The 72,089-nt window shown below is 40.4% G+C and overlaps 2 protein-coding genes across 7 annotated transcripts; one reads left to right on the top strand and one right to left on the bottom strand.

Annotated features, from left to right (window-relative positions):
- Window positions 1-28,840: 28,840 nt before the first annotated feature.
- rorb (RAR-related orphan receptor B) lies at window positions 28,841-46,015 on the top strand (the record flags this gene model as incomplete). Of its 2 annotated transcripts, none has more annotated exons than XM_080048403.1 (10): window positions 28,841-28,942; window positions 42,900-42,985; window positions 43,099-43,240; window positions 43,501-43,932; window positions 44,158-44,279; window positions 44,622-44,754; window positions 44,893-45,000; window positions 45,200-45,310; window positions 45,573-45,685; window positions 45,851-46,015. In XM_080048403.1, the coding sequence occupies 10 exons, from the start codon at window positions 28,936-28,938 to the stop codon at window positions 46,013-46,015; spliced, it is 1,419 nt and encodes a 472-aa protein (XP_079904529.1). The 2 variants fall into 2 exon arrangements, with proteins under 2 accessions (XP_079904529.1, XP_079904530.1); XM_080048404.1 differs by lacking the exon at window positions 28,841-28,942 and adding an exon at window positions 42,328-42,346.
- Window positions 46,016-49,591: 3,576 nt separating this feature from the next.
- trpm6 (transient receptor potential cation channel, subfamily M, member 6) lies at window positions 49,592-70,035 on the bottom strand. 5 transcript variants are annotated; one of them, XM_080049793.1, is made up of 40 exons: window positions 69,984-70,035; window positions 69,634-69,713; window positions 69,367-69,405; window positions 68,152-68,341; window positions 67,710-67,923; window positions 67,381-67,505; window positions 67,065-67,236; window positions 66,779-66,953; window positions 66,512-66,635; window positions 66,359-66,431; window positions 65,941-66,041; window positions 65,681-65,815; window positions 65,007-65,060; window positions 64,675-64,809; window positions 64,411-64,536; window positions 63,825-64,093; window positions 63,266-63,494; window positions 62,855-63,007; window positions 62,584-62,739; window positions 61,411-61,539; window positions 60,561-60,812; window positions 60,299-60,473; window positions 58,569-58,683; window positions 58,276-58,472; window positions 58,007-58,139; window positions 57,265-57,703; window positions 54,421-55,042; window positions 54,047-54,141; window positions 53,820-53,922; window positions 53,555-53,601; window positions 53,359-53,423; window positions 53,239-53,264; window positions 53,071-53,121; window positions 52,872-52,937; window positions 52,447-52,745; window positions 52,168-52,250; window positions 51,856-52,061; window positions 51,680-51,731; window positions 51,453-51,565; window positions 49,592-50,674 (listed from the first exon to the last, which is right to left on the bottom strand). In XM_080049793.1, the coding sequence occupies exons 4-40, from the start codon at window positions 68,320-68,322 to the stop codon at window positions 50,580-50,582; spliced, it is 5,775 nt and encodes a 1,924-aa protein (XP_079905919.1). In that variant the 5' UTR covers window positions 68,323-68,341; window positions 69,367-69,405; window positions 69,634-69,713; window positions 69,984-70,035; the 3' UTR covers window positions 49,592-50,579. The 5 variants fall into 5 exon arrangements, with proteins under 5 accessions (XP_079905919.1, XP_079905916.1, XP_079905917.1 ...); XM_080049790.1 differs by lacking the exon at window positions 69,984-70,035 and adding an exon at window positions 69,850-69,892; XM_080049791.1 differs by lacking the exon at window positions 69,984-70,035 and adding an exon at window positions 69,850-69,892 and having other exon boundaries at window positions 65,007-65,054.
- Window positions 70,036-72,089: the final 2,054 nt, after the last annotated feature.

The following is a 72,089-nucleotide window of genomic DNA, read 5'->3' as shown; positions in this document are numbered from 1 at the left end:
AATGGTCTGAAAATCTTTAGTGACATGTTCACTCTGTAATACATTAATCCAGTTAAGGTCTTCAGGTTTTGGATACCCTACCAGCATGTGTGTAAAACCCAACCCCACACCACTCCCCTCTGGTGCTCTCCACAGGAGCTGACCTGACGTAAGGTCAATGATGTCAGTCTTAACCTCTGGTGACCGCTGTGGGGACCCTTGACCACAGACAATGGGCCGTCTCCCTCAGGGGCCACAGTGGAGAAGACCAGTGACATTGACGAGGAGTAAACCAGGTCTTGGACTGGATTCTCATTTTCTCTGATCCATTTTAAGATCTAGTTAGGTGAACACGGCAGGGGGGTTAATTAACTCCGGGTGTTTACAAACCTCGCCACTCAGCTGTCTATTAGGGTTAGTGAGATATGGAAGCAACACAAGGAAAGGGAGAAAAGAGCAAGGCGTTATACCTGCATTAAAGAAAGTGCTGTTGAGCATGTGATCACATTGTACCTCCTCCCCATGTGATGAATATCCAATAAGACCTTTTTTTAATGTACATTTTGAAATCCAATTAGTCCACACACAAAAAAACGGAACACTACTCTCCCAAGGTGACAACAGATTAAAATAGATTGGCAATTTACACTGATCCTAAAAGATGCTTCATCTTACTTTTTCTCATTACTCTATCGCTGTCAAATCAAGCACTCTAATCGCAGGCAGGAAAATCGCCACCATCTATACTATACTATACCAGTCCCAATGATATACTTCCTACTTTGATAGCCATTCCAGCTTTTTAGCTTAATTAAACCAAACATAGAAATTTCTGAAAAGTCCAAATGTCCAAAGTCAAAGTATATGCCAACAAAACCTAGTTCTTTGGATTTAATGGATATGTAATAAAGCTGCAAGGAATTAAGTCATTGTTGCTTTTTTAATGGCATTCTTCAACCACGTACATATTTATGACAATTGAAAAACACAAAATCTTGCATATGACTTTTATCTTAAACTGACTGAGACTTGACTTTTTGCTCCAAGCTTGGGCGTGACATCAATGCAGTGGTTGTCTGCAGGTGCACAGCGGCAGGAGAACAACCTGTGCTGAAAGAGGGTCTTCAGCCTAGTATAGGGGACAAACGGCTGAATTAATGACCACAGTATGCTAATATTTAAAGGACGTTTGGTGTCAAAATTTGTACTCAAATTAAAATGTTTAATAATAATTTGAAAATTTATATATATAAACAATATTTTGTGAAGAATAAACAAAATGCACAGGACTCCGAAGTTTTCTTCAGCTACTATTTTAGGAAATGCACCAACTATTGAGAAATGTGTAACAAGTATTTTTAATTGTGCAGTGGACTAAGTATCTTATGGTAAAAGTCTTTGAGACTTATTAAAACACTTTCCGAGATGAGATGAGATGCTTGGTGTTGTGAATGCATGTTTAATACATGAGAGGCACAAACTGGGGCAAAACATCTTCTTCATTATAATACTGTATGTATTCAGTATGTTGTGTCATGTGTTTCATTACTCGTAAAACTACATGTGATGAAATCTCCAACTTTCAATGCAATCCGAATTATACTTAAAGCCTCCATATTGAATGTCGTTTTACAAAGGAATGGTAATAGAACGATAATTGTAATAAGCGACTCTAGATTTGTAGCACATGACTTCTGACATCCAAAATTCCTTCTATACTCCACCTGTCTCTAGGTATACTTCAAACGCTGTGATCAGGAGAGGTTCGGAGCCACACATCACCTTTGTTAGTTACAATCTGTGTGTGTGTCTGTGACCTGCTTACAGGGAGTTTGGAGCAGCGTTGCTTTGAGGTTGCATCACGCAGACCTGCAACTGTGTTTGTGTGGCTTCCTCACTTTGAGCACTTTAATGCAACTATCAAAGACACCGTCGTAGAAACATGTTCGTACTGCAGCTCCTGTGTTAATTCAATCGAACAATCCAACGTGCTTTCAATCTTATCTGTCTCACTGCAAACAGACACCAAACACATGATTCTTTTTGTCCTCACTTCCTCCTTGCCACTTCGCCTCAAGGAAGCTGCTTGGAGCTTTTGGCAGCCTTAAACGCCAGTATCACTGCGATATAAAAGAGCAATTGTTTTTTTTTATTCTCTGAAGGCCTTGTGTCCCGCAGAGATAGTGTGCTAGGTGTGTTTCTCAGGAAAAAAAAACTGTGTGCCAATGTGTGTGTGTGTGTGTGTGTGTGTGTGTGTGTGTGTGTGTGTGTGTGTGTGTGTGTGTGTGTGTGTGTGTGTGTGTGTGTGTGTGTGTGTGTGCGTTCTCAGCTATGCTTTTGTTGACTGTGTGAAACATTCCCTTTTTGCAAAAGTTGCCTTTTGAAGTTGTGGATCCTCGGAGAGAGAGAAGAGCAGTGAGAGAGCGGGTTTGAAAATAGTGACAAAGCAAAAGGTCCAAGGTGTGTAACGGGACAGGACACACTAACACACACGCGCAGGCATGCGATCGCAGATACACACACACACTCTGTCTCTCAGCAGGCTGCCAAATTCCCTGCTGAACAGGCCAAAGATGAAACCCAAAGCTTACGTGTGTTCTCTCTCTGACCACAGCTGCTCCGCTCTCACGCTCCCTGAGGTGTGTCCCTTGCACACACACACACACACGCACCCACCCACGCATGCACACACACACACACACACACACACACACACACACACATTCACATGTATGGATATACAGGAACAAGATAGTGACTTAAGATACAGAAACACACCGAGTTCAATAAACAATGGGAGAGGTCTTGTTTTTCCTCTGCCAGCCTTGACTCTCCTCTCATCATTGTATCATTCAGAGCCAGGTCACGACCAAAGAGGCATCAGAGATGAACTCCCGGCGAAGCCACCGAGGAGGAGAGACAGAGAAAGAGAGAGAGAAAGAGAGGGGGAGAGGGAGAGGGAGAAAGGGAAAGAGAGAGAGTGAGAGCTAGAGAGAGAGAGAGAGAGAGAGAGAGAGGTCATGACCACGGTGGCACGGAAATGAACCCCTGACTGCCATCAGCAAGAGAGGGCAAAGAGAGCGCGAGGTGTAGGGTGGGATATTGCTAACAAATTAGTTTTGGCTCGTCTTTAGAGATTGGCCATTTTGATTGGCTCCCCAGGTCTCTTTGGCACACAGCAATTAGCAACCACACAACCCCTGCTCTCCACAGAGACAAAAGCTGGAGACGCCACTCCCGCTTTGCCACGCTGACTGAACCCTGGCTGGGTTCTGGCAAAAAGGGAAACTGTGGAGGAATGAGGATGGACAGTGAGGGCAAGAAAATTAAATACACTCTTTCATGATTTGTAGCCAACAACAAATAGGTATAATGCAAGGAGATTCCCCACAGACACAGAATTGGAAGGAATACTGTGTATTGCTCTGGCCCTGTTAGTTAAAATGGTTGGGATTATCTTCCAGCGCACCATGGTGACACTTTTCATGATGCTCTTTGCTTCCACAAAAAGGTGACTGCATCTGAAAAGGCAGTGTGCGTCCACTCTGGCACTTTTCAGGTCATTAGATTAAGATGTGGTTACAGAAATGGGTCTATTTAGGATAGTTACAGTGTGAATTGATTTGCTTTATTTTTTAGCGCTATTTTAATTTTGTCCCTGTGTGTTTGTCTGTAACTGTTTGTCTGTAACTGTGGTTCATTGTGCTGCTGCCTGTCTTGGCCAGGTCACCTTTGAAAAAGAGATTTTTATTCTCAATAGGTTTTTTTTCCTGGTTAAATAAAGGTTAAATAAATTAAAAAAAAATAAGATAAGAAAATAGGAAAATGCAACTACTTCCTCTTAATTAGATCGACAACGAACAAACAAAACAGTAGGACTATGACACACACATCTTGACTAACACACTATTCACATAGCATACTGTATTATTTAGTGTCAGACAATAGACCCTTCCACTAACTGTGTAGATGTAAAAAATAAATTAAATCAGTTGTGGAGTTTGGATTACATGGGCTTTATTCTTAATTTCTAAAAAAAACTATTACAATGTTACTTTTAGCACAGTCAGGAGGACCACATTTCTTATGGTCCAAAAAAAGAGGCTCATTTGCAAATACAGACTCACAAAGAAGAGAGGAAGAGGAAGGAAGAGTACAGAATGTCCAGAGGAGGGAGGAGTTACTGGCAGAAGCTAAGGAGGAGATACAATGCATTTACTTAAGATTTTAGCCACTTCATTTGAATAGCAGCTACTATGAGCTTTTCTGACCGATGCATATGCTGCACTATGCTGAAGGTGACCATGGTTGTGTGTGTGTGTGTGTGTGTGTGTGTGTGTGTGTGTGTGTGTGTGTGTGTGTGTGTGTGTGTGTGTTGCAGCTCTTGCTCATTTCCAGTCAGAGCACCCGTAGGCCATCCCTGTGTGGTCACTGTAGGGTGTCCCCCTGTCCTCCACGCTCTTCAGCGACACCATCCTAACCCTATCTGACACGTCCGCTGTCCTGCTCTCATGGATATATGTGACTGTGTGTGTGTGTGTGTGTGTGTGTGTGTGTGTGTGACTGTGTGTGTGTGTGTGTGTGTGTGTGTGTGTGTGTGTGTGTGTGTGTGTGTGTGTGTGTGTGTGTGTGTGTGTGTGTGTTTGTGTGTGTGTGTACTGTATGGGTGTGTTCAGACTATGTTTCATTTCTTAAGCATTTTAATCTTAATGCACTGACCAATGTTACAGACAGTGAATTGACTGCCCTCTGTCACCAGTTTGTGCTTCAGAGTATTGCCGACACTTTCTGTTTAATCGACAGAAAATTTGTCTAATTCTGAGTATAAGCGAAAATGATGGTTGTTTTCTGTAACCAGCATCTCAAATGTGTGGCTCCACTGTTTCTCTGTCTAATGTGATGGTAAACTTAATATGTTTGTGTTTTAGTAAGAAAAAAATTAAACAAATCTTGCATGAGGGATGTGTGAAAAGACTGAGATGTGTTTAGACACAACAATCAGTTGTTTTAATTGTTTGGTAAATCATTAAGTGCAGCAGCAATTCCCTAAATCCAAGTTTCTTCTAGACAATAAAGTAACATTAATCAAGGAAATAATCTGAAAATGTATTGATAATGGAGACAATGAAATATTTGTAGTTGCAGCAAATTTGATTAGCAAAGTTTCAGTTGAAATAGGTGCAAGTATGCATGAGATATGTTTTGTGACAAAGGTGAGTATCTGTTAGAAATGGTTAGCAGTAGCTGTTTAATCTACTTCTGGTAAAACAATATTTCCATCTTGAATGCTGATTTAACCACAATGGCTTTTTTTCTTTTCTTGTTTTAACAGACTGCTCCTCTGTTAATGTGGTTAGTAACACCACAACACAGACACACAGACATGCATGTCCTTAACACCTTATAAATACATACATAAACTTAGCATTCAATTGGGGGGGGGGAGTCTGAATTAATCAGCCTGCCTGAGAAAAGTCATACATTTTAATTATCACATTTAATTTTTTCGGTGGCTTTCCTCCTATACTTGCTCTCCACACACAAGGAAAGTTGTGGAGGAAGTTCGCACAACTCCTGTGGCTTGGGTGGCTTTTTAAGTGTTCTTTATTCATGTGTTATTTGTTTATGTGGATTAATTATTAAAAAAATGGTGGGTTTTTTCCTTCTTTTTTTTCTTTTACAAAGGTTCAAGTTTGCAGATAATGATTCCTCCCCATTCCCTCCCAATGGGTTTTGTTTGTAATTTTCTTGAATATAAAAGTTGCATAATTCATATGTATCGGCGGGCCACATGTATTAATTATGTCAGTCTTTTAGGTGCTCGCGTCTTTACCACGTCTTCTTTTCCTTTTATTCTCTCTCTCTCCGTCTCTGTTCTTTACTGAATCCCAACAGCAATAAAGCCATCCTTAGCAGCATTTCCCCCTCTGCTCCTCACTCAGATCATGGAGGTCAAATGGACTGTGTCCAAGTTTCAACTAGAAAAAGATGAAAGGAAACAGTGGAGAAAAGGAAAAAGTTTGCAGTGGCGCTGTGATGTAAATGCCCTTATTTAGTAATTTATAGAAGGGGGAATTGAGCGCAACTCTGTGGAGATTCATAAACTATTGATGTGTCTAATCTTTCAGATCCTGCCAACAAGATGATCATGATCTGTGTTAGCGCGAGATGCTTCAGCCCCCCCCCCCCCCACTCCCTTCCTCTCCGATGCCCCCCCCCCCCAACTCTTGTATCTGTCACTCTCTCTCCTTGTTCTATCATTTCGCTTCCACTTTCACTCAAAATAATATTCAACACTGTTGCTCATCACGAAATGTCTTGATCAGGTCTGTAATCTCTTACTGAAATACATCACTCTTGCTGATGTATAACATTGCTTATCAGCAGGACCTGTGGTTGTCAAAACTGGAACCATAAACATATTTTTATCTCCCTTTTTCGTGCTGCCCATTTCATTTTCCTTAAGTCAGCATGAAAAGAGACTAGAACTAATAATCAAATTATAAAAACCCTTTAATCATGTTGTTTTGAGCCATCTACCTGGCCTGGGCTGACATCTTCTCTCACAGATGTGGGAAAAAGAGACCAGGAAACAAACGTCTTTGTACAAAAGGGCCCCTCTTCTCTGCTAATGTGTAAAAGATAGTGATACTGTACGTAATTTCTCTCATTTTTTATGAGCTCTCTGACCTCTGACCTCCACTCACTTTATCTCACCCTACATTCAGCCTTCCCATCATTTTTTAAAACACAGTAATCACTATAATGAACAGGAAAACTTTTAAAAACGCCCTGACACTCACCTTGAATGCAGCATGTGACTTGTTCTGTAAAGTACTTGTTAAAAATGTTTAAAGGCGCTCCGGGGAACTTTCAGTTTGTTTTAATTCTTGCACCCCCTTTGGACAAAAGCGGTAGTGTTTTTACTATGTCAGCTGTTCCCGGGTGAGCGTACCCATGACAAAGGCATTGAGAAAAACTATATAAAAATAGTGTTCTTTGCACTGATGATTTTGTTGTTACATGTCATTTATGATCATCAGAGGAAAAATTTGACTGTTTTAGAAATATTTAAAAGTTCCTCGTAGAACCTTTAATATAAATTAGATAATCTACATGTGTTAACATAAACCTATTCTTATAATTTATAAGGTAGAGCTCAGGTTTTTAAACTATATATTTTGTTGTGCAGTACTAAACACATATTTATCAAATAACAAAAAAGAAAAAACATGTCGCCTAAGTGTGTGCATCTCAATAAGCGTCACTCTTTGCATAATATCCCCTCTCTGTCCTCCATCAGTTGAAATAATGTATGGTATAATCAGACACAGTTAACAAAAGCAACAGCAGGAATAGGGATTGAAATCTATGCGCTTGTAAATAATACAACCATCACTGTATGCCAAGTCTCCCAGGCAACTATTTCCCCCCTAAGGGTGCAGGCCTGGAGCTGATTTGTATACAAAACAAATCTAATGTATGCTTTCAACACATATTTAACATATGCCACTCACTGATAAATGATTCAAGAAGAAGGGCTTCTTCAATTTTTAATCGTCAGTGTTTCGTCTTCCCAATAAGTAATGAGGGAATGGGAGGACAATGGGTCCGAAGAGGGAAATAAAAATATTTTGTTGACGTTAATTGATGTTAACGTAATGTAATGTGCACTGTGCAGTTTGTGGATGTGAACTCAATAAAATGTTCCCCTGTCTCTGTGTCTAACGAATCTCAAAAGCTTGACTTTATTCTTTATATTCTGCTCCATCATCTGTTTCATTTACTCCCTCTCTGGAGCTTTTCCCGGTTGTTACAATAAATAAGAACAGTACAGTAAACATACATTAATGTTCTGTACAATACATTTGTTACTCCATGATCACGATACATACTATTTTAAAAGATCGTAACCACTGTACACTACAAACACACGCGTGGGGGTCAGTACAAAGCAGAAGCCCACATTTGCACGTTCACTTACATGATGGTTGGACGTGTTCAGGAGGTGATTGGTAACACACAGATGATTCATAATGCAGCAATACAATTCTTTTGTTCAGCAAAATAAGGGATAATAATTTGGATTCGCATGATGAAAAAATAACACAGGCAGTCAGAGGTGGAACACAAACACACACACACACACACACACACACACACACACACACATTTTTATGCATATGTACATACGCAAAGGTAAATACATGCACACACCGGCCCCCTGGCAGGAAGTCACAGTGAAAATGTCCTGTCAGTCCATCTTTCTTCCAGATGTTAACTGTGTGCTTTGTTAATGCCTTTGCCTTTGCCACGGGCATGTTTGCTCACACAGACACACTCAATAAAATGCACAGACACAAATGTGCACGGAAATGTCGCAGGCAAACTCATGGGCGCACATGTGCACTGCCGGTGCCCTCAGCATGTTTTGGGAAAAATGATAAACATGTCTGACGTGATGCCTGTCACAACAACTACGAGGAGGACTGATAATGTGGAATTCTCTCAAACAGACAAACAGATTTGGTAACACTTTATAATAACTATCCGTTGTAACTCGTTAATAGATCATTAGTAAACTCTTAATTAATGATTATTAATGATTTGTTAAGTGTTTGTTAGCAGTTTGTTAAGGATTTATAACAATGGTAGATAGTTAATAGTTTAATAATTGAATCAGTTCATCTGGGAGGTAATCCGAGATTAACTGATCACGTCACGTTCAAGTCCATGGCATGCACAGTGTGTATTGAGTTTATTTAAAAATATTTGAAAATGGGGCTGCCCTCAGTTGCCCATGCACTGTGTATAGTCTATAGCCTATGTCAGCCTCGTCGGTATCTCGGATTACCTCCCAGATGAACTGATTCAATTATTAAGCTATTAACTATCTACCATTGTTATAAATCCTTAACAAACTGCTAACAAACACTTAACAAATCATTAATAATCATTAATTAAGAGTTTACTAATGATCTATTAACGAGTTACAACGGATAGTTATTATAAAGTGTTACCACAGATTTACCTTGAATAAGAAGGTAAATATTGGGCACAATGGGCATGTAGTTTGTAGAGTCATATGAAAAGATAAACACTGGATGATGTGTCTGAAATTAGCTTATTGTCATATAATATCAAGTAAAACATGTCAAATCAGTGAGCAAAGGCAGAAACACCCAACCTGAAATAAGCTGACCATTTTAGAAAAAAACAAGAAATCAATGTGAACTATCTAGACGTCATGCCAATCTACAATGTTATTATTACTACCTTTATGCTTTCTGACGAATCTGAGATGTTTTGCCAAACGGGAACCAGATCTGAACAAGCTATCAGAATCCAACCCTACATCCCATTTCCATCATGACCACTGCCATCCTGTTGTAATACACAGCCTATAGGCTCTATAACCGGGTATGTAACCAAAGGGTATGTAACCAGAGGGTATGTAACCAGAGGGTATGTAAGGGTATGTAACCAAAGGGGACCACTGTAGCTAGCAACATGCCCGTTAATAGAGCCTATAGGGTGTGAATTTACACAGATATTCATAGATTTTGAAAAAAAAAAGTGATTTAGAAAACAAGCATGCTCCAGAATTTCTGACTCCACCTTTAAAGTTTCCTTTTGACTGACCATGAATAAAATGGCTTTACATGGAGAAACAGGATATATGGTTAAAAGCTCTTGGAGAAGGGTAATATGTGGACCCTGAGTTCGGATTGTCAATGTATCTTCCTATGCCTGCACCAATCCAAACGTTGACCTTAGTGATTGCGGATGGCAAAATTACAAAGAGAAATGCGTGGAGACATTGTGGACAAAACGACTAATAATGACCCTTTCTCAACTATAACCTATCCTCCTGCCCTTCATAATTTTTTGTTTCGCTAAATCCTTGTCAGGTCTCTCAGTCCTTCCCTTGCTTTTCTGTCCCTCTGTCTGTCTCCCTCCCCTCTTTCTCTGGGTAAGAATAAGGAGCAGCAGTGCCATTCAGACCGGTAATTACATTTCTGTCCTTTGTTGCACCCGAGTGTTATTTTCCATTAATGGTTGGACATATTACATAAGAGAGTCTTTATAGGAGTGATAATGGTTTGGGACAGAGTAGATGGCGAGCTGGCCAGTGTATCTGTGTTGCTCTTTTCAGAGAAAGGGCCACGGTGGAGCTTTCATTAATCCTTGAAGAGTACACACCTAACCCTGCTCACACTGAACACACGTGTGCAGGTAAAAACATACTTGAGACTCACATGCACGTATGGTAACTTCACTCAAACACTAACATACACATGCCAGATTTACACACTCACAGACACACACAAACCGTTTCCGTACGCACTTACAGTACAAACGTACAGCCGTTACTGACTCAACGTTATTCTCTTTCTTCCTTGCATTAAGTGGCTTTGAACAAAGGTTCTGTATTTGCTTTACTAGTTTTTGCATTTCTGTGGGTTTGTACACACACACACACACACACACACACACACACACACACACACACACACACACACACACACACACACACACACCTACAACAGCCCCACTCACCATTCAGAAAATCTGAGAAATAGGCCATGTGATATGCTGATGCAGAGGTTATGCCCACTTTCCTGGTATAATTTATTCATCTGTTGTTTGCAAAATGATGTATGAAATATGGATGGTTTGAGTTTGGCTTTAATGTTTCATACGGCCACGACAGTGGGAGCAGGAAGGTGAGGAAATGTGGCCTCTGCCACACACTCACAGTAAAATCACACAGGATGGATGGATGGATGAAGAGAGGAGAGAGGAGGAAGAAGATGACCAGGAGGTTAGTCACATTTATTAGTTTATTTTAGCATTGCACACTTATCTGTATATATGCCCTCTATGTGTATTGAGTTGAATTAATGCATTGTATAAATAGGCCTATATAATGTGTGTAATTTGATAACACTTTTCAATAAGGGTCACAAAAAGTGAGTACTTACTGACGAATGGTAAGTTAATGAGTAGGTACTGAGAGAATGTTATTCAAGCACCATTGATTAGTTACTGTAAAAAGACCAGGAGTTACTGTATTAATGAAGCATTAGGTAATGATAGGTTAATGAGTAGGCAAATGACATAACCAATGTTAAATACATTGCCGATATTGTTTAATAAAAACATCACAAATGTTTCCATACATTTTCTAAATCAAAGAAATGATTAACTTTAATAAAGTTAACACACCGTTTCACTAACCCCAGTACTTCCTGAAAACCACGGCGAAACCATAGACGGAAACACGGGGAGGACCGAAAAAAATAAGGGGGGAGGAAGTCACTCCACAATCGTGCGGAAAGGGAGAAGTAGCAACTTCATAACATTGTATTGCTGTTTATTGAATTGTACGGTTTTGTTTTCGCCATCTTGATGGACCATGATAATGCCTCCGCTTTTAGTTATTGTATTGATCGCAGCGGAATATTACATATTGTGTGTTTAAATAATAGGTTAGTATTTTGTTTTCAATACAATAAAATGCCTTACATAAGTAACCGTTCTGCCTCTCCATATTTCATATAAGTGAAAAATGTCTCCATTGAGTGACAATTCTTTCTGAGACAAAGGCCCAAATTCGCTTTGTCAGGCTTACTGAGTGTGTATCTTGCAAAGTTCTGGTCTTTTTAGTATAAATGTATTCTTTTTGGTTTCCTGGACATTGTTTACGAGATTCTTTCTTTCTTTCTTTCAAATGTACTGTGGGGTTTATGGCCTGCCAGAAACCTACATGTGGTTGTCAGGAGTCAGGACAGAGGTACAGTACCTACTCCATTTGGCTTAGTGAAACTGCTGAAGCCTCATGGTAGCATTCATCTGATCTTCTGAATGCATTTATTACTGTAAGTGTGCCCTACAGTCATTCTGCATAGGTATACCTTTCAACGCACACGTTACATGCGAGTACTGCATTAGCACACCCTAAGTTGTGACGTATCGCAATAAAGACAACTCTAACTCTTACCATAACTATTGTCAGCCTCTGTGTTGTACTGTCATTTCAGAAAAAAATGGGTCGTATAAAAAAAACTCACAAAAGACCTTCCAGCCACAAAAGGATGGGGAATTTTCAAAATTATTATAAAGAATGATGCAAGTACTTCACTATACACATTTCGGCAGTGAATGAAAAGTGAAGTTTAAATATACTGTATAGCGTTCATGATATTTTTTTTCAGTTGCATAATGCATGAATGCACAGCTGTTTAACCTTGAGCTTTGAATGCATGTTTACATGTGCATGCTGCATAGTAAGGGATGGATTAATGATGGGAGAGCGGATACAGAGGTGAATTTAGCATTCTGTTTCAGTATAATGTGCTTGTAAAGATGGATGGATAAGAGAATGGACATTTGTTTGTGACTTGTTTCAATGTTGTTTACTTTATGTTTACTCCACAGTTTGGATGAATAGCTGGGATGTATGGTTGGTTTGAAAATTGAGCATCATTGATTGTCTGCAGCTGTGGCTTTCCCATGAGTCCAATAGATGAAGAGATCAATCCGCTTTGGTAAAAGGTAAAACGGAAAGCTACTGCTGTATCCTGTAATTTGGATTATGCACAGATCAGTTCACATGCAACAGCAATGTGCTCCCTGCATGGATAGAAACACACATGTGGGGGGGATATGTGTAGCAAAATGATATTAATGCACTCTGCCACTTTTTCACTCCCATTTCTCAATTAAACTCAATATAGAACTCAAATAAACCACGGCAATGAGAGATTCTGCAGTGCTGTCCTGGCAGGACAGACGTACATAGCAATGCATCACACAGCCATGTAGCGTCACTTTTACTGCTAGAGCAAAGCATGATGGGAAGTGACAGTGGGGCCTGGGGCAACATGGGTGAAAGAGAGGAGACAGAGATAGAAAATGGGATGGGAAACGGAGGATGGGGCGAGCTGTACTGTTACATCAGTCTATATAGCAATGCACACACATGTATAAATGGTCTTGCATTTAGAGTAAATGAGGTTAGAAGGACAGAAGATCTGCCCACTACACTGGATCGTCTGCTAGGAGAGGTTTGGAGTGAGGGGTGATGACATGGTGGTGAAATGTCATACAGGTGGTTTTGTGGGTTTTCACATTGAGCAAGTGAGATATGAGCGTTAGTGGTGCTGAAAGGTGAATTTTGGTAACATCGGACGTAGCGAGGTGAGCTGTTCCCCCTTATTTCTCATGTGTTAGAATCAGCAAATATTTGACATGGTTTCTTGGTGAACAACTTAAATCATCAAAATATTATCAAAATACTTGTCAATTTATTTCATATTACTTAACCTGGCAATAAACTGATGAATTCAGCATTCATGTACATCTTTTTTTAGTGACTACACTGAAACATACAAACCAAGGTCATTGTGAAGAGACCAAGCCGCGCGAACGGCTCACGATTGAGAAATGCAAACCCTTTCAACCTTGTCTGTCGTTACACACAAATTAACACTCCAGCTCAAACAAAAACATTAAAAAGTCCCGTATTATACTGTGAAAGTCAAGTTGTTTGTTCTTGTACGAAGAGGATGCGTGTGATTGATTACACCACGCTGAGAAGGATCTAACATTGTGTCCTTCAGCTCCAGCATTATTACATGTGATAACGTTGCAGAGTAATCATGGCAACATCCCTGCCTCATAATGCCCGGTAATGAGATTTCCAGCAACACGTCCGTGTTCGAAGCTTGACTGTTGTTCCAAAAACAATTTTCTCTGATGTTTTTTTCTAATTTCCTATGGAGTATCATTGTGTTGGATGATATGTCGAGAGACACATGTTTGTGTGTTTGTTTTTGTGAAACCATGCTAACCATTTGCATATGCATGGAGGGTAAATACACAGCCATCCATGCATGTTTGAATGCCTGGGCATGGAGGCATGATAGAATGTGTTTACACTAGGTGACAAAATGATTGTAAATCCATAGCAGAATGATTTATTTTTCTTTGAGAAAATGATCTTTAGTGATCTGAAGACCTGTAATTAGCCTTTACAATGGCTTATTATCAAGCTGACACGGACATGACAGAAGTATAAGATCTGACATGATAATTTTTCAGAGTGATTTTTTAGTGTGTACCTGTATACATGTGTCTCTCTCCCTGTCATGTTAAGCATGAATTGAAGTTGCCAGCAGGTTTTCTCATTAGTGGAGAAAGAAAGCTCTTTCATGCCTTTAACCCACAGGACTCTAAAGATAAAGGGAGAAAGACAGGATGACAGACAGGGGCTGGGAGGGGGATTACAGAGAAAGAGACTATGATTGATTTACTGAGTGACTTAATATGTTTTTAAATGAGAGAGAAAATAGAGAAAACTGACATGAAAGCAGGGGAAATAAATAAGAAAAAAAATGGTGAGGTCGAGGCAGAAGGAGGCAGACAGCAGACATGACATTATTTATGGGCTGGGAGTAAGATAACATGAAGCTACATCCCAGATTGGATTTGTCTTCTGAAAGCCATGTGAAGCCTCACTTTTCTCCCACTCTACATCTCAAACACACTATGGAACGCACATACATGTAGAGAACACACACACGCACACATACAAAGCGCACTTATGCACCTCTGATCCCATTCATCTATCAATATTTCAGCATGGCAGAGTTGGTACTCCGCTGTTACAAGGCAGATTAAAGAAAACAATAATTTACAATCATTACTGCCAACAAATGACAAAACTATTCAATAAATGACTGAAAGGAGGAGTCAAAAAATCCTTTTAGTGGATGGATGGATGGATGATAGATAGATAGATAGATAGATAGATAGATAGATAGATAGATAGATAGATAGATAGATAGATAGATAGATAGATAGATAGATAGATAGATAGATAGATAGATAGATAGATAGATAGATAGATAGATAGATAGATAGATAGATAGATAGATAGATAGATAGATAGATAGATAGATAGATAGATAGATAGATAGATAGATAGATAGATAGATAGATAGATAGATAGATAGATAGATAGATAGATAGATAGATAGATAGATAGATAGATAGATAATGTTATTACACAGAGAGCTTTTAGCACTTGGTGAAACACCATGTACACTAAACGCAGGTAATTTCTCGTATTAAAATATTTACAGGCTCGTGATTAATCTAGACTTGGTATGCCACATCTAACTAATGTGCACCCACTGCATGTTCCCCTCCTGCACCCACCATCTCATTGGTCTGGCTGCAGAGGCACAGGGCTGGCAGGCTGGCTGGGTGGAGGGACTCAATCAGTATCCAGGGAGAAAGAGGGGGGATCACATCTGGACCACAGACTGAGCGAGAGGAAGAGCAGGACTAGGATGAGGAGGAGGAGGGGTGGAATATAGACTATATAGTTGAATGAATCATTGCCCACACACACACACACACACACACACACACACACACACACACACACACACACACACAGTCACCACATAGAGTATACCCTTCCCCACAGCGAGTTTCACCCCGCAGCACCCACTGCCATACAGCTGCCGAACCCCCTTTCAAAACACTCATAGTAACAGTGCATTCGACTCACACAGAGGGTTAAGACAGCCACACGCATGCTGTATCCAATTTAATTTCCATTTCATATTTTGGGGTTATTACATCCATCCAACTCAACAAAAGGAAACAATGTAGAATGCCGCATTAACACTCCTTTCAACAGCGCCACATTTGCATGAATGCACGCTTGAAAATTTCAGATCAATTTAAAGGGGCGCCCCGTGGCCATGTTTTGCCCCGTTGTAAATATCAACTCCCAACTAATGACATTTACTCTGACATTTCTACCACTGTTTTTTCTTCACAGACGGTGTTAATGTTTTCGGTAATGCCCAGCGTGCTGCGAAGCCTCCTCAAAAGAACTTTGCCCCTCAGCTTTTTCCCCCCCTTGTGTGTGTGGCTGAGTTCATTTTCCACGGACACACACATAGTATAGGCAACACAGACACAGCCAGTGGAGGCAGTCAATGGAGCTCCAGTGTGGTTGCTGTGATTGTGCTGGTCAATGTGCTCCGCTGTGTGACTGCATGCCCCCAAGACTGAGGCTGAGTCTAGACACGAGTCAGCCAAGCCGCCCTGCTGACCTATATCCTACAGTTACACTAAGTGAGAGACATAGAGGAACAGGGAGAGAGAGAGAGAGAGGGAGCGGAAGAGCAATAGGAATAGAGAGCGGGATGAGTGGGGGGGATGAGAGGAGAGGATGCAGAAAGTGAAAGCCTGCCATAAAGTAAGAGAGTAAATAGAGAGAAAAAGACGGGAACAAGAGACAGAGAGAGAGAGAGAGCATGCAGACAGGAAAGAGGGGGATGGAGAGGGTGGAAAAGAGGGAAAGTGAGGGAGCGTTGCGGCTATGGATAATTCAGAATGAGTTAAAAGGGGGGAGGGATAAGAGGAGAGGAGAGATTGGAAGTGGCAGCCACTAAAGCAAAGAGAGAGAGATAGAGCGATGGCTAAGTACAGTTTCTAAAGCAAGAGAAACAGAGGAGAGAGCACTGAAAGATTCCCAGGAGGAGGACGACAGACACATTAAATTATCACTTTAATATCTGCAGCGCAGCACTGAGAATTTGCATCAAAAACGTGCGGCGGGATACTATCATCCTACTCTCTTTAACATATCCATCGGTGTTGTAAGATATGGCTGGCGTTTTTTATGTAAATAACTATTTTGTTTGGAAATTGTGATTAAATTTTCAGTTGCATTTCAGTCGCTAGTAAAGGAGGGCAGTCATGAATTAACCATTCATAAACTTTTAAACTCCGCAGCGTGAGTGCATAACCTACAATTCCATTGTTGAGCAGTCATTAAGCTGTGCATAAGCCATCATAATAATATTCTGTTGTTGATTAGGATTTTGGTTAGCTGCAGAAGCAGTCAGGAACAGGTCGGCTTTGAATCCGACTCTCGATGTTCTTAAAACTACATTTATACAGATGTATTCAATAAAACACAATTGCAAAATGAAAAGTTAATACAACAAATAAACAATATATTAACAGTGTCTGTACTGTATGTAAATGTTAGTGTACATTTGCTCAACTTTTGCATTATTTGCCTCATTCTTTGCCTCAGTCTAAGTTGTTTTTAATTTTTCATATTTCCAACAGTGTCCTATTATTGTAAATACATAATTACTGATATTGTAAATATACAATTATTTCAGGCACAGCAGCTATCCTTTTGTTATGGCTTGTACACATCCAGGTTCAAGGCCGCTCTGAAGTAACTTAGTGTTTACCATCTCAACCATAAACCTCAATGGACAAATCATCATCCATGTCTTTCCAATTTTTCTTTCTCTTTTCCACATTTCTCTTCCTCCCATGTATGGGAGAATGAATAGGCCCAGACAGAGAGGACAAAGACTTAACATGTTTTCCTCTCTTTTCTTCTGCGCATTGAGAGGATGAGCTGGACTGTACTAATAGTCTTTGTGTGTGTGAATGGGACAGAGGGCTTTTTGTGTGTGTGCTCCAGACAGCGGCGCATAAGGCAGGACTTAAGTAGATGTTCGCCAAAGCGTACGTAATGCCAGGGAAATATCAACTAATCCCTACACTCTTCTGCCCTTTACCCCTCCCTTAATATCCATTCTTCTTCTACTCCTCCTCAACCTCTTCATCATTATCATCATCATCATCACCACCAACATCATCATCAACATCACCATGAACCTACCATTTTGTGACATTAAGGTAATACATCTCACTCCATTCTAAATCTGATGTTATTGTAAGGTAAGGAAGTGTCAAGATCAAAATTCAGACATGCAATCACACACATACTGTACTACAAACACACAAACTCTCTCTCTCACACACACACACACACACACACACACACACACACACACACACACACACTCCATGGGGGATTGTTGTTGCTTCTTAATCCCAGTGGATTAACAGACTAACAGACTCATTCTACCACAGCCCAAACAAAGAGACATGTCAAATCATCTAACCAATGCTGAAGGTGGTGATAGTATTAACATGATGAAGCCATACGTGTCAGGGGAGTAGAAGTTATCTGGCACCAACTTCATGAAGGGAAAAACTTTTAATTCATAGGACCTGTTGGGAAATACGCACTCTCTCTTCCACTATAAAACACACTCCTTACATTATACACCAGGCCACAGCGATAAAGCATGCACCAGCATTGATTGCATAGGATGTCATTAGCCAACGTGCTAACTCCAATATTCTCACAGAGCTGTGAGTGTAAACTGCTTAAAGACGTAATCTTATATGCTCTGTAGGAAACGCTGCGTTCTGTCAAACAGTGGTGCTGCAGAGTGTCCACTAATCCACATGCTAGACTCCAGATTAACCGAGAGGGGATGCGGGCAAGGGAGGGGTTAAAAACATGCCGCTCAGACCCACCCCCACCCGCACAGCATCATCACCACACACACACACACACACACACACACACACACACACACAAACACACACATATGATCACACACACCCTCCCTCCAGATTATAGTGCTTAGTACTGCCCCTGTGCGACAGACAGTAAGAGGATCTCTGGGTGGCGTCCCCCAAGGCTCCATTATTGGTCTACTGGCAAAGCCCCCCTAGACTGAACACCTAGTGTGGGGGTCAGAGGTCAAGGGTTAGGGTTAGGGATAGGAAGGGTTATGAGATGCGGTGGTGACAAGGGATACATCTGTTTGTTTTGACGAGTGGGATTACCGTCAATCAAGCCAGTGCTGCCTGAAGAGAATAAGTAAGAAAATAGCTTAAAATTCACTAAAGATTGATGCTTTAGGCAGAATGGAGATTGAAATCTGATTATGACAACATATTATTACACAAAACAACAGCCAAGGATGTGACATAAAATGACTTCTAATTATTTTTGAATGGCCACTGGAGAAAAAAATAATTATATTATGCACTTTGAGAAAAAAAGACCATGCCTCTTTGCTACAACCAACTTTTACCAGAAAATACACTCCTCTAAGCTTGACTAAAAGGCATTGATCATTTTTCTCTTGTTATACGGTCTCTCAGAATCATCTCAGAACCTGCTGCAAAAAAATAGCAATATATTACTAGTCAAGTTTAGAGGACGTCTGGTTTTGGTAGAAAATAAGGATATACAGTGACAGTCTAATGCCTTATGACGATAGCAAAGATGCATCGTTCGTGATTTAATAATAATAATAATAATAATAATTGGTCACAGGATTTCAATGGTCCTCTTCAATGTAGACTAGTGTTTCTCTTCTCGGCTGCCCCGTCTTTCACAAACCATCAGTTCATATTAAAATGAAGACGCTGATTTGAAAAAAACTTTTGCCTTAACCTCCGTTGGTTTATATCATTTCTAACCACTTCATAAAATCAAGTTACTATGAGTTAGTTAACTTTCAAGTAGCCCTGAACATGAAAGCCTCACACAGTCCCAGTTTGCAATTTCCTTCCCATTTCAGAGTCAACGTCTATTAAGCTCTCCCAAAGAACTCAACGACGACTAAATTATTTTGAGAGAGAGCCTCGGGCCACAGTAGCATATTCGATATGCCTACCAAAAAAATTGTACGTATATATGATTAATTATATTTATGTATATATATTTATTAAGGGGAACGAGGAGAGAGGAGAGAAGGGGAAAATGACTGAATAAAAGTAAAACTAGATTTAATATCTTAATGGCTTTGTATGAAAAAAAAACAGATAATAGAGAAATCCAATTAAAATCTGATGATTGGCACAGTGAGGTAGAGACATGGAACTGTTTGTCTGAACCACTGGCTCTATATAAAGCTTTGATTAGATGATGCTAGTAATAGTACCAGCCAGACTAATAGGTTGTATATATTTAACTCTGATATACTGCAGGCTCCGAGCACTTAACACAGATGAATAACATTGTAGCATTTTAAAGGGCTCGGGCAAATTGGACATATATAAATTATTATTAGTATTACTACATTACAGGAATAGGATACAACTCTTGATTTGTATGAACACATTAAATCGCACTGAGCTATATTCAGAGAGCAAGTAGGTGTGTGTGTGTGTGTGTGTGGGTGTGTGTGGTTTCCCCTAATGCCTCTCAAGGTGACTTGGCCTTCCTCCTTCAGGGCTTTCCTTTCAATTCTTTTTGGGATTGAAATTATGATGAAGTAATTTTTCTACAGAAATTGCCTATGTCACTTGTGGTATCTCTCGGCAAATTTCTCAAGTGTATTTTCAGTCTCTCCCTCTCCCTGTGTCCTCTTCTCTCCATCTCTCATCTCTCCTTCTTTGGCTTTCTTTCTCTTTTCTCTGATCTCTCACTTGACATGTCAATGTGTCAATGTCACATTTTACAGAGGCAATATATGCAAAACAATGTGGCGTATGGGTAGAAGGAAAAAGACACGTGCACAGAAGACACACCATCGCGCTCACAAAGTCACAGACACATGTACCCGTGCCCCCCACCCCCTCCCCCCCTCCCCCCCACACACACACGTATAGTTTCACTGTGAAAAATCACCTGCTTGTTTCAGGGGAAAAATAAGAGGCAGTGAGGAACATGTCGTCGGAGTGGAGAGGGAGATTCCTCAGAGACCTGTGGCCTAATTTCTTATTTTCAAGAGGAAACTTATCTAATTATATATAAGTTAACTTCCTAGTGGTCGATTCAAGGGCAACACTGACTGGTATGAATGAGCAGCCTTAAAAGAAACAAGGGTAACGCTTTATATTAAGGTTCTTGTTATAAGCCTTAGGAAATAGGTAATAAGGACCTTATTAGATGCTTATTAACATTAATTTGTGTTAATAAGACTATATATAAGTGTTAATAATAACATAATAAACCTGTTAACAGTGTGATTATAAGACTTTTATAAGCACGTATAAGACACTTCTTAACTATTTATTGATTGCTTAATATCATTAATAAAAGTCTTATGAGTTTCTGATAGCTGTTAATAAAAGCGTTACAAACCTATTTATTGAGTCTTACTAACTTGCCTATTATGTCATTGTTAGACCTTTACTAAGCATTGTTTGTTGCTTTATGAAGGTAAACACATCTTTATTAATCAATTAATAGCAGTTAACTATGCTCTATGAACAATGCTTATTAAGGTTAATACGTCCTTTATTAAACACTTTTTAACAGTTAATAAGTACTATATCTTGTCAAGGAGGATACAATGAGAATTAGAAAAACGACATGCAAATACAATGTTAGAGCGGTGAAGGTATTTGATTAGCTTTAATGTTTTTCTTATTGAAGTACCTTCAAAAATAAGTTTTCTGAGTTTGGTTTGCAGCGCCATATCTTAGTAGGCTAAAGTCACTGATTTTCATCCCTCTTTCCAAAATGTTGTCTTTTGGCATCTAGCATAATGAGTGCATAATATATTTGTTTTTGCTCTGAAGTGATTATTTCACCTCTATGTGTGCGCACACATGTTGAGTGAGTGTTAAAATTAGATGCCCCGAGAACGTAGTATATTTTTCACAATCTATGATGAATATGACTCGTATGATCGGTTTGCTCAAATCAGATCCTTAAAGGGCTTTTATTTTGAAGGTAGTTGTAAAACCGGAAGTTCCGTGTATGCAAGTCGCTGATGGCTTGACGCTAGATTGACGGCCATGCTTGACAAAGTGTTTCACGAAAGTAAGGAGAACATGTCGGAGTCGTCAGCACGGTCAGCACCCCAAACCAGGTCTCTGAAAAATAAGAGGGTGAGGTCCGAACTGGAGGATGACTCTTCTGGTAAGTTTAAGAATGTAATGTTATAGTACGTTAGCTGGTTCTAGCTTGCTAGTTGTTTGCCTAGCTTACATTACTTTCTTTCAGAAGCTTTGGTGAGCTTCCTTTTTGAGCTAACGTTTAGCTTACACTATCATAAAAACTGCAACCAAACTATCTATTAACAGTTGTGTCATGCTAGCTTGTCAGGAAGGGGCAAAGTAATGCTAAATGGTTATTTATGTGCTGACCCAGATGCTGCCCAAATTGTCCTAACTGCCAAACTGGGTCTACAGAAATATAAACATGAGCTGGCCAGGTTTAAATTAGAATGCCAGGATGTAAAAATAAAAGACCTGACAACGGAGAGAGATTTATTTCTTGAAGGGACAACTATCTGAATGAAAGTTTACTTTTTTCGAACAATTTTCACCATTACAGACTATATTTACTTTGATACTGCACCCCTTTTTGCAGATTCCATGTCCAAATGGCTTAAATGCTTAGTATAACCTGTCTGCTATCTGTCTAATTGTGATCAATGTTTCTTTGTGTTGTCTTTATACAGTAACAAGAAAGACCAGCCTGACTCAACCTTCCCCTGAGGCTAAGGAAAAGCCCGACTCAGAGTCAAGTCCGTTGTCGTCTGACTCCTCCTCAGACGATGGGAAGAGGAAGAGGAAGTATAGCAGAAGTCAGCATTGTACTGTTGCAGAGGGGGCCAGCAGAAGAAGGCTTTTTTTTTTTTTTACCACATACTGTATATAAAATGATCTATTTTTGAATTGTATTACTTGATTTTATTTCAATACATTTTAAACATTTAAGCCTGACCAATTTTCTTACTATTTTGTTGACACAATCGGGGAACGGTGGGACTTGAAAATATTCCCACCTCCAAAGTGGGGAATGACAAAAAAAGTTTGAGAACCACTGGGTTAGCATCTATTAGTTGTATGTGGTTTTCTGCTTGTCCTATCTGCAACAGTATAATGCTGACTTCTGATACAGCAACGTTTCGCCCAAATTCTTAATAGTGAGGATTGCCATCTCCATAAGGTTACAGATTCAATATGCAGAAGCAACTCATACAACCCCACGTCGTTTTATATTGTTTTACCTACAACAGTTTTTTTTTTATTATTGTTTGATGAAAGTTTTTTTTTGCTCTACTCTTTTAATTGTTTTGTTGTTCTTATTCATTTAATATTTTAAATTAATAGTCTTAATCATTGGACACTTGAATTGATGTCAGGCAGCATTTTTATTTTACAAAGGTATTTATTTTTTTACATTTAGTAAAATGTTGTTCATGAAAGTTCTGGGAAACAAACAAACATGTTTACAATTGCACAGTTGTTAAGTGTTTTTTTTCTTTAAAAGTAAGTTTTTGTGCTTCACCTCTGTAACATTGTATTTACATGTAGTTTTTTTAATTCACATTGTATCCACCTTGACAAGATATAGTACTTATTAACTGTTAAAAAATGTATATTAAAGGATTTATTAGCCTTAATAAGCATTGTTCTCGCTTTAGATCCAGTACCTTCAAAATGCATTATTACCTGTTTAATAAAGGACTTATTGGCCTTAATAAGCATTGTTCTCGCTTTAGATCCAGTACCTTCAAAATGCATTATTACCTGTTTAATAAAGGACTTATTAACCTTAATAAGCATTGTTCTCGCTTTAGATCAGGTACCTTCAAAATGCATTATTACCTGTTTAATAAAGGACTTATTAACCTTAATAAGCATTGTTCTCGCTTTAGATCAGGTACCTTCAAAATGCATTATTACCTGTTTAATAAAGGACTTATTGGACTTAATAAGCATTGTTCTCGCTTTAGATCAGGTACCTTCAAAATGCATTATTACCTGTTTAATAAAGGACTTATTAACCTTAATAAGCATTGTTCTCGCTTTAGATCAGGTACCTTCAAAATGCATTATTACCTGTTTAATAAAGAACTTATTGGACTTAATAAGCATTGTTCTTAGAGCATAGAAATGCATTATTACCTGTTTAATAAAGGACTTATTAACCTTAATAAGCATCGTTCTTAGAACATAGTTAACTGCTAATAAACAAATAATAAAGGTGTGTTCACCTTCATAAAGCAACAAACAATCCTTAGTAAAGGTTTAACTATGACATAATAGGTAAGTTAGTAAGACTCAATAGATGGATTTGTAATGCTTTTATTAACAGCTATCAGAAACTCATAGGGCTTTTATTAATGCTATTAAGCAATCAATAAATAGTTAAGAAGATTCTTATAAGTGCTTATAAAAGTCTTATAATCACACAGTAAACAGGTTTATTGTGTTATTATTAACACTTAAATATAGTCTTATTAACACAAACTGATGTTAATAAGCATCTTATAATGTTAATAAGCATCTTATAAGGTCCTTATTACCTATTAACTAAGGCTTATAACAAGAACCTTAATATAAAGTGTTACCGAAACAAGGCTATCACATCCTGCTCTCTTCAGGCTAGCACTTCTCTCTCTCTCTCTCTCTCTCTCTCTCTCTCTCTCTCTCTCTCTCTCTCTCTCTCTCTCTCTCTCTCGCTTGTCTTTCGGCACACAATCCTGTCTCTGCACTGGTGCACTGTTCACACCCAAGTGTAGCTGGATCAAATAATGTTGTTTTTCGTTGAGGTATATAGATAGATAAATATTATTTATTAAACCCGAAGGAAATTCAAACACATTCACAGGTACTTTGAATGTGTGTGTGATGTGCTAATAAGAAGGGAAGTCGGTTCTGTTCTACCTTTATATTGCACACTTTGAGTTGCATTCACATACGCAAACTCAAAAAAGATGCACAAAACCAACCGATCTTGCTTGCACAAATTCACTTGAACTCAATCTACATAGATTATGCAATTTTATGGTATGATTATTTAATTTAAAACATTGTAAACACCCCTTAATGACATGTTTTTTCTTGCATGACGCAGATACATTCTGCCAGGTGCTTTGAACTCTAGTCAGATGTCCTAGGATAAAATAACTAAAATTGTCTTGCCTGGGAACACTAAATTATCACACATAAAAGAATATGGTTGCAAAAGACACATTTCCTTTCTGCACCTTATTCAAAACAACTCTTTGTAGAGTCAGAGTGTTAGTGTGAAACATTAATGGCAGCGAGGTATTTTTTAGGTTTAGTGTAATTTATAACTATGAAGAATGTGAACCTGACAGTAAAAGCTTTGCAACATGGTAATACACACCTGTAACGTATTTATATTCCATAAGTCTATTTTCTTCGGTTTTACTTGCATAAGTACTAGAGGTGTTGGTATATTATTCTAATCAAATCCCGATCCTTTATTCATTGATGCATCACTCACTATAGCACCACTATATGACCAAGAGTGTTCTTCTGATTCCAACAACTTCAACAGAGTGAGTCATCTTCACTCTAACTGTGTGCTTTGCGGCGATGCCAATCTTTCAATAATTTAGAGTTTTGAACCAGGGCTTCCAGTTCTTTGATCGAGTAACTCGTGGAAAAAGTGTGCCAGTAGTCCACAGCTGTTATTCTGATTTGTCAGGTACGCGTTCAGATAAATATGAGTATCTATATATTAGTATTCCATATAAATCCATTTTCTACTTGCTTTTTGCGCGCACAGCTATCTCATTCCTTGGATATTGCTCTTCTGTTAGCATCAAATGCTATTCAACCTCCAAGTCTGAGCCCCGGGCAGGACACTGTGGAACATGCGCAGAGTGCCCAGGAAAGTTACGGTCCGATTGACTATATACATGCAGGCGTAGCTCAGCTCCTAACCGCATTATCTGAGTGTGTTAGCTCGACTTTGAGAAGTTCAATTAATTAATATTTAATTTGACTAACACGTTTACATATATTTTGAAGTCAAATTTCAGTCAGATTTATGCAATTAAAGGCATGTTAAGGATGCCACTGTTTAGGAATCTGCGGCCATGCTAATGGCTCTGTGAGGCTGCACTTAGGCACAAAAGGTATTTGGTCATAGACGATAGTATTGGACACATGTAAATGTTGACTTCATGGTGGTGCTACTGTATGAGTTAATGGATCATCTAAGTAAGAGGATTCATCCTCTGGGCACCATGAATATATGTGCTAAATTTCACTGCAATTTATCCAATAGTTGTTGATTTATTTCAGACTGAACCGGAGTGGAGGATCGACCGACCGACAGAATGACATTGCCAACCCTAGAGCCATGCCGCCAGCATTGCCAATAAAGGGAGGAAGGAAAGTAGTGGAAAAGAAGGAAGGAGAACACAAACTTAAATGAATCGAGAAATGATGTACAAACAATAGATAGTAAGCCAATCAGTATAAACTCGGTAACCTTCCAGGAAGGAGGACTGATGGTCAGACAGACAGAGACGAAGCAGGCGATCAGGCAGCCATTAGAAACAGACAGTCAAACATAAAGGCAGAAGGACCTAAGATCCCATTTCGGCACTGAGTGCTGCTTTCTCCTTCTTCAAGTTCAGCCCTTAGGCATGGCCCGGGCCTTCTCCTGCTGCCTTCCTCCCTTGTACCGCCATATGGACAGAACAGCCACTGCAGCATATCTCATCAAACATGTTCGGTTTTTCACCCCCATCCTCGCTCAAGAGACAATGTACATATTTGGCCATGTTTAAAGTCATTTCTCTGCTATCTCTGTGGCTTTGGGAGAACAGTGAATAGTTTGCAATGAGCCGTAATCCTTCTTAATGGAGTCCCCAGCCCTCAGATGGATTGAAGTCCACACAGCATACAGATCACATAAGGACACGTTTTATTGCTTGGACAAAAAAGGGATGAACCCGTTATTGTATTCCTGAAACTATACTTCCCCCCCTTTAATTCCACCCCTCCCTCGTCCCTGTCTGTCTTTCACTGTCTCTTCTTTTCTTTATCTCTTTCCTCTGTGTGCCTGTCTTCAAGAGCCTTCCATCCTGACCAGTCTGGGATTTTATCACGCTTGCTTTGGTCATTACATCACAATTATGGAGCTGTTGGTACAGGAGAAATAAGAGATGAAAAAAAAGAGAAGAGTGGAAAAAAGCGACAGATAAAATGTAGGTCAGTGGAGATGCGCTTGGGGCAGTTTCTCTCTCCATTTCTCTCTGTGTCTCTCTCTCTCTCCCTGGGCCACAGCTAAAGAGGCTAAAAGAGACTGAGGGTGAAAGTGCTTCCCTCACACACACCTGCCTTCCTCCTACCTCTCGCGGACATTATGGACGTAAGATCCGACAATGTAATCTTGTGGAAAACCACTCCAATGGCAGACGCTGAACACTGAGCATGACACTAACCGTGTGTGACAGCTGTGGCTCTTTTCAGCACTGAGAGGACAGACATTCACTTCTGCACACTCATGATTGTGACCATCTTTTTTGTTTTACATTTTGTTATAATATTTTACCAAGCATGGCACCGGAGGTCAGCAGGAGTCAATCCTGGGTCTAAGAAGATCTAATGGGATTTCCTTCTGGGTCAGCCAGTTGGGGTCTACCCCTATGATCACTAGCATGTACTGTGGTTATAAATCTGCTAGTAGACTGTAATGATGAGGCAATAATACTGTAAATAAAAGAGTCTGAAGGCTTGTCCCTGTTTACCTTAAAGAAGACCACGCTGTTGACACTCTTAAGGGTGCTAAGATGTCGGTAAGAAACTAAGGCTGTATAATTGCATCATATGATATAGTGAATATAAATTACTTCCATTGGAAATTGAGTGCATAAAACACATGCAATCAGTGTATTGCACTGTGCACCAAACTATACCACGCCAAATAAAGGAAAACTGAGTACTGAGAAAAAACAGAGATAATGGTTTTGTGAGTGTGGCAAATTGGTATCAACTGTATCTAATCTTTCATTTTCCAGGTCAGTATTTTAGTGTGAAAGCCATCCTGTAGACACCTGAGACAACTCGTGTCATCCGAGCTGCTCTTCTTTCTGTGACATAAAATCTAATCGCCCGATGCAATATCACCTTTGTACGACAATTGTGAGTTAAATTATTTTTTTTTAAATACTTACATATTTTTTTTGTAATAATCAATTTACTGTAATTTACTGGGATTACTCTAATGTTAGTTTCCCATCAGCATAAAACAATCAGTTATGGTTTTGACATGGAGTCACATTAAATCTCCTCAATCATACTTATTACTCCAATGCTATCATGATAATATTTATATATCATTGTTTCATTGTGGATATGTTGCCCCCATGACCCGAGCATGGATAAGCTGATGACATGGATGGATGGATGCATGTTTGCTTCCAGAATTTCAAGTCTATGGGGTAGCTGTTTCGTCCTTTCTCGTCACCTATCAGCAGTTTATTTCAATTAACTTAATATTGTTATTATTTGCACAGGAGAAAAGTAACATACATCCTTCATATAAAATAATGACATGGAGTAGGACTAAGGGGTAGGCTATAAATAATTTCTTCTCAGGAGGCAGAATGTTACATTTTTGCAGCATCCTGGATTAAAGGTGGACCTGAATGAAAAGAGCCTGAATGTGGAAGGTGACATTAAAACTTTGCTTTGACTGTGTACCGTATAGCGGCAGAATGCACTGTGTGTGTGTGTGTGTGTGTGTGTGTGTGTGTGTGTGTGTGTGTGTGTGTGTGTGTGTGTGTGTGTGTGTGTGTGTGTGTGTGTGTGTGTGTGTGTGCGTGCGTGTGCGTGTGCGTGTGTGTGTGAGGGAGCATGCTCCGGGCTGGAGGCTGAGCAGGAGAGAGTGGGAGGAGCGGAAAGTGCTCCAGTCCAATCCGGGCCGCCGGGTAAAGCCTCTCCTATACTACGCTCTTCCCTCCCTCAGCCCGCAGAAAACAGTGAAACCCTCCCTTAGAGGTGAGAGCGCAGATGTCATGAGAAAAGCGACCACACGACCAGAGCGCAACGACCGACGCACCGAGCGAACTCAGCCTGCCTCCCTGCGCACTGGTCTGGGATGCTTTTAGCACATATACGCCTGCACTCAGGGCAGCCAGTGGACGACGAAGCAGATCATCTGCACTCTTTTCGTTCTTGTTATTATTTTTGACCGAGGATCTTCCCCATTCCCCACCGTCCCCCCTATTTTTTTAAGTGTTTATGTTTGTTTCTTCATGACCGCTGCTTTGGGAAGCGAGCCTCAGCACCAGCTCCAGCAACGCAACCATGCGAGGTAAGACCATCACACTGCTCCAAACACCGCCGCACTTTCCTCCAAGCGTTGTCCTGCTAAACACACTCGGCAGGCTTTATGCCATATTTGGCCTAGAAAGTTTATTCCGGGAGTGTTTAGCTGCAACGCTGCTTTATCGGTTTTTCACATAGCAGAGAGCGTGCGTTTGGATTCCTCAGCACCTTACTCTATGCATATAAGTTTATTTGGATCTCTATGCGTGTTTGTGTGCGTGTGTTGAGCCCGAGTGTGGGTCTCTCTCTCCGAGTGTTTGTAAAAAAGGCCTACAGTTTTGCAATTTAATGCGCAAAGCCACTGGAGCCCGTGATTTAAAATTAAAAGTGGCGCATGATGTTTGATTAAAGCTTTAATCATTTGAGCTCCACTCCACGCAAACGGAAATTGCGGATAGGCTGGCACCAGGTCAGATCAGATGAAGGGAGAGAAGAAGTTGACTTGATTTTGTAACGTAGGCTACTGTTGGTAAACTTTATTGAATGTTTTTAGGGATACTTTTCATGCGCTCCACTAACCCATTTTTGTAACGCTCTCAACCGCGCCGAGGATGTTAAAATTCAACGTCAATGTAGTCCTGAGCGCACGCTCACATACACATACACAAACACACACACATACAAACACTAGGCCTCTAAAAGAAAATATATATAGCCTATGAATTTATCTAATCCGATACATGTTCACACAACCCTTTCTCTCACTACGCCTTTCCTTGCAGTTGTGTTGAAATTCCCTTAAAATTCGAAAAAGCATTTTCATTCCTCCTCCATCATCATCTGCACATGGTCGGTTGTTAGAAGTCAAACTCGAATGCCTTCATATTTAACTGGCGCATTGTCAGCTAAGTGTTTTTGGATTTGTTTTTACTCATGTACAATTATCACAGACTCTAAGTTTTAAACAATATTTCAACTGGATGATATTATATAGCCTACTCTTAATTTCTAAGTGGATCTGATTTTAACTGGGGAGCCTCCTTGTATTGACAGCTGAAAACGTGTAACCAATTAACGTTGGAGAAGGAACAGAAAGACGATTTAGACTCACGCCTATAAAGTTTAAATTTACACAAAATCTTGGCTCTATAATGTGAAATAGATTTAAACAATTAAATTAGTAAATAAAGACACTTTACTGACTTTTCACAATGGGCTATAAGGCCAAATTGTAAGCAGATGTTTAGAGTATCAGAGGATAATTCTTTGGCCAGTATTATTATTTAACAGATTCCTGTTAACATTATTATTAACACTATCATTAATTATAATGAAAAACAAGAATAATTTAACCAAAAGCACTATATAATGGCTTAAAGTAACTTAATTCTAATTCAGTTTTTACTTCAAATTAATCACACATGTAACTAAATCTATCTATCTATCTATCTATCTATCTATCTATCTATCTATCTATCTATCTATCTATCTATCTATCTATCTATCTATCTATCTATCTATCTATCTATCTATTTCCTGTTGTGATTTTTTGTGTTTGAATGTCATAAAAAGCTTCCTTCAGGCTATCAAACATTTGGCAAAACACAACATGAGAAGGCCAAACACCCCCACATCTCTTTCCATTTCCCTCTCTCTGTATCCCACTCTCTTATCCCATGGCAAACTCCTCTGTCAAGCACCTTGTATTTTATCCACATTTAAATGGGCCTCGCGACCACTCTCGTGCATGGAAGGCTTTGGGGGGTGTACCGAAAGCTCCATGCTTTCACTCTATTGCCGTGGCCGGCAGAAGAGGCCCCTGGAGCGTCTCTCTCACCCCTCTTTCTCCCTGTCTCTCTACCTCTCTCTCTCTCTCTCCATCTTCCTCTCTTCTCCCTCTGCACGCCCCAAAGGGTTTTGTCAGATAGAATTAAATCAGTGTGGGCCGTGCGGCCCCCGCTCTCAACCTGTGTGTGTTAGTGTGTGTGCGTAGTCTCGCTGCCCTTGCACAGAAATGTGCTCACAACCACAAGGTTATAAAAAATAGAGGCCCCTCATGAGCCGTGGTAATTATCATTTAACAATAGCCACAACTGCTGAAGCCCTAACTGTAGATGATGTCACCCCATTGCATGGTCGGGAATGCCAGAAAAATAACACACAGAATAATAATATCATCAGGGCATTTTCTGCATCTCAGAAAATGAAGCATTGTGGGATTTTTTTTGCCCAATATGGCTCGGTGTTGTGTAGGATGTTGTAAACAGGATCATTATTTCTGTATTTTCTACAGCTACATGCTGACGCTGTGCTGTGAATAGTGCTCCTAAAAAAAGAAGTTGCGTAATAAAATCACATCATTAACAGTGGCTTTATATTTGAGATTAGTAAAAAGTTTTGGTGATACCAAAGTTAGCCCAATAGCAGTAGTATAATAACAATATACCAACCGTAGTGTGCAAAAAACAAACAAAATAAAAAACAGAAACAGAAACATTAATAAAAGTTGTGTTCTATTGATTTGATGTGAAGTGATAATAATTTAAATTAAGATGTTGGATAAACATGAACTGACATTGTAGGCATGTATTCTGCATGTCAATAGTTTTCACTTTAGTCCACATTAGATTGTGTTCACTCTGTATTGCCGATATAAGACCAAGAGCTTTTACACCACAGAGACGCGACCGGGTCAGACAGGTCAGACAGATCAAGGAGTTCAGCGATGGAGGGAGCAAGAAGGGTGGATGGGTTCACAGCGCCACTTGACCTCCTCAGTTAGCAATATGTGTCAATCCCAATCTGCCCATCACCTCCTTCACCATGGGAACAGATGCTATGACATAAACTGGGAGAGTGTAAGAGAGCAACAAACTAGTAAGGTGCTGACGCGCGAGGAAGGGAACCTCTAAAAAAAATCATTAGTGGCTATTTCAATTTGAAGAGATAATTTATATCATCTTGTAGGATGGCATGCGCTCACATACAAATACAGAGAGCACTGAAAACACACATACACACACACACACACACACATAAACACACAAACAGCTGCAACACTACGCATGACGGCCTCATGCCAATAGAATTAGTCCCATCCGGCTTTGCTTTGGATTCTTGTGTGAGCATTGATTTGTCCGATTCTAAAGCATACCGGGATCAATTTTTAGTCAAAGCCAACGGAAGCAGTCTGTTTGGATAAATCTATGGAACATAACTTGGATGGCTTAACTTAACAACTGATATTAAGATATATTATTTTAGCATTAGATTAATTAACTGTCAGTATGTCTTTGCAATGCAATGTTTGTTACTGCTACTTGTTATAGTATGTATGAAATTGGTCAATATTGCATAGAACAGAACATACAACTTCTTAGAAATTGCCACAATAAAGTTTTTAGTTGATGTACAGTAATGCTTATTGGTGTATTTGTCAACAACGATAACTCAAACGTGGACGCTTAGGTTTAATTCAATAATGAATGACTATTTATCAAATTAAATATGTCTTCAAATGAGTTTTAATTGTATTTGTTGACAAATAATGCACATATTGATAATCACTTACAAATGTCCCTAGCTGCGAACAACAATGCTATAGGGTCTTATACACCATTTATATAGTGCTTATAAATGCCTGATAGTATGGTTAAAGTAAAGTGCCCTAACCCTAACATGTCCGTGAGAGGAATAAGGCGTAAAACTGTATTCCAAAAGATGATTAACAACATTATAAGAGTGCCTGTATTACTAAAAGCTGCCAAAGAGCACCAACAACGGCGAACACATTCAACAAATGAACTGGCATACTTCACATTGATTGACTGGGCAGCCTATTTGGAAAGCAGAAACAGCAGGTTAGCGCACAAGCATTGTCACCAAATCACTGTTTTCCATTGTTGCCATGAAATCACTTATTGCGCACAACAGTGGGCACCTGGCGCGAGTGAATCTCTGCTTTGGCGTTATCTGGGTCTGTGTGGTCTGCTTTGGAGCCCGGCGTTGTTGATTGTGTTGTTTATTGTGTGTTTGTGCTGACTAATGGCCCAGTGTTACGTAAGAAGTGAGGAGAGATTACCCCAAGCCCATGCAGGCCACACTGTTAATCCCTCAACACAGTCCTACTGACTGACTGAGGTACCGCCAGATTGCTGTTGCAACATACAAACATACACACACACTTACATTTGAGACTCACATCCCTTCGTCTGTGCACCTTTCTTCATATGCCCACAAACTACTCCTCACCTAACATGTGTGCTTGACCCAGCCATGCTGTGTGTGTGTGTGTGGCCTGGATGGCACCTCTGTGGTCCCACTGAGCCGCTATCATAGCCTGTGTTTGTTTAGCATGTGCTCAGCATGCACTCCATGTTGGTTTTATCCCTCTGTGGCTGTCTGAGGGAGTCTAGGCGAACAGTTTTTACTCCTCAGTCAATTCTCTATCTCTCTCTCTTTTATTAATCTTTACACACACAAAGCGTGGGCTACACGGCACGCTCCGGTTTGTGTCTCCACTTTATCATAGCCGGGAGGGATTTCAGCCTGAACCACTCCTAAACTATAAATCTGCCTTAAAGTCATAGAGTGCTCTGACAGCTCCTTCTGTTTTGTCAGTTTTACTCATCCATGAAGGCAGCATGTCTCCGTGGAGGAACAATGACATTCAATATTCCCATTTTCTTCGATTTACATTGAAGTAAAAACTCTGGGGGGTGGGGAGGGGTGGGGGGGGGGGGGGTGACTGCGCTAGTTAAATACAGAAACAGACTAATGTATGCACAAAGGGACCATAGATTTCATTGAATTGGTAGCTTTTTTCATTTCATTTTATAAAATAATATGCTCATATCGAGACCCTTTGGGATATAATTGAGCTTTGCTGTCTCATAATCAGTCTTGTGTTTGTGGAGAGAGAGAGAGAGAGAGAGAGAGAGAGAGAGAGAGAGAGAGAGAGAGAGAGAGAGAGAGAGAGAGAGAGAGAGAGAGAGCGAGAGAGAGAGAGAGAGAGAGTACAATGTTTGATAGTCCAAAGTCAGAGAGCATGTTCACCCGCACTTGTAAACTTTGGCAGTCGCAGTCATGTCATAGTCAAGAGCAGTAAGAATGTTATCTGACATGGCTTGTTTCTGTGAAAAAGAGAAAAAAAAAATTCCCTTGTTTAGACTGTTCTGCCTCTACTTTGAAAATATAGTGAATAATTCGAGGACTCTATGAAGTGAAATAAAAGTGGTAAAATGCATGATATATAGAAAACGGACATAATGTGAATGAGTGAGATAAAAAAAAAAGAGAGAGCAAGTAGTAGATAGACTACAGTTACATAATAGTGTGATTGTGCGAATGTGTGTGTGTGCGCGCGTGTGCTTGAGCAGGAGTGTGTGTCTACGTACAAAAGTAAGAGAGAGACACACACAGACATACAAACTATCCTGTCCTCACATTACACACTTGCACACTGTAGCTGCCCTTAGCAATGAATAACGCCAGAACCTTTAATAGTACTGTCCAAAGTCCGCGCTTGTTCACCGCCTATTAGACTTTAGCTAACACTCAAAGCAGATTAGTACATATACTGTAGATTCATATCCGTTCAACATTCCAACCTAAACTTTACAAATAGTATTTGTACATACAGGAGTAGATACAATGATCCTTCGTGTGTTAAGGTAAAAAATATCCTAGGCTTAAAAACTACTCTAAGAACGTATTGATTAATCTATAAATTCACATAGTAACAAAGCTTAAAAAAGAAAAAAAAAATCTTATTTTCTTAATCATCATTATTGACAGCATTATAGACTTCATTAAGAATATGAACAAAATGGATTACCTGAAAGAACTGTATTGTTGTTTCTGCGACTACTTTTTAAATTAAGAAGCATTTGTCTCATAGTTGTAATAGAAATGTACAACGGATATTGTCCACATTGACAATTCAAAATCAAAGAATAGGCCATGTTGCTGAATGCCCAACCTGTGTGAGGTGTCCAGTATTGGCAGGTGCATAGCACATACTAGCAACAATAAGCCTATAATATGACTTAGGGTGCTGCAACAACTTTTCTTAATGACCAAGATTAGCCTGTTTTAGTGCTCGTAATCTCATTGAAGAGACTCTCATTAGGTCTTTCTTTCTTTCTCAACACATCCTCTCTCTCACTATGTCATCCTGGTTTCCTCTCTTAAACCTTGTGCGTGTTTGTTTGTGTGTGTGTGTGTGTAAGCTTGTGTGCTTGTCTGTTAAGGTCTCCTGTCATTTAGAAAGAGTATGCATTATGAAACTGAGACTGCTGGTGATGCTCTCTCGACTCAAATTAAATGTACATAGCACTTTCTGTTAAATCATCCCAAAGAGAGAGAGAGAGAGAGAGAGAGAGAGAGAGAGAGAGAGAGAGAGAGAGAGAGAGAGAGAGAGAGAGATCAGGTGAAGAGCAGAGCAGGCTGGGACGAGCCGAGCCGAGCTGTGTGATAGTCTTTGTGATCAATTTGCCTCTGTGAGAGATGCCCCTGGGGCCACTTTGGGGAGAACCTTGTTAGGCTGAGTTAAATTGTTGCCCGAGGCAAGCTATTAGCGGCCATCCCTGGGAGAGGACACACACATACACTCACACGAATGCGTGCTCCAACACTCGCTTAAACAGACACAGATTAAATGCACACATAAATTCAAACCTTTTCCAAACACACACAAACTCCAACGGGAGCTTATTCATATGCTCTCGTTAAAGCAGACAGCCTGGCTCACTCAAAAGAATACATAACAGCGCAATCACCTTTTTTATTTTTAAAATACTACATATTAGCCTACAAGTCAAAGTAAAGTAAAAGTGTATTACCATAACATTTTAAATAAATACAAATGCCACGTCCGATTGTATGATTTGGGAGATGGCTGGCAGGATTGTATGGTTAAAGTAACTTTTTGGCTGAAACATACAAAAAGTATCAGTATGGTCCTTTAAGGGAAAAAAAGTATAACTAAAAATCTACTGAAAGTATCAAAGGTATTCATAATGCAGTATGGTCGTTTCAGAGGGTAGGATAACAATACAGTATATTATATTTGTCCATCGTATGTTTCCTTACTTTCCAGCACAAACAAGTCTATACATATATACTCTTGCATGTGTCTATTCTAATAAACAATTTCAACAACATCCAATTAATTATGTAAGGAAACAGTTTTGATAGAAAATGAAACAACCGTTCACACAGACACGATTTCCATCCTTCTCTCAGTGATTTATTTTGATCCACTATTCACACTAAGTGCTGCTCTCTTCATCGACGATTTAAAGTCAACTCAACCCCACTGATTCTCCTGTTTTCATTTGACTGACCGATGACTGTTCATATAAAGGATGCGGCTCGAAACAAAACGGAGGGCGGATTTCTCCGTGCCTTATGTAAGAACTTAAAGACATTTTCTGTCTGTCTCTTCATGGATGTCCTTCTCTTTCGATTTCTATCTCTCTACACTGGGTTAGCCACCTTTCCTCTCCCTTCCCCCTCAAAGCCACACACACACACACGCTCACACACACACACTGTCATCTACAATTAGGCTCAAGAGAAACACCATAGGAGGAGGAGCGTGAGGTTAAGGGAGTATGAAGACATGGCCAAAGCAAAACCAAAAAAATATATTTTTCTCACCTCAAGAATGAAACAACAGGATCTCAGTATTTGTGTGTGTGTAAAAATATTATTCTCTGCTTTGATTCCCCTCACTGTAGCGAAACAAGAACACTGGGACCCCACTCTGTTTTTTTTACAGCTCAGTCCACACATGTCGATCTGCTAACATGAGGATGAAGGCGTGAGAGAGGAAATTAAATATATAAGAGCTTAAAGCGCTGTGTGTGTCTGTGAGTTTGCTTCAGCAAGTGCGCCCCAGTGTGTGTGCATTCTCATGGCTGATTTGAGGATGGTAATGACCAGATGCAGACCTCTCACACTTGGACTTGTTCCTTCCACTCTGATGCACTCGCTCAGTCCTTAAGGAAAGGTCAAAGGCCGTCAGGGTCCTACAGGTCACCCAGGGGGTTGGAGTGTGAGCGTACGTGTTTGTGTGGGTGTGTACAGTGACCATGAGAGGCAGATCTAAGAGGGCAGATGGGCAGACTGTGTGTGTGTGTGTGTCTGTGCGCATATGTGTTCAGGCAGGGGTTGGGTTTACCCTGTGGATTTTTTCCCACGCCTCCATCTCTTATCCTTCTGAGGACACATGCTGCACTGGGATGTGTGTGTGTGTTTGTAGGGGGGGGGGGGGGGGGAGCGGGGGCAAGCATAGAAATCATATAGTTAAGTCTGCTTTTTCAAAAGCAGTTTGTAGTAATGTATGCATTCAAGCATGTATGAATGTCTCTCTGTATGTCTGCATATGTGTGTGTGTGTGTGTGTGTGCCTGTGCATGTGAATCGATGCACTGGATGACAGCCAGTGGCCCCCTTCTGTTCCCTCTCAGTGGCGTCCAATCACAGCGTGGCACAATATTCTATGAGCAAACCGCAGCTGATCCCAGACCTGCTATCTGAGCAATTACCCAGCATGCTTTGGGGCCGCATGGCAAGCTGGACAAGCTCATGCCCTCTGACATACAGCATGGGGGGAGGGCAAGAGAGAATGTTTTTATGACGTTTTTACGTGTGTGTGTGTGTGTGTTTGTGAGTGCTGTGGCCATGTGCAGAAGGGGGGTCGATGACGATAGAATGATGGGAAGAGAGGAGGCTGGGGGTCGTAACGTGTATGCTCACGCAGCAACAGTGTGACTGTCCATATTACAGAGTGGACAAAGACATGCTTGGCGGCAAGGGATGGAGTTGGGGGAGGGAGCCCGCTGCATGGCATTACGATTATTACTATAACCCAGAGAACAGCAGGCTATGCAAACAGAGACAGAACTGGTACAGGACTGTGTCGTCTCATGTTAACTGCGATGGTTCTTGTAAGTGTGTCATCATAATGTTCAGCATTCAGATCAGGCCTATAGATGTTTTGTCTCTAGGATGAACATTGTCAGCATGGAGTCCACTACTGCTGCTTAGAGCTGCAACATACAATTACTTTCACTATAAATGAATGTACACATTATATTTAAGTCCTGTTTATAACTTCCTATGTTTATTTTGTAGTAGAAGTACTCATATTCCTCTTGTTCAAGTACAAATGTATTGTTTTGATCAGCACTTATAGCCACCATGGCTCCAAAACAATGGCATGTATGATACATATTATGCGCTAGTGTCTGATTCACAAAGAAAAGTAAAGAGGACATACAGTATGCAAGACAGATGAAAGCAAGTAAAATCACTCTATTTAATTATTCTTTGTTAAGGAGAGCAGATAGTCCACCACTCTTCAATATCTTTTATTGATGTTTCAGACTGGAAAAGAGAAAAGTATGACAGCACATAGCACAAGTCTGTTTGAAACCATATGCAGTGGCAGGGTTTCATTGATTTTAATGGGACAGTATGATGTAAAAAACAAGACAGGAGACACAGGGGAGATAACCCAAGCAGAACTGATATACACTAATTCCCAACTGTGTGTGTTAATCCACTCAGCATTCACGCCACAAAAAGTTTTCTCAGTGTTTTCATCATAGGCAGAAGAGAGAGAGAGAGAAGAAATGTTTCCTCGCTAAGCTCCATGAGACGAGGAAGACAGAGTAACGCTGAGAGATGGAAATAGATCATGAAATACAGAAACCCAGATGATTTCCCAGTCACACAGCCGCTTACAGCGAGGAGGAACACTCGAATGAAAAAGTCAAACAGAGTGAAGTGGAATGGATGGAGAACAGTGGTAGCGTAATTCACAGTATAGAGACATCCAAGACCAGCGCCGGGAGTTGTTCAGATTTAGAGTGGTGGGGGATAAAGTGCTGATCTCATTCGTTTTCCCCAAAGATATCTAGTTAACTGGCAAGAAGCTATGCATATTTCTAAAGAAGTGGAGATACCACCCACATTCATCCGCAACAAATCAACCCAAAAGTTACGGTAGAAAGTGATTTCATTGTTTCCATAAGCTGTAATACTAGAGCACCAACCTCATAGTGTAATGCTATGTTATGTTACTGCATGATATTGAGTTTCTTTGGTTATGTTTCTGTTGTACCCTGCAGGCTGAATGAATGAAACATGCATGGCCAGTCTGCCCCTCACACACATACAATACACATGCACAAACAGAGAAACAAAACATGTACAGCAGCACCTAGTGGCCTTAATTTGCTGTTACATTGTCAGTATAGAGTAGTAGAGCTGCCCTTTATTATGGTCATGTCACTTTGTGTATAAATGCTCGCCTAAGCCTTAACGGTACTCCATTAGAAGATGTATTGTTAAGATATTGGTGCTAGGCGGCTGCTTTTTCTTCCTGCAGTGCAATGTAGATAATTAGGACTCTATTTAGAGAGAGAGGGCCAGCCCATGAAATACACAGGAGATCTTCAACTCATTAAAAATCAATTATCATAACACACGTGCCAGCGCAATACAGCCCTCGTGGCCACAATCAGCTCCACGCACATGCACGTGTGGCAACACTGTGTAGAGTAGCGCACACTACAACTATCTTTGGCTTTCTGAAATTTGTCTCCAGTTAGTTCTCTCTATCTTTCTCTCCCTCAAGAGATTGCGTGGGGCCTGATCCTCCTCTTAGCTGAAGAATCGCCAGCGCTGCACTCCCGCTCTTACATAATAACCTCAGGATAACACTTGTGCTGCCGCTGGCCTGGGGATATTGTCACTCAGCTCGTACAGGGGTCAACTCAGGTCACAAAGAAGGCCCTCCCACCCCTGTAGCAGACATGTAGCTGAGAGCAAAAGGATCTAAAAAAACAGAAACAAGAGGCTTTTTTCCGCTAAGGTTTTGTTTGGAAATACATGCCGGTCAAGGCAGGTAAGGGGAATAGCTGAATTGACTCCTTTCAGTGTAGTTCTTCCACTAGTTACTAGTTTAGAAATGCCATTCCTCTACAGCTTTTAAGTTTGCTTGTGTAATGTAAAACCATGAAATCAAATGCTCAAAATTAATTCTCACACATCCTAACTTTTGAGAACAATAGGCACACAGTCTCCTCTAAGCACCCCAACAGATAACACGTCTTAATTCTGCTGTAATCCACCATTGAAGTGAAAGTCTAACAAGGCAGCAAGCACGTATTGTTGACAGGATGAGGGAGTGGGAGTCCTTTGGTAAACAATTCACAAAGCCTAGGCTCCTGAGAGAGGGCGACGGGACGAGCACTGATGATACACCGAGTTGGCTCCACACAGCGATGACATCACTTCCTTTAGGATTGTGAGAGCTTAGCACATCATTGCTGTGACAGCCAGACGAGTGCAGCGAGTGGGTGGTCACCCTGGCAACAGCAATGCTGTCATGACCGTCTCCCTATATCCTACCTGACAGTCCCCTCTGGCAATAAGCACAACCCACACTCAACAATGCCCACACCCACACACACATTTTTGTCAACACAAGATATGTAGATATGTACGCATACTTTATCTTTCACTGCGTCTTTTTTTATTTAAGTGTAACACTCACTCAAACCCTCCCGGAAACGCACGTTAAAACAATACACATACCCACACGCCCATGCTCCTTCGGGCATAATTATGTGATGCAAGAAGGAGTACAATCTGCCATGGGGCAAAAAGTATAGTGCATGTATAATGAGAGAGATAGTAAACACACACTCTGCTAAGGTGGAAAAATGTAAAGGGCCCTTTTCTAAAGATACAAAATAATACGTATTTATATCTCCATCACAGTAGCAGCAGGTTTGGGCTGAACACACTCAGGTTGTCTAAAGCCATTGAGATCCTCTTGTTGCATGATAAACAACATAATATATTAGTCTAAATAAAGGTATAAAAGTACGAGATAAACAGTAGCAGCCGCAAAGAGTGAGAGCATGGCGGAAAACAAAGAATGAGGGCGATAAGACTAACATCTAAAGCACCGTCATTCTGTCCTCTGTTCACTCCTCATATGTGTTGTGTTGATAACAGCCATCTCTGGCGCAACTGACCTGTTTTAAAAACTATAAATAGTGGTTACAGGCCACATTCATTGACAGCTCTGCGTATATGTAGCCTATGTCGCCCCAGTCCTGTGCACTGCTCTGACCCAGTTTGGCCAGGAACTGGTGGAAATGGGTCACGTCTTGAGCTGCACCAGAACTCACAGCATGAGTTACACGACCTTAAGCACACAGTCGAATAGTGCATCACTACATCTGTAAGTCATTGATTCACAGGCAATCTACTGCAAACAATAACCTACTTTGAAGCACCATGTGTTGGCTAGGCTACATTATAATTTAACAAGAGACAAATCAAAGCTTGGGTGACAACTATAAAGATAACTATAACAAAGCATAATGCAACAAGCGTGAAGCACAGTACATAGTCCAGGGTCATGGCAGGTCAAGCCCAGTTTTTAGTTTGTAGACAACGTACACCTCTGAAGGCCACTAGGGGGCAGATAGGCAAGCGAATAAATGAGAATAAAAAGAAATGAATGACGACATGAGGATAACACTGTGGCTCTATTAGGTTCTTTGTTCCATCGTTGTCTCTAAATTACCACTTCTCGTGTTCAGGTCCATGTAAGGACAAGACAGCGCAAAGCAGGAATCACTCACATAATTTACAGAGACAAGTAGAGTGTATGTAGAGAAGTCACTGTCTCTTCCTCTTCAGACGGAAATAACTGTCTCCATTGATCCTCATATGGGATTATCTAATTACTGTACATATACTGCAACACTCATTCCTCCATAGGCATTAAACAGACAGACAGACACACACACACACACACACACACACACACACACACACACACACACACACACACACACGTGTGCACACACACATTAAACTGAATAACCACAACATATACAGTACACTCAAATGCACACCTACCTATTCTCTCAGCAAACACCTCTGAAGCACCTAATATAGTTACACAGCGCATGTATGGCATTGTTCTTAATCAATTAGGCAAAATGTATGCAAACATGGAATATAAAACATAATATGAATATTTTTCGGTTCTGCTAGTGGACTTTTCTGGAACATCTCTGGAATGTTCATAAACCTGCAGAATTTCCACACAGGTGAGACCTATGCAGGGAGATTATGTGAATGGCTATTTCAGCTATGGCTAAGCCAGTACCAGCTCGTCGGGAAATAATTTAGGATTAGATGGCTGTGTAATCTCTTTATAGAGTGTTGCCATGTCAGCAGACATACCTGCCTACCTCTACATCTATCTCATATCTCTTAACGGGAACTGCCGCTCTCTCTTTCCTTTCATTATGGGTGATACATTTAAAGACACTAAAGACAGGTTAATTTGTTTGTTACATTGAAATACTTTCTTTGCATTTGGTTAATGTCGTACATGGAGCTCCCTATACACAGTGAGTAATATTTTTGACACAAAGGAAAATGTGTTAATTAGTGTAGTTATAGATTCAGAAAAATCGAAACACTGAGACCAGTGCTCAAAAGGTGTTATAACTAAATATGTATGTGTCTGTGAGTGTTTGAGAGAGAGAAAAAGAAAGTTGAAGAGCAGAAAATGGTCCTTTGTGATGTGACCTGTTTTCTCATTATTGACCTTTTCAACCTGCAGGGATCTCTCCTTCAAGCGTAGCACAAAGAATCCACTCACACAATAACTGCTATAGCCTACATGTCCCGGTCATTAGTAAAACTCCTACAAGGACATACAGTACAGAATCTTCAGATGTCACTGTGCTCTTGTGAAATTGAAGACACACACCTACTGTACGCAGACATAGTCACACATTGTAACCTCAATCAGGTCCTAAAGCCAAGCTGGTTATGCAATGTTTTTTTAACCTCAAATTAGACCACAAGCTCAGGTCTTAAAATCTGTTAGGTGTCATAGTCATATCCAAAGGGCGTTTTGTAACACACATCCTTTCTGTCCTCTGTCCTTGCTTGCAGCCCAAATCGAAGTTATACCTTGCAAAATCTGCGGAGACAAATCTTCAGGTATCCACTATGGAGTGATTACATGTGAGGGATGTAAGGTGAGAAGCCTATTCTGTTTGTTTGTGATAATTTTTTTTTGCAATTGATCATGCACACGTACTGTACTCTACCTGTAAGTCTATACTCATGCTCTTTCTTTACATGTATCCAGGGTTTCTTCAGACGGAGTCAGCAGAACAATGCAGCCTACTCCTGCCCCCGCCAGAGGAACTGCCTAATCGACAGAACTAACCGAAACCGCTGCCAACACTGCCGCCTGCAGAAATGTCTCGCCATAGGAATGTCAAGAGATGGTGAGGCCCTGTATATGAGTATATTTATCAATGCATATGCAGAAATAATCATAACTCAATTATCACATTTTTGGTGCATGAGTGAACACAAGATGCATGCAGATCCTAGAGCTCTTAGGATACATCAGCTTTGTCAACTGTTCTACAAAATGAGCTTTAACTTTTGTTTGTTTTTCACTGATTTAAATATCTGAAGAAACCGAAAAGGTTCTTGCAAGTTTTGTTACTAATATCCTGCATTGTTTTTTCTCCCCGTACAGCGGTAAAATTTGGCCGCATGTCAAAAAAGCAACGTGACAGCCTGTATGCAGAGGTCCAAAAGCACCAAGCACTGCTGCTGGAGCGGCGGCAGCAGCAGACAGGCGAAGCAGAAGCTCTAGCTCGTGTTTACTCGTCCAGCCTAACCAACGGACTGTCCACTCTTAACCATGAGATTGGGGGCACCTACGCCAATGGCCATGTCATTGAGGTGCCCAAGGGTGGCCATGGTAACGGAGGAGTCGTCCCAGGGGGATACTATGGGATGGATTCCACCCAGCCGTCTCCAGACCAGTCGGGTTTGGACATGTCAGGCATGAAGCACATTAAACAAGAGCCGGTGTATGACCTGACGCCAGTACCCAACCTGTTCAGCTACGGAGGCTACCAGGACAGTCAGCTGGCACCTAGTAATGTCAGCATGGGAGAGCTAGGTAAAGACAGCATGATATGTTGCTCCATTTGTAGGACAGTCACTGTAAGGTGCTAATCTGACAGAAGAGCAGGAGATCAGACACAACACAGCAATGCAATTTCTTTATGCATTACAGCCCTTCTTGCCTTACACATGCCATATGTACTGTATAGAATGGATAAAATAGATAAATAACCATGTACAGAAAGGAATATATATATATTTTTTAAATCCTCTCTTCCAGACCGCATTGCTCAGAATATCATCAAGTCCCACTTGGAGACATGTCAGTACACAACAGATGAGCTGCAGCAGCTAGCCTGGCAGACACACTCTTATGAAGAGGTCAAGATGTACCAGAGCAAGGTGAGGTTCTATGTTATCATTCTTATAGTGACTTTCATGTTCAGCTGCTCCTGCCTCAGCACACGTATAAGGTACTTCTATGTTCCTTATGCCTGCTTTAAAGGCCATTCATGTGCAATGCTTGGAAAGGACTTTTCATCAGGACTTGTAGTGACCAATGATGTAATCAACAATTTGCTGATGTTGAACTTTTGGAAATTGTTTTCAAACTACACACAGCACACTCATAGTAATACAAGTGAAATGAGCTGGAGAGAAGGATTCCAAGATTTGTAGTTTAAATTGCTGACCTGAATATGTAACAGAACAAAGAAGCCTAAACTGTTTGTATTTGTTTTACAGCCCCGGGACGTGCTGTGGCAGCAGTGTGCCATCCAGATCACCCATGCCATCCAGTATGTGGTAGAGTTTGCCAAGCGCATCTCAGGGTTCATGGAACTGTGCCAGAATGACCAGATCCTCCTGCTCAAGTCAGGTGAGTTGAATGTGCTGACAATGATGAGTCAGGGATATATTTGTCTTGTTGCAGTAGTTCAAGTCATGTGCCTTCATCTCTTCTTAGTCAGTAAAATCGCTGTAAAACCATCACAATCTCTATGCATGTTTTTTTCAGGTTGTTTGGAGGTAGTCTTGGTGCGGATGTGCAGAGCGTTCAACCCTCTCAACAACACTGTGCTCTTTGAAGGGAAATATGGAGGCATGCAGATGTTCAAAGCTCTAGGTAAGATAATTACTACATATACATTTTGTATTGGTATAAATGAGGCCAATCAAAATTCGGAAAACAAAACAAAAATGGGTTGAATGCAAAAAAATTAAACACCCTTTGAGATATTTTTGGGCATGACCGGAATAAGTGTAATAAAAATCTCTCTTTTTTTCTGCCCTTCCCTTTCCCCTTTTCTGTGTTTGCCTCCAAGGTTGTGATGACTTAGTGAGTGCAGTGTTTGACTTTGCCAAGAGTTTGTGTGCACTGCAGCTGACAGAGGAGGAGATCGCTCTGTTCTCAGCAGCTGTTCTAATTTCCACAGGTCAGTGCATGTTCCCTAATATTATTATTAGAATACAGGAAGAAACAGGGGCAAATCTCAGCGCCTGCACTGAATCAAGGCAGCAAAACAAGACAGTCGCCCTGTTTCATTGTCAGTATCAAGCAACGTAAACACAGTTTACTGTTTCTGTACTGAGGCTTCTGGGCCGTATCAAATTTATGAACAGCTCTTGAATTAACACATGCAGCTTAAAACACTTTATCAGCAATTAACAAAAAAAAATATTATTTTTTGTACTCAGATCGGCCGTGGCTGATGGAGCCTAGGAAAGTTCAGAAGCTCCAGGAGAAGATCTACTTTGCTCTGCAGCACATCATGCAGAAGAACCACATGGATGAAGATGCATTGGCTAAGGTAGGCCAAGCCTTTGTATTAAGATATGACATGTCAGGTATCTTAAGAAATAGACGAGTCAATCCCAGACAACAGCTCATCTACCCTATTCTAAACTTGTCCCTATTCATAGTTTATCAGTCTAAATTTCCTTGTTATTGACTGTCTCTCCCCCTTGTTTGGCAGCTTATCAGCCGAATCCCAACGTTGTCAGCCCTGTGCACGCTCCATACCGAGGAGCTTCAGGCCTTCCAGCAGCTCCACCCAGAAACAGTAAACGTCCTCTTCCCTCCGCTCTACAAAGAACTCTTCAACCCCGACCCCAACTCTGCATTGGTCATGCCCAAGTGACTGCCTGTGGTCCAGATGCAACAAACAGCATCAGCAGAGGACCAAGAAAATGAGAAGACAGCCACGTACGACGAGACAGTGTCATCACCGTGGCATCCATATATTCCTGAGCTCCCCCTGCCTAATTTCAGGCTGGAGGGTGAGGAGTCATCTGCCAGAAACATACAGTTACCGCCAACAATACTAGGAATGTCCAGCACTTATTCCATCCGTTCACCGATACAGTCTGAAGAATGTATATATAAATGAAACGCGCCCCCAAGCCACAATCTGAGTGGGGCTTCCTCCTGTCTCCTGAACTGAACTGACTGACCAGAAATGTACAGACTTTAAAACATCTAGGGACAATAACAAGCTGTCAATCTTTTTTTTTAAGTGGGTAAGTTAATTTGGTTTGACTTTTTTTTTCTTTTACAATGTGAAGAAATTGTTGAAGAAGCTGGATGGATGGGGGAGGGAACTGTGGATTTAGAGAAGCTGTTGTAGATATTTTTCTAGTGCAGAGCGGATTCCAGTATTACTTCTTGTTCTGTTAAAATAAGTTAGTCCTAATTTAAATATACAGCAGCCCTATGTGGCTGACTACCTTGTCTATGTGTTTTTATTTTATTTGATAGTTTCCTGTGTACAGAATTTGTAAAATTGAGACTTGTAAAAGATTATTGGGTAAAACCGGGAGTTGATTCGGGTATTGTTGATACATAAAAGCCTTGTCTGGATTTTGTTCATATGTAATGAAGGTACTGTATCCTTCTGATAAAAAGTTATAGAAATGTAAAGAGAGCATATGAAGGATTTAAAAAGAAAATAACGGCTACTACTTTTCAAGGTGAAGATATATACATAAATATTCTATTTTGCAAGAAAAAGAATTGGGCAGATTTGCCGTCCTATCAATAATTTTTTTTCTCGCTGCAATAATTACGTCCAACAAAAGCTGGACTGCTTTCGAACAATCAACCAGAAACAACCAATCAGAAACTAGGACCTCACAATAAACCCCACCTCTTCCCAAAATCCCCTTGCCCCGTCCCTTTTTTTCTATGTAGTATGGCCTTGACATGCTATTTCATGGTGGATAGAAGTCACAATGAAGAAGTGAATACAAATTCCACCAACAAGAATAAGACAAACTTGAATTTAATTTACAACTTGCCAATCTTCAAACTCCTGTTTGAGTGCTGTATGCCCTCATCCTCCCATGACTATTTGCACAATCCAGTCCATGGATGTCAATCACTCCAGGCTGTGAATATGAAGGACCCTTTTCTCTAAAGAGCAATAACTTTCTCACTGCCTTTCTGATCTTAGTCCTCTCCTTTCCTTCCCTATCTATTTTCAGCTGTACAGAACAGGGTAGCAGTTTTACCAAGAATGCACTATATTTAACTCTTGATCATTACTTAGAATCATGGATAGTACTACAGACACGGCACTGATTTTAATGTGACACACTATGATCTGGGGTTAGGACATAACACAGAGCACTGATTGAAAGATGTGAAGAAATGCAGATTAGCCTCTTATGATTTTAAAGCTCCAATATTACATTGACATGTCATGTTGAAAGCTGTAAAAGACAATCACTTTTTGGGCTTTTTTGTAAGTCGTTCAATATATATTAGCACTTAGAGGTTTTCATTTTGTGTTGCTTTTTTCTACATTAATGTTGATTAGCATTTGGCCACTGTGTAAAATTACACTGGTTTCACTGGACATTTAGGTAATCTGGTATTGTGCATGTTATTGAAATTGTTTGGTAGCCACTTTTGTAGTAAAGGCACAATTTGCAAGAAAATTGAGGATACACATGTTTTAGGGGTTTGTCCACATAGTGAACAACACAATGTAGACGGCATGGAGGACAAGCATCAATGTTAAACATTAGTGATAGGCTCACTTCTAACTGTTCCATGCTGTGTCTCCCTGATAAAAAGTTCCGTCCTCCGACCCCCTGACCCAACTCCAGATCAGAGGCTAGTGACTCTTAAGACAATCACTGGCTCATTAAGGCTAGATGCACTACACAGCATCTCTCAGGGAGCTGCTCTTTTTCTGACTTTGCATTAAAAGAGGGTTTGATATTTTTGCAAATTTACAAGAAAATTAATTATGAAAGAATAACTTTGTAGGATAAAAAATAGCATACGCCACCAACGTATGCCGGCAATGGAATCTGCCCAGACAAGGCTATGACAAGTGTGTGTATGAGTGTATAGAGCATGAATTCACTGTCCAAATCTCTTAAGATCCCAGACTATATGACAAGCATTGTTACTTAGTACACGAAGAAGAAGAAAAAAAACTTATAATGTATGTGATGGTGCTCTTGCACCACTGTACACTCATGTTTGCTGATTATTTTGCTGCTTTCGGGACAGTGAGGGAAGTCCACAGGCAAGCTGTGAATCAAGCGAAACAGCCCTGGGACAGTGAATTCCAACTCTGAATATGACATTTTTGTGTGTGATGTTTTTATTTTCTCTTGTTAGACTGTGAATCAGAGGGGTGGGATGGGGTTATGAGAGGGGATGTGCTGGCAAGAACGAGTGACAACGCAACACTGTAAGTAAGATACTGTAGCAATAAGAACTGGAGACATTTACTACTGTCATGTTTGCATTTTAAGATTGTTTTTTTATTTTATTACTATTTACTATTATTATTGTTCTTATTATGACTACTATTCTTCTATTACTATTAGCCTATTGTTGTTCTGTTCTATTTGCATGACGTTTCATTGCAATGAAACATTTGGGGCTTATTTGTGTTTTCTCTTCTCATGATATTGTGAGTTTCATGGGAGGGGTTATTGGCAGGGTGGGCAATGGGTTTGGGGCAAATTCCACATCAATTCAGTCAGTTAGAAGCAAACATTTTTCACAAGCTGAAATCATTTTTAAATAAAATGTTTTTATTTATACACAACCAATTTAAAATTTGTCTTTCAATTAGAATTTTATTTTTTTGCTCAACCTTTGAATGTTTTAGTTGGTGACCGGCCCTGAACTGGCCTTATTAAACCGGATCAATGACCCTTAACCTGCGGTGGGAGGGTACGATGTGGGGAGGTTCATCTCTTCTGAATGTTATGGAGTAGCCTGTTCAGTGTGAGGAGCTGAACACATCATGCGCCTTTAAAACTCCCATCAACACAGGTTGACAACGCAGAGTGCACAATAAAACTAGTTGTCCTTCTACGTGACGGCTTAGACAAATTGCGCAAACATTTTTTAATACACTTGGTTTGAAATGCATTTCCTACACTTAGTCCAATATACTCTACCCCAAACTGCTGTCTCCCTTTCCTGAGAAAACTGTGTGAATGTGTGTGTGTGAGTGTGTGTGTGTGAGAGACAGAGAGAATGACATGATTTTTGCTCTACCAATGCTTTGTAAACGTTCTTGATGCATTACACATGTGTGCAATTGGAGTAGTGTTTAAAATAGTTAATTTATTGTTTAGAATGTCTTTGCACCCCAGCCAGAGCAAATAAAACAAAATGTAGCAATCTGTAACCGAAACCTAAAAGGTGCTTGGGCAAAATAACCTCTTTTACACAGGACTAACAAAACAAAAAACACAATAAAATGAGACTTATTTTTTTGTTTTCAAAGTGCCATAACTAGTGAGGAGTGAAATGATTGGCAGAGTGGGGCATACATGCTTTACTGTGTGAGTTTACTTGAGAAACAAACAAAAAAAGAAAGGGGAACTCCAAGGAAAATGTGTATTTGATTACGCTGACAAATCGTTATTACATTTTATGCTTTTGTGGGGACACTGCTGGACTATGAACTCTGACTCTATTATAATTCCATGAGCTCTGCTGCAGATTGTTTTCATTTTCACGTGATGAAGAGTGAAAGAGTGAATGCATTTATTTGCATTAAAGAGAGCCGTAAACACTCAAATTTAATGGATCCGAATGGGTTGAAGTTCAGAGATATGCAGGGCCCTTACTGAGTCCTCCTTTGAGATGTATATACAATGTGAAGGTCTGAAGTGATTTTTGTTAAATTCTATATTTTATCGCTTTTGTAGACATTTTGTTGTGGGAAGAAAAAAAATAAAAGACATTTTATGGGTGCATTTCTGCCTCGTTATTCTGTCTCACACATACACATTTTTTATTCAAACGTGGAACATTTTTACCCTTGGCACATTAATCAATAATGTATGTGTATTATAACAGTAATTGTCATTGTCTCAATATTTATAGTCAAAGTATTAAAAGTAATATGTAACTTTGTGAAGTCTTGAAAAAGCAGCATGTTATTAATGTAGTTACTATTATGATTTATGACATACAAATTGATATAAACCCTTTTTAATACTGAAAATGTATATGAGCACCCTTTGTACAAAATACAGCAATATAAATGTCGTGCCCGGTCGAGGACTGCTCATGATAAGATATACTCTTCCATCTCCTTGGTTCAGAGAATCAGGGCTGATTCAGGATATGTATTTCGATCACCTGATGATTCAGGTGATCATGTCTCAGTATATGTGTTGGTAAAAGTGGATGTGTCCTTTTTTCCCTACTTCCTTGGTCAAAGGCTACATCCCTTTTTCATCGTCCTCTTGATCTTCTTTCCCCGACTTCGGCTCTGCCTCGCTGCTGTTCTTGCAACTGTCCGGGTGCTTCCTTAAATCTGAACAACAGAAACATCAGTTAGCGACATGTCGCTTCAATAACACAGTCATTACCACAAGAAAGAGAATACTGGCAGGCCTGGGAGGAAGTCCACGCATCTGGCATGAATAATTTGGTTTGATTTGTTAGAGAAATCTTGGAGAGAACACAAGAAGAGGGAGAGGAAACACAACACACCTTTGAAATATCAAAACAACTGTGTCTGAATGTTTGTGTTTGTTTGCCGGGCTTGTTTGTTTTTGAGCGCAGTTTCTTTCCGAGCAGTTATCCTCTAGATGCTGGTATCGTGCCTACCCAGAGACGTTAATTAATAGCTAATCAAAGCTAATGTCTCAGCAGCACATCACCAGCACAAAGGCATGATTAATATGTAATCAAAGGCCGTGGAGCACAATGCACAAAGCAGAGCCCACCCCTTTGCCTCAAACACTAGTGTTGTTATAGAAATAAACGAACACTCGTGGCTTAATTAGCTGGCTGTTGGTGTGTGTTGTCTTCATTTGAAGTTGTCTGGGATTTATCTCAGAGCCAACGTCAGCCTCCTGAGTGACGACACAGAGGTGACATACGAATACATGCATATACACCCATGCACTAGAAGAACAAAACAATAAGGAATGTAAATCACATATTGGTTAAGACATAAAAATCTCACTCTTCAATTATTTTAACAAAGTTATCATGCACACATTCTCTTAGGCCTTTACACACACACACACACACACACACACACACACACACACACACACACACATGCAATGCTAAACCTTTCTGACCTTCTAGGCCCAGTCTTTGGCAGCAGGCGCTGCAAGAGTGCTTCTGCAGGAAAGCGCTTATGGCAGCACCTCCAAGGTTATCAGGACCAAAAAGCATCTCACCCCTGCTACCACTGTAACAGGGTCAGAAAATAAATCTGTTTTGCGAATGTATATTAAAGACCATCTAAAGTTCTAAAATCCAACGGGAAAGATTTTTGGACCAAATATATAACCAGTTTCTGTACCTCTGGTCATCTGCCATGATGACTGTGGGGTCAGTCAACTCCTCTCCTACTCCTGTGAAGAAAATAACACATACATATAGAAAGAAAAACAGCTTAGTAGAGGTATACAGCAAAAACACACACACACACACACACACACACACACACACACACACACACACAGTAAAGAAATGTACCTTGGATATCAAGCACAAGAAGCTCTCTGCATGAGTACTCATATGTCCAGTGGGAGAAGGCTAGCAGCATCTCTTCCAGTGAACAGCAGGGGGTGATCTCTTCTCCAGTGTTGTTGTTGTACTTCCTGAAGTCACCGGACATGTTCCTCTCAATAGTAAGCCACACGCCATTTGAATGCCAGAGGACCAGCGCCACATCTAGAAACCTGATGGAAAGAAAAGTCAATCGGTAAACCCATGGACACACACATATGCATAAGTGACAAAAACACACACTCACACACACACACACACACACACACACACACACACCTTGGTGAATGGTGCATATCATCAGGTTTGACCTGGTTGAACACTCGCATCATCTTCTGCGCTGCTCTATGCTGCTGGATTTCCTTCAGAGATGTCAAACATTGATCATACAGTTATAGCTATAGGAAACTAATGCAACAGGAAATAAAAAAATGTGAATATGTTACTACATAGTTGCAATTTTAATAGTTGGCCATGCCATCATCTTCTTGAAATGTCATCAAGAACTATTCCGTGCTTCCCTACCTATGTGCACTTTACAGTGGCAGGTAGACTTACCCTTAAACATAGCTGCAGTGCTGTGTTACCATGGAAGTACCTCTGCCAGGCACGAACTACCTCCGACCTGAAGGATTTGACTACATATACCAGACCAGGCCTGATCACATCCCGTTCCGCCCAGGTACACAGCACCCTGCAGCCCCGCCGCAGACCCCCATCCAGAGAGCCCTCTTCACTCCAGAGGGGCTGCAGAATAGCAGACAGGCCTTGTGACGACCAGGAAGAGACTTTGCTTGATTCAGGCTCAGCATCGGAGGGCACTTCCTCCAGAGAGTAGATGCTGACCTCTTCACCTCCTGCAGAGCAAAGCCAGTAAATCATGTGCAAGGAAGGAGATGGAAGGACATTCAAGAAACATATTTTATAATGATAATAAAATTAACAATATTTAAGGTGACTTTGACACCTAACAAAAAGGTTACCCATCATGGAAACAGGAGTGAAAGGAATGGTGTGAGCCAGTCTCATCAGATTGTTTCTCTCCATAGCTGCTCAAACACAAACACAACCAGGTCAAAACCACACTGGAGCTGAAATACAAGTGCAATAACTTTTAGGATGTAGCGCACCAAAATTATTGGTAGCCACAAATAATAAAATATAAAAATATTTTTCTCAGACCTGAATAGTGTGGATACAAATTGTCAGTGGACTGGAATGAGGAGCTCTTCACTGCAGCAAGCAAAACAAAGAGGAAATTAAAGTACAAAAAAAGATCATCTCACAATAATGAATAAGGAACTATATGAACAGAATTTTAAAGTTGTCAAAGAATGTGTTCATTATTACCTTCAGGGGCAAAACCACTCTGTAAACTGCAACATAAACATAAAGATAAAGAAAAATATTTGATTTAATTTTTGAAGTGCATCGATATATAATGGAAGCCCAAAATAAAAGCAGACTTACGAGGACCTGCGGCTCATGGATCTTGTCCAGCTGTTCCATGCTGAAGGAGTGGGGCTCCACACATCCTAAGGGGTTAATGCACAGATAATTGGTCCAATACCACCGACATATTCAGTCAAAATATCCAATTTGCCTTAATATGTCTAATGTTTCCACAATTTTAACAGTATATTGCCACAAACCGGCACATAATTACCTGATGGGAAAACACTTGCTTCTGCAAAAAATCCATTGGTTCGAAATCTGAAATAATGAGAGTTTCAATATCCAAATCTCTAACACAAAACAAACACTGTCAAAAGCAATGCAAATCGTATTAGGTCACAAGCTCTTCATCGTCTGCTTATTCTCCAGCTTGTCATTCTTCCTCTTGTGCCGTTGTGCATTCACATCCAATGGGATGCTTACAATGTTACTGATTAGAACATGTATTTCATTTAAACAGGACTGTAGGTCCTTACTGAGCTGGCTGAGGCTGGTAGAAGCAGACCAACATTTTGGCTCTCCTCTCATTGTCGGTTGCCCTCTATAGCTGGCATGAGACAGGTGGGAATGCATTGTTTCCTATGTGCAGAAGAAGTTCAGGCGAGAAGTCACATAATATAAAACATAACAGTTTATGCTCCATGCGATATTTAGTGCACAAATCTCAACAGTGTGCTCAGAAGTACACATCTTGTCACATTACACTGATTGGACCGCTCTCTTGTATCTTCACTGTCTTCCTGTTTTGGCATTTGCCTCTGCTGTCTACTTGAGAGAAGTCAGAGGACTTGGACCACTCTGCAGAAACAACAACACACATGAACTGTTAGAGAGTGTGGCTGCATGATAACACACAAGTCAATTCGGTTGACTGATGTAGACAAAGCAGGGACAGACATTGAGAAAAGGAATGCTTCACACCTGAATAATACATGTCTCTTATAAAGGTCCAGCCTTTTAATTTGAGAAGAATTGAATCAAGATGGCATAGACTGTATTATTAACAGGAAGATGTATGAGGTCATGCATACTAATTTGTAATATAGAATTATGTTTTCAAACCCTCACAAACAGTACCTCGGTTCCTACTGCACCGTAGCAATGTGTCATCCTTAAATCCCCTCCCACCAGTCAGACTCTCTTTGTTCATTGGCTCGTATAGAGAAGGAAAAGATCCCCTCGTTGGACTGAGGGGTGCCCCAGAGAAAGTCATATTCTCCATGCTGGATGACAGAGACCTGCTGGTGCTGTACGGACCGTGTCTAGACAGACACGCCCACCTGGAGGACTTCACAGGTCTTCCCCATTGGCTGGAGGGTCTGGACCGAGAACTTGGTTGGCCATCGTCCTGAGAAAAGGCAGGATTAACCAAACCCTCAGAGATGTCTCGCGGGTCTGACAGAAGGACAGCATTGCTAGAGGCAGTGGATGCTTGTACGTTAGACAGCTGTTCCTGAGTCCTTTCCTCCGCTAGCTCTTCTTTTTCTTCTTCTTCTTCTTCCTCCTCCTCTTCCATGGCAGTTTCCTGCTGACTGGGAAACAGGCATGGGTCACATGTCCAGAGTTTAGGATGTTGTGACTCCACGCCTCTGAGGGAGAGAGTAGACCCACAGCAGGATGGCACACAGGACTCACAAGGTGTCTGATCCCTGAAACCACCGACTTGACCTCCGCCTCCGAACGAGTGAGAGATGGAAGCCTAGGCAAACGATTTGCACAAGTAATTAGTGTCGTGAAAATTCTATATTCCGACATGCTGTAATAGAAAACTAAACTCACAGAGAATTTAAGAATTTAATTACATTCATAATAAGACAAAACAACAGAGTACAGAGTGTAAAGCTTCAGACATACACGGTCAGCCCCCGATGGGACTGACAATATGTGATGGTCAAACAGAGCATTTAAGGCCCCATTCAACAACAGGGGCGTCAACTAACAGATGGTTAATAGAGTAAACAGGGGCCTATTGCATAAAAGTGGAATTAAGATATGCAGGATGATTGATAAAGCCAGCCTTGACAGAGTCTAGCCTGGGCACTTTGGATTAGTCAGTTGCATAAACTCCAATCCAGGATGTAAAGGGGCTGCTTTGTCAAGCCAGGTGTAAGTAATTCTGTTAAGTGCCAGCCCACAGCTTTCAGAAGTAGACCCAGAGATCGAACACAGATTTACTGATGTAAAAATGGAAAAGACGGCCCATTTTCCCACAATGCCTTGCTAGTTTAAACCGTATATCAGGGGGCAGTTCATTTCATACAACAGATGTATTCTCTGCCAACTGATCTTGATGTCCCTGCATTGTTTTATGATAAAATAGTTGACAGTGAGCAGTCTGCAGGTGCATTTAAAAAATAGCATGGAAAGTCCATTCAAAAAGTGAAACTTTCCTAGATTCATTACACAAAGTGAAATATGTAAGGCCTTTTTTTGGATGATTGATTGATCATGGAATAAAAAATCTTGTATCTCAAAATATTAGAATATTGCATATAACCAATCAAAAAAAGGATTTATAATACAGAAATGTAGACCTTCTGAAAAGTATGTTTATTCTAGATTAATTTCACTTAATGTGTAATGAATCTAGAATATATTTAAGTTTCACTTTTTGAATTAAATTACAGAAAAAAGGAAATTTTCATTGATATTTAATTTTGTTTCAGATGCACCTCGATATAGTTATAAGTACAAAGTGAATTTATTTGACCCACATTTGCAACGTCATCTGCCATCGATAATCAATTGTATAAATATAGCCCGCAATATAATAATAATAATAATAATAATAATAATAATAATAATAATTGATAGGTTTTATATAGCGCTTTATTGCCTAGGCACTCAAAGACGCTTTACAGGGTTCCTGGTTCAATTCGTTCACACACAGTCATACCGGTGGTGGTAAACTACGAGAGTAGCCACAGCTGCCCTGGGGCAGACTGACAGAAGCGTGGCTGCCATTCAGCGCCAACGGCCCCTCCGACCACCACCTCAAACATACAGCAATCACACAAGGCAAGGTGGGTGAAGTGTCTTGCCCAAGGACACAACAACCATGACACAGGTGGCCGGGCGGGGATCGAACCGCCAACCCTTGGATCGTTGGCCAACCCGCTTAACCACCTGAGCCACAGTCGCCCATATGAACAGACTATCACATAAATTATTATAATTTATATCATTTCATCTTAATCTAATTATAATTAAGTTAATTATAAATGGTTCAGGTTAAATAACCATTTTACAGGCTAAACGTAAAGGATAAATCTCCACGGTAACTTATGTCCCTCCGCTTTTATGCAACTGGATCATGGCTAACGCAAGCCAGGATAACCGAAATATCCTAGGTTAATCCCTTATCTTAGTTTTATGCAACAGGCCCCGGGTCTCAGGGTTTATTGTGGTCAGCCACAATAAACCTTAAAACAGTTTAAGCAACTGTTTTGTCAGCACATTCTTAGAGGAAAGGCACATGTGTTAAACTGATGTGATATACATATGAAAAACAGATCAATTAGATAGTTACAAATAAATCTGCCCTCACAATTAGTTTATGATTTGACGGATGTACTTTTTACTAAAATGTCTTCAATTTATACTAATTTCTTTATGTTAGATGAGTATGAAAAACTTGAGGTGTGCTTTAAGATGAGAACCTTTTTTGTAGCTAATTTTCTTGGTAAAGACCGGAAAAGAAGACAGAATATTTAGTTTTACACCGAGATGTAAAATAATGTGTATTCTTTGTAATAAATTGTTTCGGAATGAATCATTTGATATGTTGCAACTTAATATTGCTGTCTTTGGCACTTTTTGTGCAGGACACAAAAACAAAAAATAAAAAAATAAAAATCAATCAATCAATCTTACAAAAGCTACTATTATGAAATGACAGCAATAAAAGAAACTAATAAGTACCTCCTCTGTTACTTCCTCTCCCCCCTCTGTGTGTCCTTGTCTTCCTCCCCTGCTCCCCCGGGCTCCGACATTGCTCTCCTGTGATGCCAGTCTGCTCGCCACCAGGGTAAAGCCCTTCAGCAAAGAAGGAGGGGTACTTTTACAAGACCTAGCCATGGCTCGCCGAACACTAAGTACATCACAGTCCACTCCACTTCTGTGAGGGAGGGACCAACTGTGAGGGAGGATGTGACGGGACGCTGTAATGGGTCGACATTGAGCCAGGCGTGCCTCCTCCTGATGAAGGCTGTCGGAAGCGGAGAGCAGAGTAAGGGTGTCCACAGCCAGAGCCGAAAGGTCCTGGAGTTGACCCAGGTGACAGTCCAGCTCTGCCAGGCTGTCCTGAATGAAGTTGACCTTCTCGGAGACCTCCCCCACCATCGTGCACATCTCCTCTGTTCTGGTGGAACAAAACATTTAAAAAATTATACATTTGACATTTCAAACATGTTTTTTGCCTTTGGTGATGAACCAAATCTCACACCTGACAACCACTGTGTAAGCTCGTACCAATGTCACAATTCGACTGGCTTTTTAAAGCCACTGACAGCAGACTTTACAAAATGATGACATTGTGTATACTACTGTATGTTACATGTAAAATAACAAGATATTGTGCCATCAAGCAAACATACACATAGGAGTGAAGCCTGTGTCAGTAGGACAGGAAGATGTATAAAATCAATAAGAATATCAATCCAACCTCTCAGCTGTTGCTCCGATCCTGTTAATCTGACTGCCGCGAAGAGCTTCACTCTTCTCGTGGAAGTAGGCCTGTACACATTTCTCCTCAAACTCATGGAGTTTCTTAGAATCCTCATGGCCCAGGAAGAGTTCTGTTGAGGATGGGTCAGAAAAGAGAAGTGACTTTATCACTGGACACAAGCTGTGAAGTGACTTCTAAGATGTGTATAGATACTGTAACTGTTGAATTTGTTTTCTGTTCCCACAGATAAACACTAGAGTACTCACTAAGTCCAGAACATCTCTCCTCCCGCCCAGCGTCTCCTCTACACCTCCTGTAGATGGCTCTCAACCCGAGGGTCATGTGACTGAGGAGGATGAGAGGCGGAGGCAGCCACGGCTTCTCCTGATAGGTCATTATGTAGCGGTAACGGTTGTACTTCCACAGCTTATTGGATGTTGATGCCATGTCAAAGTAGATGTTGCTGTTATTGAAAAGGACAACGTCAATTTAACTAAAAAAAACTTTTCCTTGAGGGTCCTTCACTTAAAAAAAAAGAAAAAAGAATAGGCATGCTTACTTGAAAAAAGCAATGAGAATGTTGACCATGATGATATACTGGAAGAACATATAGACAGCCTGGAGGAATGGGGTGACAAAGGAAGCAGCAGGACACGGTTTGCCGTCGTCACATGCTGTTAACACACACACAAACAAACACACACGCAGACCTTACACATTGACAATGGGAACAGACTGTAAAATGTTTAGGGTCATTAACATCTTGTAAACATCTTGTCATTCTAAATTTGGATCAACGGCATGATTTTGCACAAACAGAGCTTTGACCAAAAAATAGGAAAAAGACTAAATTGACATTAATTTGGTTGCACAATAAGGATAATCATCACATACACCTTTAGCCTGCAATGAAAAGCACAAATTGTAAAAAGGGGAAAAAAATAAAAAGACGAGTCAAACCAGCCTCACTCGACACTGAGGGTGTATTCACACATGCCGTGTTTAGTTCAGTTGAAACGAACTCAGATGCACTTCCGCCTTCGGTGCGCATCTTTCAGACAGGTGTGAATACAGCAATCGCACTCGGGGGCGGACCAAACAAACGCTCCGAGACCCAGTTGAAGAGGTGGTCTCGATGCGCTTCAAAACGCACTCTAATGCAGTTCGTTTGTGGTGTGAATTTGGCCGGACTCGATCCGACCCAATTGCAGGAAGCACTGTGCCTTTTCTATTTTAATAAATCGCTGTCAGCTTCACATTATAGGAAAGTGTTGTTGTCGCCATTGTTAGGAAGATTAGTTGTGGTTTGACCGGGAGCCCCGAGCGAATATATTACATTTGATAGACAGGACGCGTAAACATGCTGATGTGTTCAGCGATCAGATGAAGGAGAGGGGAGCGTCTCCCGCACAGTGACAACAGGTTCACGCTGCGCTTTGTATGAAGTGCGTGTTTTTACTTTGCATCCCATGTTACGGTACCGTCAATACCATCCCTGTGTCAGTTTGGAGCTGAGCCGCGCCGAACTCACACCCAGCTGACACACGGCTAAATCAGCTGTGTGTCAGCTTGAGCCTATTCCTCGCGAGCCGCACGTCCAGCAGCAAAAATACAGTAAATATTATGTTTCACATCGTAGGCTACAAGCCACACATTGACACAGGCCTACATATTATAACCATATGAAACAACACTAATTTTATGTTTATTTTATTTTATTTATAGGCTAGATGTTGGCCTATTTATTTATTTATTTATTTATTTATTATTTTTAACCCCATATCGTATCAGTTATATATTTCGCAGTTTTTACTTCGTTTTTCCTGCTTCTCTCCACCCCAGAATGTCTGTCCAATGAATGAATGACCTCAGATCACGTGTGGTTTTGCTTCGTGATGCTGGTTCACTTGCAAAAGGGGCAATATGAAAGTGGACCACACCAAACAAAAAAAATCTAAACTCTATTTGGTCTGGACCAAAGCAAGTGAACTAGCGGACTTTCCCAGTGTGAATACACCCTGAGTGACTTCAAGGCCTAAATTTCCCTTTAACCAAGTTTAACATCACAAGATTTGTATGTGTGTGTGTGTGTGTGTGTGTGTGTGTGTGTGTGTGTGTGTGTGTGTGTGTGTGTCTTCTCTTGTGGCAATGGACAAGTGGCAAGAGGACTTTGCAGCAAGTTCCTCCACTAAAAAACGCAAGGCCATATCAATGTCATCAAGGTTGAATTATATGGGCTTTAAATCAGCACTGAGTATCTAGGACATGGTTTTCTATAGAACCACTAACCATCTATCTCCCCTGCGTAGACCTCTCCAAAGATCATCCAGTACGGCTGGAAGACTACGTCTCGAGCCAGGCTCCAGGAGGGCTCTTCATCTGGTGACAGGATGGACTTCCTGGAGACCCCGAAGCTCAGCAGCACTATTGCCATCATCACCACGATGAAGAACATATTCCTGGTCTGGACAGACATGGAGGAGAGAGAGGGGTGACTTTTTTATTCCATTTTAGTCCTCTCTGCAACAAGAAGTGTACAGTCTCTACCCACCATCTTAGTGATCATGGTGAGATAAGGGCCAGCATGCTGATTGACAGCCAGCAGATCCATCACCCTGACGAACCAGAATATGATGTCCAGACAGTAACTGATGCGTCCTGCCGACCGGTAGGGCTCAGCTTGCCAACGCATCACCAGCCCAGCCAGGAAGAGGAGAATGGCAATGAATTCTGATATGTTCCAGTACTCTGAGAACCAAATCTTCAGCTTCTGGCTCAGCTTCCTTGGCTCAGACATTAGAACCTAATAAAAGGGTAAATATTTGTATATTGTTATGTTTTGTTGCACTGAGCGTTATATGATCAACATTTTCCTTTTATATCACGGGACATAAGCTGCATTAGACACAACCAATGAGCCACAACTGTTCCTTCATTTTTCTGTTCATTATTCTTTCTTGTCACAAAAAGGATCATTCTTACTGGGGTGGAGGAACAGGCCTTACCGGGCGATTAGCAATTGAAAGTATTTTCTGGCTACAGCTGATAAAGATTAGATGTCGCCCTCCATTTTTAAACAATGGAGCGGAGTTGTTAATTTGCACCATCATATTCCTATTACCAGCCGGCATTCATTCATAAATGACTTTAATAATAGCTGATCAATAAACAAATCAATAATGTTCAATCAATTATCAATTATTATTTGTCTCCAACAGCTATGTTGTTAAATCAAACAAGATTCCTATGAATTGTATTCTGTACTAATTACATGTAATGTATGTTTAATATTGCCCTTTTTAAATAATCCTTTCAGTATAAAAACATGCCAAAAATACACATCAATAGTTAAATAATAACAAGGGAGACAAGAGAACATGTCAATCTACTGGCTCTTTCACCTCTCTCATATTCTCCACTGCAGTGGACAGGATGTACGCTATGACCAGCCACTCCGGAACACTGGGTTGATCCCCCATATTCACCAGGATGACGTAGGAGAACAACATCAGAAAGACCAAGTAGGACATCTAAAAGTGGAAACAGAGAAATAGAGATATTAGAAAATAAATTAATAGCACACATGCTGCAACTTAAACAAGGAGCTACTCTCATCTGTTACATGTAATGTGTTCAGAATGAGATTTGTATAGGGTTGCAAAGGGGTGGAAAGTTTCCGGTAAATTTCCGGAAACTTTCCACGGGAACTTTCGCTCAGGAATTTTGGGAATATTCAAAATTGGGAATTCTAGGAATTAACTAAATGGCGGTCATTTAAATGATTTTTTTTCATATCCAAACATTGATCTAAACATATAAACATTTTGTTTTGTCATAGGCAGACATCCATGCAAAATAATACAATAAAACATTACATTTGAACTTTACAGTATTTGTAAGCAGAACTATCAAGTTTTGATTATTTTATGAACAATCAATACTTTCACTCAACAACAAAAAGATGAATGTTGAGTAAAATATTACTGTCTGACCCAACCCATTCAATAAATTAAGTAAATTGCCCCCCATGTGATGGAGGAATGCACAGTGCATGTAGGGGGCGTGGCCTCAGTACCCCTGTAGTAGGATGTGTGCTATGTGCAACTTGCAAAGTGTACTTGCATGAAATCTGGTTGTTTTAGTCAAGATTATGCTAAAATATATTTTCCCCAGCTATATTTAAAATCACTGTTTAAGCCTCTGTAAACCTGGTCTTGTAAAAAGCAATATTTGATATCAAGTTGGGTGTCTCAATAAACTTTAAAGAAAATCAGATTTGAAGTTTAATGTTCATAAATATTATAAAACATAGTTGAAAAAACTGCTTTTTACAGTCTACAACGTTTGCCAGGACTGAAATTATATAGTTAGAAGGATTTAGTGCATTTGGTTTGCTTTAAATTTAATAAATTCCCGTATATTCCTGTTAATTCTCGTTTATTCCCGTTAATTCCCATAAATTCCCGTTAATTCCCATGGAAAGTTTCCAACTTTGAAAATTCCCGAAATTTTGCTACCCTAGATTTGTAGTATAGTATGGTATTGTATAGTATAACAAGATGCACACAACTTACTGTGTGAAACCAGAACTTGACAACAGGAGCTGTGTAAAACTCATACAGTCTTTTGAACCAGGACCGGGAATGCACAGTCACGGAGGATACAGTGTTTGACGCAGGACCAAGATATTTGTCCTGGAAAGACGGGCCTCCCTCTGCATCCAGACTGCTCTATGGTAGGTGAGGAAGAAAGGAGGGTGAGACAATATGATTCCAAGACTATTAGGATTCCAGTTTCAGTTTGAAAACAAAACAGTACTTGATAACTGCACTGCCAGCACTTTACCGTGTGATCTGTTCCCTCGTGGGTTGGAACTGACTTCACAGAGTCAAGTCCAAACAGCATTGTCTCATGAAGCTGTGGTACATGGCACATTTCAGCTTTGCTTTTAAACTCCAGTAGCAGGATGGCGGGGGGCAGAAGAAGGCTCAAAATGATCTGAAAGAAAGAGTGTATAGGTGTGACATGTAGGCTTGTTACATCTTATCAGATAAATCAGGAAACTGTACCTTCAATAATAAGTTTAGGTAAGCAAAACTGATTCACATTGGATCAAATGTTATGCAATAAAAGGGATAGTAGTACTATTGAAGCGTATGTCTATGATGGTGTTAAAACAGGTGTAATACATTTTAAAATAACATGGAATTATTTTCTTGTTCATCCGACAAGTTCTGCAAGTTTCACAACATGAACCTTCAAGAAGGAGTTTTTTCTCATGTTGAGTGGACCAGTCCAGAGATCTGTGAGGAGGGTCTGGGTGCAGGAGTGTGAGACAAATGGTCTATGACATGAAGAGACAGCCATCTGCAGACAGGTGAAGCGGCTCCACGCTTCCATCTCTGAAGTCAACAACTTCATGGCCATCTGCTCGTTCTGACGAAATGCACCATCTAACACGTCCACCGCCAGCTGACCAAACTCACTAAGACACAGACACAGCAGAGACATGCAATCATATGCAGGTTTTCATAGAAACAATTGCATAAAGTCCATATGAATGATACAGAACATGGCGCCAAACATAGCTAATAGATAAAAGGACCTTTTAATACACAGACAGAACTAGACCAGACCGAAATTTAAATGGTCAAAATGACTGATTTAATCTTAAAAGGGATCTCCAGCGAATGTTTGGCGAGCGTTTGTTTATGTTATACTAACCATGGAAATAGTATGCCTTTATATTGTGCTGCTACAAACCTTTATTATGATGTAAGTATCAAAACCCACACAGTAACACACATACACTCACAGCGAAAATGTTTTGAATCGCTCTGAAATGTTGTCATCCATACTGCTCTGCCGTGCCTCAAAGGCCATGGAGCGGTACAGCTTACAGGCCACTGTGGCACGTCCTATTGCTTCCTCGCCATGCTGCCACAGGAAAAGTGCCATTGGCTGACGCTGATAAAGAACGGCCCACACAAACAGGTCGTTGACGTTGAAGGGAGCCACCAGCGGAGCATCATCAATGCCAGGGCCAAACGTGATCTCTGGACTGCTGCCGGGTGACACATCTTCCTGAAAGAGTTTATGGGTTTGGGGGGAAAATCAACAAGAAAAGAAGAATAAAGAAGAAGGGATTTCACAAGGAAAAAAGGAAAAGGGGGAGAAATATGAAAAATGAGAACAGATGCAAGATACTAAGACAGAATTAGAATTTAGAATGTAAAAACTTTACAGCTTTTGTAAAAGGCTGTTGTTTAGATGTTAGGACTGTCTTAGAGACTCAAAAAGAAAACAAAAAAAACACATAATGCATGAAGTTAAATGGCTTAATCTATATAATTTAAGGATTGTTTTTTATATGACAGTGCTGAAATCAATTCCCCACCAACCTTGGGTTTGTAGGGTTGAGCAGTTCTAAAGAAATGCATGTCCTGGAGACCCCTGCCCCTCTCAGGGTTTACTATTAATCCTCGTCTCTGTTTGAACAAGGAGGCGGAGCTGGCCCGCCTATTCCCCTATACACAAAGAAATAGCAACAAGGGGACTGCATTATTTGTAAGAAGGTCAAACATATACACAATACTAACCATGTCAAACCCCCTTTTCCCGGGGGAGAACAAGACCAAAAGGAGTTAAGAACTGCTGATGCTCACTTTGTCCTGTAGGCGGTTGTAGGCAGCTCTGAAGTGTTTCCTTGTATAGATGCTGCGATAAGCTCCACCTATGAGGTACTCTATCACCAGGCCCATGTCAATGAGAGAAAGACGGTAACCTATGGGAAGAGAAGTCTACACAAACACATGTATATTATATTTAGCTGCTATTGTAAATAAAAAAGAAACTATCATTATATACCTAAGCACACATAAATGCAGCTCAACTCCATATTTTGTGCAAAAGCCAATAATGGCTGCATAAACAGTGTTGTTTGTTGTGTAATTCAATATTCATATCGATAAAAGGCATTCTCATCCCAACCACTAACCTGTTTGGCATCTTCAACCAGGTGGTGGAGGAAGCAGCCCGTCTGCCCCTGTGACTGAAGATAGGAATTTGTATGATTTATCAGAGACAGTAGGCACATAGAGAGAAAATATCAGCAACACTAGACAACAAAAAAATAGAAATAAAGAAAAGCTAGTGGTTACTTTTTCACACAGTTGCATACTGCATATACAGTAGAAGCTCTGTTTTTAGGGGGCCTATTATCCCAGAGTTATGAATAAGGAAACAGGCTTTAAAACACAAAAGATAAAGGCAGTGTGGGGAAAGCCAAGTGTAAGTGTGCTCACGATAAAGAGTCTTGCGATCTCTGAAGCATCTTAAAGTAACAACTAGGAAAATACCCTGAATGCAATTGACCAGGAAACCCAAGTGGTACAAAACACATCCAGTGATTTCAATCAAAGACACAGTTTTTTGAATTTGTGCATTGAACGAAAATATCAAATTTATTTGGTATATGTAGAAAAGTGTAAGCCATGGGGAAATCATACAGCAAGACTAGAAAAAATATTGTTGAATAAAAGTAATGTTTTCTTAAATTTATGTCAACGTTGCATTTCTATTCTTGAGCAATGAGACAAGTAAATAAGAAGTTGTGAAGAAAATAGAGTGTCACAAACAGTAGAAGGAGGTACTTTAATATGTGATAACAACCGTGTTATAAAGCTCCTCGAGGCGATCCACAGTAAGAAAGCGGCTCATTGTCATGCCATTGTCAATCAGCAGTTTGACAAAACTGACACGGTCCATCACCAGAGCATCCAGCATGGCCTGCTCCAAGGAGCCCAACTACATACAAAACCCAATAATTATGATTATGACTGCTATGGATATTGTTATAATGTGCAATATTCTCTGTGTAAACACATAAACACAGAACAGCTTGCAGCAGTGATTCACTCGTTCAGTCTTACCTGCCAATGCTGTCCGTACACCAGGACATTTTTCTGTGCAATGTCAGCCCTATCCCAGGCTAGGGTCATACTCAGCTGCTCCGCAGGACTGGCCTTAGTGCCTTTGCATCATTCAGAGAAAAACAAATATATACAAACAAACTTAAATATCTGAGTTCCTAGACTATACAAACACATTTCTCACAGCTGATATTTTAATTTCTCATAGCAGGAAAAGCCCGATGTAAATGACTGATTGTTGTTCCCTTCAAGTCCAGCAATAAGTCTGCCTAGTTTACCCCTAGAATGTTAACACCACAAAATATGCAGAATTGTTAATGGTATCAATTAAACCTGCATGTTTATTTCCTGCTATGACAAGTTATAAAGTCTGCAGCAAAAACATCTATTGTCCCAACCAAGAGAAGAGAAACAGTACCCTTGAGAGTAGTTGTCAAAATAGCTGCATCTGGAGCCATTTGGTCCTCTGACTCTGAGTCAAAGATGGTGATCTGTTGATCAAAGATAGTCAAGGGATGTAAGAACACAGGCTGAATCATGACACACACTTTCCCAAACATTGTTTACTTACAGACTGTCTGTGATCCATACACTGCAGGAGGAGATTGTAGAGCAGTAAGGCTTCTGCTCTGTCAACTCCAAACACATCTCCAATCCTCACAAGGAAGTCCTCTTTAATGTCAGTATCCAACAGCCTAGAAAAAGGAAACAGTGAACATGTGAACAAGTCTGCCCATTAAGCAGTTGCTACATGTGAAATGTAGCAGAATTGTATACAATTATGGAGATGCTTAGATCTACTGCCATAGCTACATTTAGGTACTGTAGGCATGCATACCTGTCAACAGATGTATGCTTGTGTAAGAAGGCGATCAGGTCAGCAGCCCTGCCCGATCCCTCAAACACAAACACCGGAACAGGGGGCACATTGCTTACATAGTCCAACACTGTGGACACAATGGGGGGGCCTCCTTCCACTACTACACACACTACAGGCACTCCTTGGTTCAGTCCTACAAAGAAAGAAGGGTAGGGGCATATGGCATTCGTCACATGTAATCACATCTATTACCCACATGACATGTTCTCTCTTTCTGTCGGTATTGCACACACATGTGACTCACGAGGGTGTATCTTCTGTAGTTGGATGAGTTTCTCCAGCTTCCTCCTGAGGCCCTGCTGGCAGCCATGTTTCCTCAGCGTTCCATCGTCCACCAACAGAAAGTGGGAGTGGAAACCATTGAGACAGGCCCTCTTGCTCAAAGGGTTCCCCAGTGGCTGGTAGGGCCTGAACACCTGAACCATGTTAAGGAAAACTTGCATCAAGAGCTGGCCAGTAGTAAATCATAGCAAAACAATGCGTTACGATGGTGTATTACACATATTCAGTGTCCCATTGATGCAAACTCATTTAACAAAAGGTAAGATTCTACGGCTCACATCTCTGCCTATGAGGTCCTTGTTATTGTCAATGACTCCCCATGGAGTGATGCCAACTGTGCTTCTCGTCCTCAGGTCATGGCCCCCAAACGTTTTCACTGCCTCGCCCACATACTTAGACACACCTAGAGAAGATGCAAAGAGCAGCTGTATGCACATCAAATGTATAATTAAACAGTAAATATTTTAAAAATGTAGCCGATTTAATTTTACAGGATCAAAAACACCATCTGGCTGAGTAACAATCATAAAGGCATATCAGAAACTAGCCCAAGAGTTACAAGAAGTATTGACCACACGCAAATCTTACAACAATTTTGAACTCCTACCTGTGTTAATGCCATCAGTCAGTATCCATGCCCCTGTGCTGAGGGCAGCAGCCATCAGCCCTTTGCTGAAGGCCTGCTTGACTTTAGGGGGCAGAGTGAAGTTCTCTGAGCCTCCCTGGACGGTTAGTAGTAGCTTGGGTCTCTCCATCTGCCACTCCTTCAGCATCAGCTGGAGCAGCGCATCTGGCTTCGAGTCCACAGCCACACGAACATACTGAAAAGGAAACATACAGTATTTTTTTAGCGACTGAGAGTCTCAACCAAAGCTTGTTAATAGAACTGTCAAAAGACACACCCCTGTCTGGTAACTGAGATCTTAAAAGGGAGTTATTCCATGTAGAAAAGTATCAAAGTTATCAAATGGTTTGACAATTGAGCAAACAACCAAAATGTTCCTTTGGCATAGAAAAACCTTTACTGTACAGCTAGTAGACTTGCTGACCTTGGCCCGACAGACGCGCGTGGCAGTGTCCTCAAAGTCTACGGTCCCATAGGCATTGGTGGGACTGGCTTTAGTGTGGAGCTCAATGGACCAGTCCTCTTTCAGGTCCTGACCAGGACCAGGATAGAGGGATGTGGGGGGAAGGGACTCTTGCCAAGAGTGCTCCCCCATCAGGCGGCCACAACAACATCTGGCCAACGGAAAGATTATTGCATTGAGCATAGCCGGTGGAAAGACAATTTAATTGAGCATAGCAGGTGCACATTTGCAAAGACACATCATTCACTTAAAGTGTATGACTCTTTTTTTAAGGTAAGGAAAGGATTTATTTTTAGGCAAAGCATCCCCAAATCAAGGTCAGGTTGTTGGGTATAATTCACAGGCACCTGACAGGCCTGCATCTGACCTATTTAAGCCAGTCTGCCACAATTCCTCCCCTTTTCCTGTCTCCCTCCCTTCCTCTTCACCTCCCTTTGTCCTTGGGTCTAATTATCTATGATGGTTGTTTTTATCATTTCAAAGCACACAGAATTCATGCACATCAATCTGTAAAAATCACGTATAAATCTTTTTTTAATTTCACATTATTTTATTCCATGTACAGTATTCTTTTTTGTTTACCCTTAATTTTATTTAATTTTGCATTTTACTTTATATTTATATGGTGCACCTTATCACCTCAATTAAACTCTGCACTGTGTCTTTGCACTACTTTTTTGCTTGTTTGGATCTCAGGTTGCTCTTTTCACTTGTGTATTTCTCTTATACTTTTCTTTTTATATCGCATAGTTGATCGGAGCCTGATGCTCAAGAATTTCACTGCCAACGACTGCTTCTGGAATTGTTGTGCATATGACAAATAAACAATCTTGAATCTCTCTTATTCATACCTCTCTTGCACTGATGACGCCAGCAACTGCCCTTAGTTTATTTATTTTTTACATATTGCAAGACACCTTCATTGAGCCAGTTTGTGACACAGTTAACAAAAAGTTAATTTCTAAGTACGCAAGGGAACTAGAACTAGCAAGAGATGAGAGAAACATGCAAAGGGAGGAGATTGTGAAATAAAGGGTGTGGTTTAAAATACCAAACATCCAAACAATAATAAAACAATAGCTTCATCGGAATAGGGAGTGGGATGTAGGAGGAGGCGAATACAGTGTGTTAGAGAATGGTATAAAGACATATAAACACACAATTCATGAATCATACCTGATCAAGCTTTGGCATATTTGACATACTGGATTACATCTGTAAGAAACAGGAAATAACACATTATCAAAGAATCCACATCATCTCTATTCCCGGAAGATATGGCTGAGTGCCAAATAGTTTTGCCCTCAGAAAAATGTAGCTTCCAACCACTGCTGTTGATATTAAACAATGCAATAACTAAACAAACCATCTTGTATTTATTCTGAGAATCGTAAAAACTTGTACTTGACACACTTTTTTTAAAATCATCAGTTTCCAGTTCACCTGTGTAAATCCCGAGACGAAGGGATAAACTTCACACACTCTCTCTTGAAGAAAGTTTCCTCGATCCAAGACTTCCGTGACTGGAAAAGAGAAACAACATATTTGCTTACAATAAACAGATCCTGGAACAGCTAAGAACTATATTCTGGACTTTACAGTTATATCATCCTCCAACAAAAAAACACACACGATTCCTTATAAAAAAAAGGCAGTGACCTTCTCAGTGAAGCTCATTGCAGTGCCGGCAGCTGCTTACATGCTGAAAACAGGGAACTAACCGTAGGTCCCTCCCCGTAATAGAAACCTACACTCCTTAAAACACTGACAGGAAGGGACATAAAACAGTCAACCTTTCATTCAACTTCACAAGAGTCTGTTCTTCGTGGTCTTTCAAGGTCTGTGCTACTCCTGTGCTCCGTTTCCCAGTCTAATTTAACAATGGCCTTACTGAGCAGAACATTGTTAGTAGGAAACATACACACATCCCCTTCCTGGTATTAGTAGTACACATGGCTTGGGGCTGGCTTGCTCCCTCCCAGGGTCAGACTGTGTAAACACTAAACAGTGTCCAGCAGTGTAGCTGATGCAGCTCAGTGTTTTTACAATAAATAGATTTTTTTAATATATATAGACAATGAGGGTCACTGGTTGTGTGTGCGGATGTAGCAATTTTAGACTTGCTACATGACTAACAATGAAAGATCCTGTGCTCTACATGGGATTTTATACATATTCAATATAGTTACTGATGCAGATGTTTGTCAATCTAAAATAAGTGGGTGGTAGCTGATATTATTCCATAATTGAATAGGTGGGTCAATATGTGAGGCAGTTCTGCATGAGACATCCCTTATTTGCGTCCTGGGAATTATTTTACTGAATTGCATTGTATCTGACATAATTACTCTCAATTTATATCACAAGTTTCACAAGAAAAATAGTATGACCTCCCATCGAATCATGCCATACATTATATTAAACAAGCTTATTGTGCAACATTATTAGCTTGTAGTAACTGGTTACTAGCCTGGCTCCGCCCGCCTACCTAATTCCGCTCAGATGGTCTGGTTGGACCAGGCTACTGGTTGCCATCAGATAAAGAGCTGGCCATATAAAACATATTTTCCTCTCAAATGCAGTGAAGTAGGCAATAAAACAAATTATAGTAAGTGAATGCATATATAGGCTACATATAAAAGACGTAGCCTATCATAAACCTACTTTTAATTGAGTTTTAAAAAATTGACTTGTTTGTTTTAGTAGGCCTATTTTATTGCTAATTACAGGCCTAAATAAAATAGTAGCCTATAGCCTACTTCTACCACCAGATTTTACTAAAATGGTCACGCTGTTAATTTTAGCGGAAATACGTTCACCATAAAGTCAGCAAATAACTTAATATCTCCAATGTAAGACCATATTTTGTATGTAAACAGTACGAAATAATATTTTAATCTCAAGTATGCTGGAGTCAACATTTAATCAGGGCTACACAGCCGAGTAAATTGGTTACTAATCTGCATTTTGGTTAGGCCTATGTTCATATTTTCGTTCAAACTTTTGGTAGCCAACTTTAACAATTGGCCGACCCCAACAAATAGGCCTAAGTATTACGTTCAACAAAAAGCGTAATTCGACATTCCTATTCATAAATAGCTGAGCTTTTTTGAAGCACCCCAAAAGTGGCCTAGACTGTTGTTTTAGAAAAAAAGTAGTGATACTGAACTTACCATTGCTGCACACTTGAGCTAACACGTCTTGAGTGAAATTCCACCACTTCATTCCCCCACCCCTAACAAGGACTTCCCTTTTAATAGCTGGTGGTCCAAAGGGCAAGGAGCAAATGTCCATGAGGCCTCGAGGAGTTCAGGATATCCTCCCTCAAGACACACTGCTGCTTCACCTGCTGAGCTGTCGGTATGGTGGAGGTACCACTGTGTCCGCCATCGTAGCGCACGAGCAGGGAGATTTAGTAATGATGAAAGGTAGTGGGATTAAACCTGACATTTAAATTGTTTTTTTCCTTTTGGCACAATAACACGTGCACAGGTAGCCAAATAGAGGTTCAGATCAAACAGTGTGGAATACCTGAAAACAGCAAAGCTTGGATGGCATTGAGTCAGGTGCATGCTCTTCTATCAGGACAGTGTACTCCATTATGGAAAACAATTAATTGGACAACACCAATCTAATTGGTAATTTCCATATATTTCCTTATATAGATTGTAGCAGGCCATTTTGTGCGTGAGCATGACTGTTCAATGTGTTTACCTGCCGGTGCCCTTTTTAATTTGTGTTGATTGCTTATTTGTCCCGCTTTATTTGCTACAATATCTTTTTAACTTAATTTTTTGTTGTAAGAATACAGCAGCTTTCCTACTCAGATTATTCAACCTGGCAAATAGGCTAGCCTACCGTAATACAACATAATTTAAGAAGGTAAACAATTAAACTCA

This window comes from Ammodytes marinus, assembly GCF_949987685.1.
Source record: "Ammodytes marinus genome assembly, chromosome: 2".
Lineage (NCBI taxonomy): Eukaryota > Metazoa > Chordata > Actinopteri > Uranoscopiformes > Ammodytidae > Ammodytes > Ammodytes marinus.
Note: the sequence above shows the minus strand (reverse complement) of the source record. Positions and strands in the feature narration are given on the sequence as shown.

Excerpts from the sequence above, each read along its gene's own strand:
- trpm6 (XM_080049790.1), bottom strand. Across the intron at positions 66,636-66,778 it reads AAGCATACATCTGTTGACAG|GCTGTTGGATACTGACATTA; the intron begins GTATGCATGCCT and ends TCCTTTTTCTAG. Across the intron at positions 51,566-51,679 it reads ATCATGGCAGATGACCAGAG|TGGTAGCAGGGGTGAGATGC; the intron begins GTACAGAAACTG and ends ACCCTGTTACAG.